The 72,089-nt window shown below is 41.0% G+C and overlaps 2 protein-coding genes across 3 annotated transcripts; both read left to right on the top strand.

Annotated features, from left to right (window-relative positions):
• Positions 1-46,786: 46,786 nt before the first annotated feature.
• LOC147440839 (uncharacterized) lies at positions 46,787-68,931 on the top strand. Of its 2 annotated transcripts, none has more exons than XM_086482656.1 (2): positions 46,787-47,457; positions 68,214-68,931. In XM_086482656.1, exons 1-2 carry the CDS (start codon positions 47,420-47,422, stop codon positions 68,371-68,373), a joined length of 198 nt encoding a protein of 65 aa, XP_086338782.1. In that variant the 5' UTR covers positions 46,787-47,419; the 3' UTR covers positions 68,374-68,931. The 2 variants fall into 2 exon arrangements, with proteins under 2 accessions (XP_086338782.1, XP_086338781.1); XM_086482655.1 differs by lacking the exon at positions 68,214-68,931 and adding an exon at positions 59,539-68,207.
• Positions 58,019-59,524, top strand: LOC147440840 (uncharacterized). The gene has a single exon (XM_086482657.1). The coding sequence runs from the start codon at positions 58,031-58,033 to the stop codon at positions 58,703-58,705; it is 675 nt and encodes a 224-aa protein (XP_086338783.1). The 5' UTR covers positions 58,019-58,030; the 3' UTR covers positions 58,706-59,524.
• Positions 68,932-72,089: the final 3,158 nt, after the last annotated feature.

Raw genomic sequence — 72,089 nt, 5'->3', positions numbered from 1 at the left:
TTGGAGACGAGGGTTTCACAGAGTCCTCCAAGCTATACCATGTAGCTATGCACTTCAAAAAATTTGTTCGTCAATGGTGGGCTAGCCTTCGTGGCAATGGCGAGGCCCCAAAGACATGGAAAACTCTACGAGTTTCCATCATGAAGTAATTCCTTGCAAGCGATGCAAAGGACTAATGGTGGAGCTTGAAGATTCTCTTCATCGAGGTTATCCATAATTATGTAGACAAGTTTTGGGATTTACATCTCAAAGCTATAGTCTTTCAATGGATATACTTCTCCAATTAAAAGCAACAATTTTTGTGCGGTATTACCTGAAGAAATAGCCGAGTATGTCAACTCACAATGGCCTAGCACTACCACTGAAGCCATCCACCATAGTATGGTTGCTTCAAGGATCAATTTCCAACAAGGGGTGAGAAGAAATTTTAAGCCCATGGAAAACAAGGATCAAAATGAAGCTAAAGGGAAGAGCAATGCTCAAAACTCAACACCAACACCAACAACAACAAGGCCAAGAAGAAATGAGCTTACAAAGGTAAAAATAAGCTCTCTCCCAAAGAATTTGAGGCCTTTCATAAAGACCATAAATGCTTTAAGTGTGGGGAGCAAGGACATGATTATCATTCTTGCCCCAAAAGAAATGTACGCAATGACACTCCTAGAGCTTCCATAGTTGAAGCTCCAAAAGAGGATACTCATTGGAAAGGCTCATTCCTCTCCTATGCTTGGGGAAAGGTAAGGGAACATGATGCCTTCATCTTGTTTGACCCTGGCTCTACTCACAACCTCATATCAACAGAGTTGGCCACCATGTTAGGCATTCAAGCTTGTGAGATGGGAGATACTGTAACTGCTAACACAGCTTTTAAGGGACAACAAACCTCCGTTACTCCCTTGATTGTGAAGTTGAGGCCTCATGTCCAAAGCTACGTCGATAAGAAGACTTTTTTACCTCTCCTCTCCTACATGAGGATGTTATCCTAGGGGCACCATGGTTCATCAACCGCATGGCTGCCAACATGAAGTTCCCTAAAAGGAGAATCTACTTCACCTACAGGGAAAAGAGCATGTACATAGATGCTAATGATTCTGGGAACAACATATCCTTGGTAAATACTCTTGCTTTTGATAAGTCAATGAAAATCTCTAATTTTGCGTATATGATTTTTGTTAGAGAATCTGTAAATGATTCTAATGTTTTCAAAAGGAGCAATAAAGGGAATCATGAGGAGTTAGATTTGTCTAATTTCCTAAATGGATTCCAAAATATTTCCATTGATGACATCCCTAGTGACCTACCTCCAAAACGAGGGGATGATGACCATGCAATAGAGATTCTACTAGGAAGCTCATCGCCTGATAAATCTCCTTATTGAGTTTCACAAGCTCAACAAGAGGAGATCATGAGGCAAGTGCATGAATTGGTGGAAAAAGGGATGGTGAGGCCTAGATCCTCTCCATTCTGTTCACCAGTACTTTTAGTGCAAAAGAAAGATGGCACATATCACATGTATGTCAATTATAGAGCACTAAGTAGGATACCCATGCTGCGGGTAGAAGATCTATTTGATAAGTTATAAGTTTTGGCCTGACAAATGCTCCAGCCGCATTCAAACTCACGATGGACAAAAATCTTCATGCCACTCAAATTCTCTTGAGGAGTACAAGTGACACCTTCAGGTAATCTTTCAAGTTGTGAGAGAGAATAAGCTTTTATCAAAAGAAAAGTGAACTTTTCCTAAAAGAGATTCAATATTTAGGTCACATTATCTCTCAAGATGGTATATGTATGAATCCATCAAAGTTGGAGGTAATAAAAGCATGGCCTAATCCAAGGAATCTACATGAGCTAAGAAGCTTTATTGGTATGTGTGCATACTATAGACGCTTCATAGAAAAATTCTCTCAAATAGCAAGACCATAGCATGACTTAACAAGGAAGAACTTTAAGTACTCATGGGCTATTAAAGAACAAAATGCTTTTGACAAGCTCAAATAGAAGCTTACCTCCAACCAGTCCTTATGCTTTCGGATCTCTCAAAGCCATTTGAGGTCCAATGTGATGCTTGTAGTGATTGCCTTGGAGCAGTTTTGCTTTAAGAAGGGAATGCCATAGCATATGAGATCCGAAGGCTCAATGCCGATGAACGGGTCTTGGGCATATACGAAAAAGAGCTTTTAGCTATTCTACATGCCCAGACACATGGAAGCACTATCTCTTGGGGGCTCTATTCATCCTATGAATGGATCACAAAGCCTCGAGAAATTCATGACGCAAGCGACAAAAAAATGAGGTGGATAAATTTTCTTTTGCAATTTAAATTTCACATTGCTGGCAAGCACAATCAAGTGGTTGATGCACTTTCACAACGGCCAAGGGTAAATATGGTGTCCATAGCAATTCACAATGATCTATCTTTTATGATAGATGAGTATGCTACTGACCAAGACTTTAAGTAGGTAGTTACAGCCTTTGGAAGAGAAAAATAATTATTCACCTTGAAGGATGGTTATCTTCCAAACAGCAATAGGCTATGTGTTACTCACCAATACAACAAGAAAGTCATGTATGAATCCCATGCTTCTCCTTATGCGAGGCAAAGAGGGATTCCATAATCTACTCTTCAAGGAGTAGAAATGTATTTTTGTTGGTCTACCATGATAAGTAAACATACAAGAGTATGTTTCAAAATGCGTGGTATACAAAATATCAAAATTTGATCGAAGGAAGCAACTTGGATTGTTTCAATCGACAAGCTTAGCAAGAAAACACACTCTATGCCTATCAAAAGACTATTAAGGCACATCAAACGGCAACCCTCTTTAGATCTCAAGTTTTCAAGTATCATGGCTTGCCAACATCCATAGTGTTGGACAAAGATCCTAAAATGACCAGTAATTTCTAGAAGGGTCTCTTTGCGAATCTAGGAAGTAGATTAAATTTCTCTTTCGGCCTATCATCCATAAACGGATGACCAAAGTGAAACAACTAATTTAACGATTCTTGATCTACTAAAAGCCTATGTCATAAAAGTAGATCAACATTCTTAATGAGAGAAGTACCTACCTCTTATAGAGTATGCGTACAATGACATTGTACATACTTCTATGGGGAAAGCACCTTTCAAGGTTAAAAAGAGAAGATCCAAAAGTCCCTTACTACTTAAAGTATATGGGAAGATCTTTGTTGTTGATGAATATAGCCGAGATTTACAAGAATCTTTTCCAAAGATTAAAAAAGTTATATCCATCTCACAACAAAGGCAAAAAGGGCTGCTGCTAATAAGCACAAAAGAGCCTTAGCCTTTAACAAAAATGATTGGGTCTTGCTAAAGTTTCTCAAGGCTCATCTAAGGCATACTATGGGCAAGAATCCTACGAGCCACCAAGAGTATTATTCTAAACTAACAAAAAGATACTATGGTCCTTTCTTTTAAAATTCTTAAGCCAATCAATAAGATGGCTTATTAGTTAAAGTTGCCCAACCATTGGCTCATTCACAATGCTAACCACGTGAGCCTACTTAAGCCTTACAAAGGAGAGCCACCAAAAGAACCAATAATGGAGGACCCGCCAGAGATCAAAGATCAAGAAGAGGTGTTGCAACCCAAATCGATTCTTCGACACGAAGACAAGGTACTAAGAAACGGTAAAGTTATCCAATGATATCTTGTGAAGAATTATCCTTTTAAAGATGCTAGATGGATGCAAGGAACCTAGCTTAAGGATAATATGAACTTTGTGAATGCTTACAATGCTACACTAGAGTAAGCAAATGAAAATGCATTTTAAATGAGCAATGTTTTTGTCTTATAAGACTCGTTCTCTTTCTTTTATTGTGCAGAAAATTTAAGAAGTATGTATGCTGAGGATCATGTTTGTGGTGAAGACGTCTCCCAAACACCAAGTAGAACTTGTCACTCTACTTTGGAAGTATGTTATGGACTAAAGAGCAGACATGCTTGCTGAAGCTAAGTCTCCCAAGCACCAAATGGATTAGTCATCCATTTTGGAATGATGTTGTAGGGTAAAAAGGGATCCTCTATCCACTAAGAAACATGGATTAATGACTAGGATTTATCTTCTCTACCTCATAGCCGATGATAACTGTGATTTCAAGAGAGAGGTAATGTCATAAAATATAATATCTAACTTTACCAAATGATTTTCTTATATTAAACTAATCATTTAATATAGGAAGATAAAAGTGGAACAAGAGTTAGGACATAGATAGGTGCTTCAATACCTATTTCAACAGGGGACCAAAAGGAGAAATAGATGCATCTCAACAGGGGTCCAAAAGGAGACGATCTACCAAAGAGCAATGTGCAATAAGTGCTTCTAGATTTACCTCAGCAAGGGACCAAGAGAAGAGATGGTTACATCTCAATAGGGGTCCAAAAGGAGGTAGTCTATCAAAGAGCACCGTGCATCTAATGGAGCTTAAAATACCATAGAGTTAGCTTCTTAAAAAAACTCCAAAAGTTATTGTTAAAAAGTCATTTGACCTAGGCAAGCTAGGGCTGGCCTTGAGGTGGGAATCCTACCCAAGTATGAGGTGCTTGTCGGCTTGCTAAAGTGCTTAAAGTGTTTGTGCGAACCTTGCCCAAATCTTGAGGTGATTTTTATGCTTAAATGACTAAGGTTCTTGAAGTGTTCAATTCAAAGATAAACTCTCAAGAGGTATAAACGGTTTCCATGCTTGATTGACTAAGTGCTTGAAGTGTTTAATTCAAACCAAATGACTTAAGAAGCATAAAAGACACATGTCAAAATCCTCCACATGTGGCCCTCATGATGTGCTTGAATCCTATTGGATAGGCTTTAGAGGAGTCAAAGGAGAATTTAGATGCATAAAAATAAATAATTAAGTTCTTTTTGTCAAAGAGGAAAAAGAGAACACATGTCCAAATGATATAATTAAATAATACGAGAGAGAGAGAGAGAGAGAGAGAGAGGTAGACCAAGCATGAGAGGGAGTATACTCTCCCACACACACACACACACACATTAGGTGAAGTACAAAAGTACAAGAGCTCCATCTCCTTCTCCAAGCTTGTTGAGAAGTTCAGAGCCTACACCAACAATCTTGGCTATGAAATGCAAATCCAACCAAGAGCCATGCTTCAATGGTTAAGCTTTCCATCTTCTTCATATTCATTACTATGCTATTATGTTATGCTAAGCCAAAAGAGTGATGATAAGTGAGGAACTATTTCTTTCTCCTATGAATGATTCTTCTTCTTCTTTCCTACCCTCATTCCCTGCTAGCTCTCTCCACCTTCGAAGGTGTTTGAGGCCTTGGGACTGAGGCTTGGGATAGTTAATGCTTTTTGCAAATTTTATGTTATGATCGTGATGCATGAATCTTTCCATATTCATAGCATCACCAAGGTCACAAGGAACACAAAGATTGTATTGTACAAAGGTCACATACTTGTAACATACTGGTAAGACTTAAAATAAAATGTATTAGCTAGAAGATGCCGCAAATATTCCCTTCGCCTCATTTTGTTGCCCTCAGTGCCTCACCTTATCCTTTCCTCGGGCCTCATCGCGTCAACCTTGCATCCCTGCTGCTTGCGATCCATCCCCAAAACCTTGACTTCTCCCCAAAACTCGATACATTCTGCGCCACAGAGAGAGAGAGAGAGAGAGAGAGAGAGAGAGAGAGAGAGAAGACAGATATTCCTTCCCTGATCTCTGCACCACCCTGCGTCTTGCGAAGCACATAGGCGGTTGCATTTGAGAAAGGCCTTTACTTTCCGTCGGCACATTGACTACAGCCATAGAGAGAGAGAGAGAGAGAGAGAGAGAGAGAGAGAGAGAGAGAGAGAGAGAGAGAGAATTTGCGTAGATTCCATGATTGAACGATTTTTTCAAAATCGTTGGGACATACTCTTGATGGGAGAATCTATAATACAAACGCCTTTTGGAGGGGGACCAGCTCCAAGTGAATCCGGTCCTCAACTATTGTCATGTTCTCTAATACTTTCTCTCTTGCAAAAGTATTGTTCATGCCAAGCTAATTAAGTGCTATGTTCATGTTTCTACGATCGATTAAGATCACCCTCTATGTTCTCAAAGTATCTCACAAAAATGGTCACTCTAATTCTCTTAATTTCGCTATTCTCGAAGTTCACAAGCCATTTCTCATTACAACTGTTATAAACATAACATAGATATGATATGATGGTTGCATATATAGAGTCATTACATTCTGATTTCCATCATATTGAAGGTAACGATAATCTAGCATTTGACATACTATCTAGGGCCATATGAACAAAGCATGGTGTTTGAAAGTGAAGATTTGGGCTTGAGGTTCTTTACTTCCTCATGTGACTACATGCAAGGTGTGGAAGTGTGGCTTATGTACTTCAAACCGTGTTGCTGAGGATAAATATGAAGGTGACTTGTTGTTGATTGGGAGATACTTAATTATAGTAACGTACAAAAGCTAGAACAATCAAGAGTTCAACCGCACTAGAAAGAAAGCTTATGGGTATTTATTGCAAGATGTTTTTATGTAGAAGCAACTCAAAGAGTGATTTGCGACAGGACAACGTAACTACATGTAAAAAAAATTCCCAAGTCACTATGGGTAGGACACGTGGGTGTTTGGCCCACCTTTGCCAAAATTAAAGATCGGTATTGGTGGAAAGGTATATACAAAGATGTAGTGCAATTTTTTGAAATTTGTGATGTATGCCAGATGTACTCAACTGTAAAGCATTGTGATGGATTTCATCCAATGCATCCATTATCTATGCATTCAAGTGGTTGTTGATTTGATTACCATGCCTGTAGGTTTATGGAAAATGAGATACATTGTCCGTATCCGAGAAGACTTGACAAACCACGTTGAAGATAGAGTTTTTAGAATTAAAGCCGCAAGTGTGATATGCAAGTTTTAGCTTGATGATATGATATGTAGGTATAGATATGTTAGTAAGATTATTGTAGACATGGGTGAATTGGATGCCAATGAAACAAGAGACTTTTTTTGCTTGTATGAGTATCAAATTAACCCTTAGTGCTGCATACAATCCAAAAGGGAATGGTAAGAGTAAAAGGGAGCATACTCCTATTATCAAAGCCTTGGATAAAGCATGCAAAGGTCAAATTGGTATATGGGCTTGGTTGTTACTATAAGCTTTATGGGTGAATTGCACTACACACAACACAGTAACATAATTTATGTCATCAAATCTAATATATGGACATAATGTGAGGCCTCGGCGGTTTCTTGTAAGTAAGCATACAATGGGGTGGAGAGCCAAGCCTCACTACCCTTGTACTCATATTGGTATCAGAGCTAGTGCTAATTTTAGAAAAGTAGGCATGGTCTCTCGTTAGGCTTACATGCTCATACACCAGTGTGGAGATGAGGAGGAAGGCTCTTGAGCACGCAGCATGGGCAAAGCCTCTTGGGCCATGGAGGAGGATGCAAAAGATCTACACCAAATATCATGCTTTCTCTCTCCACAGATTTGCAACGGCCTCCTGGCCACTTCTCATCATAGGAGGGAGGCCCAATTTGCCAAGGATAGTGAGATCTCTCTCTTGCTCTATTGACACTATCTGCGACTCTACACCATGGCCTAATTGGTGAGATTTTTGCACACAAGGTGCCCAAGGTCACAAAGTCTTGGACAATTTCGATCGCTTAGGGGTGCATGCACACCCCAGGAGTCCTAGAAGTTTATGATCCAAAGCTTAAGAACCTTTTTGAGCCTTCTCCATCTCTACTAACCAACAAGGCAGTATGCTTCCTTCCACATTTTAAAATTTTTGTAGATCCTCTGGCAAGGCATGCATGGTTTTGGCCTCTAAACTCAAAGGCAAGGACTCAAAGCGAGGAAAATTCATTCAAAGGCAAGGAAAATTTTCTATCTAATAGCTTAAGCAATCAAGGGTGCAAGAGGAACACTTTCAAAGCATTGCTACAAGTTGTGTGACAAGGTACTAGCCACTTTATTAAAGGTGGTAGATAGAGCTCGCGTTCAATCTTGGGCATCAAAGTTTTTGGCAAGGTGCAGAGAGTTTTTGGAATCCCAACAAAGGGTGGTCCGCACAAAGAGATGCACTATGTTCGATTCTCTGGATATGGAGCTGCCTCAAAATCACCTTCTTTATTTTGAACTTTCTCCAATGGAATCCACTCCTCCTCCCTAGAGTGTGCTTGAAATTTGAGAGGATACCAACAATTTAACCAAAGCAAAGGAGTATGTCACGCAATGAGATCTTCAAATTTTTGATGAATGATTTTGGAAATTGACAGTTCGAGTACAATTGTGCAACTTACAAAGTTGATCACCTCATTTGTCTTGCAGGACAGTAGCTACCCACGGGGGGGAAGTCTCGATCAATGTGGGAGACTTTCAACTATAGATTTTAAAAGAGAAAAATTGCAAAAGGTATGTTTTAACCAGATGGGACATCGGAAAAAACATTGTCTCCATTCACTAGATTCGTAGGACTTTAATGGATGCCATCCAGTAGGCTAATTTATTAGTTATTTGTATAGGATGCAATAGATTGATAGATATAGCATAGGTAGTCAAGAAATTGATAAAGTTTCTTTTCGTCTTTGATTCTTTGAAGGGTTTTCTACTACATCCAACTGGTGAATCTATTCATGCTATTTGGATTTTGTTGTTAAAATTTTCTCTTGTACCAATAGGACATGATATATTTGTTCTTTTGCAGGCACATGGCCCATTGAACAAAGTACAACTTCTCCTACAAATTGCATGATAGGTGCCCAATTTAATCTTCTCATTGAGGAAATCAACCGGCTTGAAAAGATGGGCTTTTGAAACTGAAATAGTTTGCAAATTCCAAGTCAAATGTGGAACTATGAATATTACTATTGGAGATACCACATTGGGATCCACACACCCAATCTCACCTGGCTAGAAACCAATAGCTTTCCCATGCTTTTGCAACATCCCTCGTAAGCATTCCATTTCTTCTTGATTTAAGAAGTTTGCATCACTTATTTTCAATTCTTGTAAAGTTTCTTTAGTAAATGAATGTGCAATTTTACGTCGATCCATAAGAGTAGGTTGTCGAGAAGCCTTCTTCAGGACTGCACCTATTTTCAATTATTGTAAATTTTGTTCAATAAATGAATCTCAATTCTACCTGGATCCTTGAGAGTACGCTGTCAAGAAGCCTTCTCTAGAACTTTATCACTTTTTTGTTGGCAATGGAAGAGCCATATGTCTGACCTTCTTTGCCATGGTTTTGTGATTAGTGTTTCCTTGTACTTCTTTTGCCGCCAACCCCTCTTCAAACCCTAATATAAAATTATACATGTCAGTTGAATTTGCCTTAACAATGTCAAATTCAACTTGATCTTTGGATCACATAATTGTATCCAATTCTCTGATTGTATCCACGAACAAAAATTCTTAAAAACTTTTTAAAATTGCTTTGCGTGGATCCAACACATCACATAGTTGTAATGCAGCTTGGACATTGCAAACATAGTGCTTCTCCCATTTGTACACGTTGTTGGATTTTTTGTATGAGACCAAATCCTTTGAATTCCCCAAGAATCTTGAATCAAAATCCTCTTTGTGTACATCAGCTAGTGAGAACTTTTCCTTCAAAGCACCATCATAGTCTCACTTTACAATAGCATTAGGAAAAAATTCTTGAATTTCCTAAACTAGATGGAGAAGGGGATGCACAACTAGCAAGCACCTTGATTGCCTTCATCAACTTTGATGATGGATAATCCCTGAGACTGACCCTACTCCTTGTATGATCAACACACATGGTAAAAAACTAAACATATTTCTTACCATCCTTGCTTTGGATCCTAGCATATGCAAATCCATCATCCAAAACCTTTTTCGCCATTCACTCAACAATAATGAAGGGTGGACCCAATATAAGCAGAGACGTAGAGTGTTCCTATATGAAGAAATTATGTTCATCACTTACATCCCCTATGGTTACATTCATACACCATAAAGATTCCCCGATTTTGCATTGGTGGCCTATATGCACCACCCATGATCTATGTTGATAGGCCACTTTCCTTTTGAGCATAAACTCTTTGAAATAAGATTTATTTTTGACCCATGATCAACCAATGCAACAACTGGCTCTTCAAAATCACTTACCCTTACCAAAGTTTTTGCAATAGCCCTTGCACAATGGTTTTGTGTAAAATTATTTCATGGTATGTCATCTGTATAATCCTCCTCCTGAAATCTAACGTGCTTTACCTATTTAGGAAGCTTGCCATTGTCCACAACACTTTTCCATTCACTTTATCCAATTCCCTCTTCACCAATACCATTCATGATAGCTTCAATCTCCTCGTAGATACTCTGAACTCCCAATGTTCTTGCCAGTTCATTCTTGGGTCCATATAGTATAGTGCTTTCTCTTCATGATTTCTATAATACTATTGTGGAGGGGGGTAAGCGGATAAAGAGGCATGGCATTGAAGAGTGAGCAGACGTGTAGCGAGAGAAGGAAAGGTTTGCATCGGCCATCTCTGGCCTCAAAAGACATTGGCCGTGAAGGCAAAGTTTCCCAAAAGCTCGTGAAGACTCTATTCGGCACCAGCAACATTGATTTTTGTGCACATCACATGCCATCCTACCACGTCATCAGGAAGCTTGTCACGCTGCCGTGACAAGAAAAATGAGAGGAGGCATAAAAAAAAGTGAGTTTTTTTGGAAAAAGGGAGGAGAATAAATGAAGCGGAACGAAGAGGAGGAGTTAGGGCTGAAGCATGAGAAAAGGAGGAAGCACAAACAAGGAGGAAGATGAAGAAGGAGAAAAGCCAGGAGAAGGCAAGGTGAGGATAAATCTTGACTGAGGCAAGGAGATCGACCTCCCTCTCTTGACAAGCTTGTCCATGAGCACATGGTCTTTTTTTTTGTGGCTCGTATAGAAGGAGCATAAGAGCAAGGCAGAATGCAATCAAAGAAAAGAGGGAGCCCAAAGATCTCCTAAGGGCAATTGAAGCAGGAAGAATAACATGGAGGAAAGCTCCATCACATCTTCAACTTAAGTTTTGTTAATCTTATTGATAAGTTCAGGTGCCGTTAACAGTCTGCTCAGTCTTCATAAGGAGCTTAAACTCCTTAGTTTTCAATTAATCCAAGTGATGGTGCCATTAATGGCCGGACTTGGCTATTGAATAAGATGTACTCAACTTATGTATGATTATGGTGATTGTTGGACCTATCAATGTCTATTGTGCTCTCTCTCACACACACCTCTCACAGCCAGAGGCCTCGCGCCTTCCAGGCTCACCTTTCGAACACATATCCCCCAACAATAATGTAACATCATAGCCAAGGTAGTTGGTAGTTTGAATGTAAGACCTTGGTGGGATTCTATTTTAATTACCACAGCCAAAAAATTATGGAAGACATCAAGGGTGGACTTTATGAAAATTGAAGATTGAAAGGTGGCAAATTCTTGAGCACATAAAGGTCTAATGCAAAGGGGACCCTTGAGGGGACCACATTAGCACAGGTATTGAAGGTACAATGAAGTGGAAAATTTTTGAGCAGATGAAGGGCTACATCCAAAAACGGGTAGTGCTAGATTTAAGAAGTAGGTTCCATAAGGAAGTACTAGGGAAATATTGAAGGTGGGGAATAGAAGCTTGTAATGAGATCTTGGAAGCTAGGTGCTAGTATTGGTAGTGAAAAGGGTGTTGCCAAAGGTAGTTCAAGAAGCATGGAGTCTATCAACAAGAATCCAAGGGGGCAAGTTTTGGAAGTGAAAAGTTGTATAGACATTGTATAGCAAGGGACACAATGAATAGCAGCTTGGATAAACATTCGGATGGAGCAATGCATTAAGCCACAAGGTATGCCATCACTATGATGTCTGTTCTTATAGCTTCAATGGGCCAAATTTGAACTTATCAACTAGACATACAAGAAACTTGATCAACTTCAATGGGCCAAACTTGAACTTATCAAGTAGACATTTGAGAAACTTGATCAACTTCAACGGGCCAAACTTAAATTTATCAGCTAGACATACAAGAAACTTGATCTTCAAAAGAGGTTAATGTTGTTGAAAAATTTTAATAAGACAAGAGAAGCAAGGGCTATAATATCTGCAAGTGAGAAACCTATGGTAACCTCACCCTTAACCCTTGTAGAGGTGGTTTTGTAGTATTTGTTCAAACCAAATGGAGAAAATAGGCTATGTTCAAAGTGTATAAGAGTATAGCTTGCAAACCAATAGTTATATAACTTGAGTAGATGGATGGAGGTAAGCATACCAAATGCCGAGGGTGATATCTTAGGAAGAGGGCAAGAGTAAGGGCGAGATGGGCTCTGCATTAAGAAATGGTTGAAATCATAGCAAAGGTTTTTGATGCACAAAAGCAATAAACTTAGTACCATTTGAGCATGATAAAAAAACTAGCAAGGCTGCCTGCATAACATGGAGGCCACCAATCGAGGTTGGTGATGCCTAGATCCTTTAAGCACTATACTATACAAAACACAAGTTGCAATGACCTACATAGAGAGGGTTTGAGGTACCTTATTAGCTGTAAGAAACGTAAGGACGTAATGAATGCCTTGCATAAAGAAGGTGAGGGTTTTTGGTACGTTGGGTATCCAGGTAGAGCATTTTTAAGGTGTGGTATGTGTTAGCATCCAAGGTGAACAAAAATATTGGTAGAGTGAAGAACCACCCTATAACTAGAGGTATCTCTCCTAGGCTAAGCGACTATCAAAGGTTAAGGTGGGGTTGCATAATAGTTACGACTACCAGGAATAATAAGGTATGGCTTCAAACTTGAATCCCTCAATAGAGTTAGCTTAGAAAACAAGAAAGGATGCAATGCAAAGGTTAATATAGCACTTGAAAAACATCCTCAAAAGGTACCACATGCACTTATATTGAAGGATCTATTGAGACTAGTCATGCAAACTAGTTGCCCCTCTAGCTTACTGCAGGTTGCCACCAACATACAAAGCAAAGGGATTTTCTTGTTAGCAAAGTTTGAGTAAAGTGAGGTGTAGTGGAACATTACTTGCAACAACAAAGAGCATATGAAACTTGAGGTGTGGCTTAACCTTTCTTGCAACAAAAATAAAGAGCATCCAAAAGTCAATGTTTCAATGGCTGTAGATTTAAGAAGGATTGAGCATAGCAGGTGCAAGACAACCAAGTTGTGGTGGGGTACTATTAAACCCATAAGTCTAGTATAAATCATCTAGGCAGGGAGGTAGGTGTGACAACACTGTTTTGGTGAAGAATTTGGTGAGCTTGCATTAGCAAAAGTGAGGATTTAAATATGTAGTGCTCAAAGTGTTGTCCAAGTGTTGATGATCGGAGTCCAAATGAGAAAGTTAGGAGCACTTTATGGTTTTTTAGGTGTCCGGTCTACGATTTTTAGATTGGATTTTCAATTCATACCAAGTGGTCGGATTTAGCTTGCCAAGGGTTTGGTTGATAGTCTCTAATGTAAGTTTTGAGAGTCGCTTGAATCGGATTCCATTTGGCTCAGTTGTGCTCAAATGATAGCAGGTTGAACGCTTTTGCAATTTCTGAGCTTCATTGGATGGGGAAAATGCAATGTGATGATGGGTTAAGCTTGAAGACTTCTGAACAAGGATGATGCTTGGATTGTTGATGATGAGTTTTGAACATGTTTCGGTTTTACAATGCCTGTTACCTGGAGTCATGTCGAGACATCAAATACAGAACTCAACAACATCACACAACGGATACGGCACAACAGACCAAAACATTACACAAACACAAAAGAAAGACAAAAGAACTACTAGCATATATCTTCATACATCAGGACAATCATACATCACGTTCAGATAGCACTTTTCTTTAATAGAATCCCAACATGCATGACGATACAAATAGTTACATCCTTTCAAATCATGACACAACCCCCCTTGGTATCCAAACTAAATTTACTCCCACCTAACATATGGCACACACAGAGGACTTGATCCCACAATAATTCAGTCCCCATTAGAGGAATCAATAAGGGGAATGAAAGGGGGAGGTGGGTTTGGTGTTTACATATGGCCTCAACTGAGCAAAGGGTTGATAGCTAGGATAATGTCATCGGAGAAGAGCAAAAGCCTTTCTCCACCAAGGAGGAGCCGAAGGATTAAACAGACTAAGAAATTTTGCACATTGATTCAGAAAAATTGTCGTATGTTGGAAGAGGCTCTTGTACGTTGTAGCATTGTGATTTTGGTTGCCACTTCCTCCCACAACTACTCCTCCTCATTGTTGGTCAGCAGTAGTCATGTTTTGAGGTTGTCTAGCTTCATCTCTGCCACTCGGAGGGCCAACTCCGCATTCTACAACCAGTTATAAGGGTCCACAAGTCCATCAGTTAGAGGGCTTGACAAATATTTGGCTAGGGGGACGGGATATATTCATCGGCTTTCCTATTACCCCCATCAACCATGCTGGATGTCCCACCCAGATGGCCCTCTAGTGTAGGCAGTGCTAGAACCATCGAGACGGGCTTGAGCACTCCTTGCCACTCCTGGATTTTCCCTTCCCATTGAACTTGTATATACTCCTTTAGAACTGAAACTATCGCATCCAGGTCGTCCTCCATCATTGGCAACAAGTCGAAGCTGGCTTTCTCATGTGCCATTTTCAAGGAATAGTCCACCCTATGATGAGCTAGCTCCTTGGAGACACTTTGTGTGCAATAAAGTCAAAACGATGTTGAAGATAAAAGGCTCACAACAAAATGGATAATAAGCACAAACTCCACCTATCTCTCCTTAGCCAGAGTGTCTGTCTCTATTGCTTAGCAGACCTGACATCGAGCTTGCTCTACCCTCTGCTCTACGGACAGTGCTCGCATTTCAGTTGAGTGCAACCGCCCTTCCAATTCAACAATCATGTCTATTAAAGACTGATTTTGAGCTGTCAACTCAAAAATGTGCTAGGCCGGAATACCTTGCAGTTGCCACCCTTGCTCATGCCAGTGCAAACTTACTTGCTACATAAATTGAAGGCAATCTGTAACATGCTACTCATGTAGCTCATATCCTGTCTGCAACCAAGGATAATCCACACTGCTACGTGAAATAGAGAGCAATTGTCGCAACACAGGAAAAAAAGTAGCCCCTCCATTATTTGGTGCACCTCCTTGACATTTTTCCCTTCCTCGGATGCTAACTGGGTAGACACCACAATAGTAGAGGTTTGCATAGGTCTTATTGTAATTGGCACTGTCACCAGGAAAAGTTCATACTGACATAGAGACAGGTACCGGCACTATCCTACCCACATCTGTAGTCTGACCAGTACATGCTACAGTAGACTGACTTGCCAATGATGCCTGCAACATCCTTTCCAACATCTCTTGTTTCCATTTTTTTGCCGGAGACTACCCCACCTCATCCTCTGCATTGGAAGATACCATCATCTTTGAGATCGGTGGCACAACAACTAAAGTACTCAAGGTAGCAGTAGACCCTGAAGCTACGCCAGCTTCTTTGAGCCAATTGGACTCTCCTTGTTTTGAATAAATCAACGCCAATTTCACAGGCACATCCACAGGGGGTAAAGGCATATACAAAGTAGGGGTAAAATTCCAAAAAGTAGGCCCATCAAAACCTGGCTCCAAAAGAAGAAGACACAAATTTTCCCCACTTTGCTATTAACTACATGCCCTTTGTCCATGGTGCTGACTACCCTTTTGACTTCCGTGAACAATTTTCAGATCAGTACTTCTGTCTAGTTGACCTTGCTTGGAAACTTAGCAGCAGCAAAGACATTTCAGCACTTTTGCATCCACACAACCATGCCATCAAAACTTATTACTGGCTAGATTCCCATAAGCTACCACCATATCTTGCATGGTTGTTTTTTATGTTGAAACTATCACACCTATGCAGGGAAGGGAATAACTTTCTAACACCAAATTACAGTCAGTTGCCTAGGTTTACATAGAGGTGAACAATTTGTTGGCTATCTTTTGTAACTAACTCCTGCAAAATTAAGAGGGTGTGAGGATGAGGTTGTACCTATGCCCAATCCATGAGAGTGTACTTGAGTAATCCTCTACGCTCTAGCCACACCTTCATCAAGTAATCCTCTGTGCCCAATCAGCGAGTGTATACTCGAGTAATCCTCTACACTTCAACCACACCTTCATCACCTCAATCATCTGATGATTAAGCGGGGTAAGAGATTTCATGATCATAGATCCCAAATCTCATGCCATCCCTCTATTGTATGCAAAGAGCTTGAGAGCACTTGTAGAGAAAATAGCAAATTGCACAGAGCTCGATGATGAATAGAGGTGAGAAAAAATAAGTGAAGCATGAGAGCAGAAAACAAATGAATAAATGGGAATCAAAGTAGGATGGTGATAATTGCCACACTTATATAGCAACCCTTTTGCATATCCAAATACGAACTCCATGCATAGGATCTTGAGTTCACACATGACAGTTAATGGAACGTTATCTCTTGTTGTCGCAATTAACCCATTCATGGTAAGATTCTACTCATCATGCCTTATTCACTCCACATGAGACTTAATGCCATGTCTATAATCGTACATCATAGTTATTAACATTATTACCAAGATTTGACATGTCATCTCAATCTCCTCATCATGATAAATAGGCATTGTCCCAAGGTAATGCCACAATTTGAACCTGTTGACCGTTTAAATATATTAAAATGCATATCTCTATGTGTTTCTTCTTCCTCACGTGTAACTCTCTCATTATCATAAAACTAGTGTATCTATCCTCTTCCAGTTGCAGCAATTGATCCATCTGATAGACCACCGAATCCTTGGGTAGGAATATTTCAGACATCTCAATCTGCATGCTGGGCATCACAAATTCCGAAAAGAAAATGGCTTCTTTTCCAAATGCATACGTGACCAAGTGTTGATTAAGTCATGTACTACTAGATCCATAAGTGACTCAGTCCACAAACAACTTTGATGTAAATATTGCTCGCTAGATCGTGAAAGAGACCTCACACACCTTTCATTGCAAACAATCAAGTGCCTTTTTCTTTGTTTTCACATCTGCTTGACCAAGCAAAATCTCCTATCTTTCGCTTTGTGTCGTCTTCTAAGCCAACAAATCTCCTTTTAAATGATGTCAAACTTTTTGACCTCACACGATTAAAAACACAAGTTAAGAGTATGCACTCTAGATAGACAAAGTTTTGCGTACTTCCAAGAAGACAACACACTTAAGATGCAATATGTGCATACATGTTGATGCCCCAAAGAAAAAAAGAAGACCATACGACACACTTCCTTCACCATATAATTTAGAGGGAATGCGCTCTTCTCCCATGAGTAGGTCACCTTCAAAGTTGAAGGGAAGTACAGGCTAAGTAATGGTCGGTAAGGATATTGTTACCTTAGAGCTCGTCTTGAAAGCGACAAGCTTTGTGTAATTTGTTATTCAACTATACAAAGGTTCAAAACAACATCATTTCATTAAGAATACTAAGAATAGGCAGACATCTTTTGAAGCTCCACATGATCACAATTGAGAAGATTCCACATTGAAGAGTTTATAGCATGATGTCATCCATGTGCTCCCATAGGTGATTGCATCACGAGGAAGGTATGTACTTAGCATTTGCTGAAAATAACCCAGAGCTTCCTTACCACAACCATGCTAGGCATATCTTGCAATGAACACATTGAAAAGGATGACACTGGTGACAAGAAGCTCATAGATAATTTATGTGCTTTTGTGAGAACATGTTGTAGTAGCCCTAACTAGAAATTTCATCATGGATTGTCGTACCCATGTCAAATGTTTGTACAATGCCACATGTTACTCTCGCCCGCAATCAAAACCTATCAAGATATCAAGCTGTGAGTACAAAAGCCACCTCTCAAGGCTACAAAAACACTAGTGGAAAAGCCCCAAGGGCTAATGCCAAAATAGGCCCTAGATGTATCCCGGAGGAAAGGCAACTATAGTTCACATGCAAGCCCTCCACATATACATAAGACGTCTCCCATGGCAAGCATATAGTGTCTTCAATTTCCCACAAGTTGCAACAACTTATGAAGCCATGTAACTTCCATGGACCTAGCACTAGTCATACAATAGCAATACGGATGTAAAACACATTGAAGACATATCAATAATTCTATACTCAGACAAAACCCCGGACACTAGCTCAACACAAAGCTTCCTTGCTATAGATATGTTTAGCAATACTTCCACTTTGAAGCACAAGAAGAAATCCATTACCTTTATGTCTATGCAGATGAAAACTTGTAGCCATGACTAGCAACCTAGTCATGAATCCTCTCGTCCATGAGAGCATCTTGCGTAAGGCCAAAGGCCTTCAAGGTGCAAGCATAGGTGATTGCATCTGGAGAAAGTGCTTCACTTTGCATCTGTTACTTTGCATCTGATGAAAACAACATGCAGCTTCCTTGCTAAGCATAGGCTGCAAACAATGCATTTAACTCCATGTGCATTTCATGCAGTTCCATGGCTTGTGGCCACATTTGAGCATCGTAATAGAAATTATACATCATGACAAAGGCTCCTGCATTCTTTTCCTTTGCCTTCAATGCACAATTGAAGAATTGTCTTCCAAGGTCTACCCCCCCCCCCCCCCCCCCCCCCCCCCCCCCCCCCCCCCCACCCAACTTTTAACAAGCAGTTAACATTGAGCTCCAAATCTTGAAATCGGGCTTAAGTGGGATGCCTCTCGTGCATGCGCATGCATATTGCCTTGAGGTAATCATCTCTCTGGCTATATCTATGTCTACCAAGAAAAGGCTCGTCGAGAGAACATCCACGCATAGATTGAAATGCGAGAACACAAATCATAATTCTAGGGGCTAGTTAGCTTGTAAATCGGCAACCAATGTAAAATTTAAAGCACGAGCTCGCTCTTACCAACGGTTTAGGATGGTCAATCCTACACAGTTTCTCAAGCTTACTCTTGAGCACACATAAAAACACTTGGGGTGTTTACACACAACCTAATCACAAAGAAGGCATGCCCAAGCCTTGGCGGGCATGCATTCAGCATGCACACTTACAAATTATTGAGAGGGTGCTTTGCATAGGTGGAAATTAAAGCACGTATGCGAGAGGAGCTCGCTATTGCTACAATAGCTAATTGGTTGTTGTAGCTTCCAGCATATTTGGGTAGCCTAGAGATGCCTTCCAAAACCCTTGCAATTTGGCATCGACCTCTATATGGCAGTGTGTAAGGTGAGGCAACACCCAAATCAACGTGCATACTTGCGATTGGCTTGGCATTTCACTTATAGTGGGCAATGGGGATTGTGTGTAATGAGCCTCACATTATATCACTCTCATTTCTCTATTCTCGCTTTCTAATGTCTCTATGTAGGCATGTAAGTATGTTTATATGTATGTATGTAACTAAGTGTGTACATATGTCTAAACCATTTTAGAGCCTATAATCTCTTTTTTTTATTCTCACTTTCTAATGGAGATGTTTATATGTGTGTATGTATCTAAGTGTGTACATATGTCTAAACCATTTTAGAGCCTATAATTTCATTTTTCTATTCTCTCTGTCTAATATCTCTATGTATTCATCTAAGTATGTCTATATGTGTGTATGTATGTCTAAACTAATTTAGAGCCTATAGGCAAAATAGGATCTCATTTTTCTATTCTCGCTTACTAATGTCTCTATGTATGCATGTAAGTATGTTTATATGTGTGTATGTGCCTAGGTGTGTACATATGTCTGAACCATTTTAGAGCCTATATGTAAAATAGGATCTTATGGCCAAGATCGACATATTAGTTTATTTGTCCTACTCCTTTACCTTTGACAATGGTTTGAATGTAGAGAGAGGTAGTGTTTGTGCTATGGGAGGCCATAGCTAGTAAGAAGTAAAGTGTAGTGGCTTGCCTCACTATTTGTCCATAGAGCACCATTTAAGTATATTATCAAGCGAGCACTCGACTCGATCTTGCCAAGGCGTGATTGCTATGACAATTCTAGCTAGATTCATAAGGTGAGTGAAGATGGTGCCACATATTGTAACTCCAAAAAGGGTCAATTAGCTTGAGCAAAGAAAAATGTACCGATAGCCCTCACAACGAGCTCTACCTTTTAAACAATGAGCTAATCTTGAGACACATTAGATTAGGTAACATATGAGAACAAAATTGTGCAAAGTTCAAAAAAGAAAAAAACATCCAAATAGAAAGAAAAAGAAATAAGAGATGTGGCATGAATGGAGCAAGAGAAGATTAACACAAGAAGATTTAGAATTTTTTTCATGTAGGAAAAGGGAGCCTTCTTCAGTGTTTTTCATACAATACATAACATCATGAGCTTCTACTTGGAAGGCATGGCATACCTAGCTAGGTACAATTGGGGGCAAGGGACCACCAGCTCATGATGTTGAGGTAAGTCATAATGTAGGAATTATTGTGAGAATATGTCCAAAACTTCTTGTGTACGCCATTATGTCACATCTACCTTAGACCATATCAGCACTTGGAAGCAACACATATGTGGCACTATTGAGGAGGGTAGGGAGGAATGCACTTATGTTAAAGGATTCCCCTAGCAAAAGTAGCTTTAGAAGATGCTCGTAAATGGAGCTTTACCCTCGAATTGGAGAATTGGATTTTGTCTTGCAAGGTTCCTGCCCCTAGAGCGCTACTGATTTCGCTCAGGCTTAGGCTTCGGTTGTCATTCTAGCTCTACTATTTGGAGTTGCTTTACACAACTAAGAGTCAAGATCAATAATATTGGGTTTTTTTTCCATGGTTCTCTACTAATTTTGATTGCGGACGGTAATCACTACCTTGTTGGCAGTAATCTTCTACATGTATCTCGACATTCCCTTGTGTATAATTGATCTTGAGATTAACACTCATCGATAGTTCTATGAGCTCTCTCAACATGGATTATATACAATATTAAAAATTTCACTTCTTCTCCCAAGTGTGGTAGATTGTTTATCCCAATTCCCTCCTAAAAAATAGGTTTTGAGTTTAGGACTTTTGCCTAGACCTTGGAGGACTTTTGGAATTCTTCCTGCGACATAAAAATTTCACTTCTTCTTCTTCTTCTTGCCTAATGATCCAGGGATAAATCCATAGCAACATATCTAATATATATATATATATAATATAAATGTTTTACTTCCACTCATTTGATATATCTCTATGTTTTCATGACTATCCGTATATAAGAGATTCAAGATTTATTGCAAGCATCTTGCCATGCTTACTTCTCCATCTTAATACTTAGAACTACGCTATTAAATAACACAGATGTCATGTTTAAGCATGAGCAATTGCATTCCTTGGCGACAAGCATAGGATGGAAAAGGAAATGAAATGGAAATAGGACTTACCTGTATAGGTTTTTTTTTTAATGTAAAAATATTTGTAGCCATGCATTGTGCACTACCAAGAGCATGACCAATACTCTAATACCACTGCTACACGCAGAAGCATCGCAAGCCCTACAAAATACCGAGAACAACATGCTACAAGCGATAAAACCATGAATTTGCATACCTGACAAATCGCATAGCACAAAATCTAGACTGCATGCAAACAAAGAGAGCCAGAGAACGGGAGAGAGCATGTGCAGGCACACCTCCTAGAGCGGAGTGCTACACCGACATGACAAGAGAGAAGAGAGGAGAGGAGATAAGAAAGACACAAGCACTGGGTGCAATCTCCCCTCTTGCACGTATTTACTTTATGGATTTCTTGAATGCTCAAAGTGAGTACAAACTGGCCGGCCGGTCATAAATGGCCAAAGCTCATAAGGAGCACTTGAATTATCAAATATACATAAATTGTAATATCCTTTTGTATCATCCATTAGCTGCGAACTCTTTTTCCACCTGTCAGCTGCAACAAATAGATGATTATCAATTACCATTACACTATACACTGCCCCAATGGTTCATTTTGGATTCCTCATACATGCCCTTGATGTACACATAGCACTCACTTTGTACTCCTTGTCTTGTACATCCCCTAGGTGAGAGGCCTTTGAGCATCCCCATTGGTCTCTTTGTACACAATATACAACTTCTTTTTATGCTAGAGAGAGAGAGAGAGAGGTTTTGAAATTTAGCTATGTTTCTTCAACAAAAGCTACAATTTTGAGAAATATTGTAGATGTGGTGATTTATTACTTAGAACGTTAATCGCTTTTTAGTCTAGAGATTATACAACTTGTGTCAACAACGATAGGCAAGGAGTAGCAATTGTCTTGTATATGATAGGAGAGTGGGAGAGGCACGGCCCATTAATCCATGAAGAAGCTGACGTCCACCTAATTGGTTAAGGAGGCTAAGCAAAATTGGAGCAAGCTAGTCCCTCGAGTAGCACAGCCACAAGGAGCAAGTGACAAATAGAGTCGTCGCAGAGGATAGAGCAGTAAGCAATACATAAGAACAGAGCCATTGGTTGCATGCGAAGTGGCCCGAGCTTGGCATTGCTAACAAATGAGAAAGAGAGTCGATGGTGGCCGTGGTGCAAGGCTAGAGCACCTACTCCCACAAGTATGGGGTAGAACAGATGTCTAGAAATGATAAATAAGTATGGGACATGGTAGTTCAAGGGGTTGAACTTATTGTTCAAGATCATACGATGACCCTTGACTTTCAAGTTATGAACATGGACCGTGCTGATGTAGTTTTAGGATGGGAGTGGCTGCATGGTTTAGGAAACACGTTGCACATTAGTTATGAACACAACTCCTTATCCTTTATGGCCGATGGTAAACATGTGCTCTTGCTTAGTGAGAAAAATATACCATATGCACCTCTTAACAGTACAGTCAAGCTTTCTATTTTACAGAAAGAAGATTTAATAAATGAGGTCTTTTTGTGTTACTGCTTGTCTCCAAGACTTGTGAATTCTCAAGAGCAAAGTGTTGTGGATTCTAGTTATGGTATGCAAAGTGCAAACAATTCTAAAGAGCAAAGTGATCTCAATTCTAATTATGTTGAGCAACGTGCAACTGTTGTAAAACAAACATTAAAGGAATTACAAGATTCTCCATCCCAGCAAAACTCTAGTTTACTTTCTCCTTTTGCACAGCAAAAGCAGACTCACTTACTCACGAAGTATAGTGATGTATTTTCAAGTGATTTACCGTCACGTTTTCCCCCTACACGTGATGTGCAACATGGCATAGATGTCCTGCTGGGCACTAAATCGATGAGTAAACCACCTTATTGTATGAGTGCTAGTGAGGCCAAGGAGGTTGAGCGTCAGTTGGCTGGCTACCTCGCCCATGGTTTCATTAGACCTAGCACTTCACCTTGGGCATCGCCAATTCTATTGGTAAAAAAGAAAGATGATATTATGCGCATGTGCATAGATTATCGCGGATTAAATGCCATAACCATCAAGAACAAGTATCCTCTACCTCGAGTGGATGAGTTGTTTGATCAACTCCATGGGGCAAGATATTGTACAAAGATAAATCTTCATTCAGGATATCACCAGGTGCCTATCCTTTTGAAAGATACCTCTAAGACTGTCTTTAGAACACAGTTCAAGCATTATGAGTTTTTGGTTGTGCCTTTTGGTTTAACCAATGCTTCAGCTACATTTATGACCCTCATGGATAGTGTCTTATGTCCCTATCTTGGAAAATTTATTGTGGTTTTCCTTGATGACATTCTCATTTACAGTAAGACTAAAGATGAACACATAGAACACTTACAATTAGTGTTCTAACAGCTACGAACTCGCTCCATCTATGCTAAGCCAAGCAAGTTCAATTTATTTAAAATATAGATACATTAACTCGGTCATGTGATCTCTTATTTTGGCATCAAGATGGACACCGGCAAGGTCGCTGCCATTCTTCGATGGCCACATCCCAACACGGTTGAGGAGCTTCAAATCTTCTTAGGCATCGCTGGATTTTATCGACAATATATCAGTGATTATGCCAAAATCGTTGTTTTCCTATGATAGATCAACTTAAAGCAAAAGGTAAGACCATTCCTTGGGCAGAAGCACAACAATATAGTTTTGAGCAGTTCAAGGTAGATGTAGCCACTACTCCCATCCTAGCAATCCTTGACCCACTTAAGCCGTTTGTGGTAGAGATTGATGCTAGTGATAAAGCAATTGGTGCGATACTTCTCCAAGAGGAAAGACCTATAGCCTTTGAAAGTAAAAAGTTGGATAGAGCTCAACATTATTATTTTGTCTATGAGAGGAAGCTCTATGCCATAGTTCACACTTTATGAAAGTGGAGACACTATTTATATGGTGTCGAGTTTGAAGCGGTTTTTGACCATGAGAGTATAAAATGGTTTATTACTCAAACAAATTTGAAGGTTCATAAAGCTAGATGGGTGGAGATCCTTCAATATTATGATTGTAAGCTATGATATCGCAAGGGGCGATATAATGTAGTAGCAAATGCACTAAGCCGGATATGTCAGATTAATTCACTTGCTTTCACAAAAATAAAGAGTGAATCTTTGGAGTGATTACGTGGCAAGTGTGCACAAGATCAATCATATGCTAAAGTGTGGAGTGTAGTTTTAAGAAGGGATTCCTTAGACTCACATGTCTCTGCATGGCCAGATCGACAATTTTTCTACACGTGCATATAAAAACTCCAACACACAGAGCTCCACCCCTACTCCGGACAAGCTTAAGAGATGGAAGAATTTTTCCATTGACGATGCCTACTTACTCCACAAGGGTAGAGTATGTGTGCCAAAGGACTCACGCACTAAGCGCCAAATCTTATTTGAGTGTCACAATAGTTCACGAGTTGGTCATCCACGTATTTGTAAGACGTATGCCTTAGTTTGACGGTAATTTTATTGGCCAGGCTTACATCATGATGTTCAAGAGTACGTACTAAACTGCCAATAGTGCCAAGTTAATAAGGCAAAGCGCCTCAAGGTAGGTGGCCTTTTACATCCTTTAGAGATTCCACAAGGTAAGTGGGAGAGTATCTCTATGGATTTTGTAGTAGGACTACCTAATACAAATCATGGCCATGATTCCATATGGGTAATTGTAGACCGTCTAACAAAGATGTGTCAATTCATTCCCACTAAGACTACGGTTAAGACACCGGAATTAGCACGGCTATTTATAGAGCATATATATAGACTCTATGGTTTCCAGCTAGTATCATTAGTGACAGAGATCGAAAATTTGATAATCACTTCTAGAGAGCTGTGTTTCAAAAGTGGGAAACTACACTTAATCTTATTACGGCTAATCATCCACAAACAGATGGTCAAACCGAAAGGGTTAATCAAGTGCTAGAGGATATGCTACGAGGGTACATTATCAAGAAGCAAACCAATTGGGAAGACTACTTGCCTATATTGGAATTTTCTTATAATACTTCAAAGCATGTAGCTACAGGGTTTAGTCCATTTAACTCTTTTATACGGTTTTCAACCTAGATCACCCGTTACGGTGGGGTTGGCTACAGAGAAGATACAAAAAGTGAAGGACTTTCTCCAAGATCATTTTGATATGCTTCGAGTTGCTCGACAAAATGTGAAGCAAGCTCAAGATTGATATAAGAAGTACATAGATGAGCTTCATCATCTTGCTACTTTCCAAGAAGGAGACAAGGTTTTCATCAAGGTTCCGGAGCATTCAGAAAGTATGAAGATAGGAAAACTTACTAAATATTCACCACAATATTGTGGACTATTTACCATTATTTAACGTATAGGTCAAGTGACATATAAGTTAGCTCTTCCCAAGCACTCACGAGTTCATCCTGTTTTTCATGTTAGCCGTTTACAAAAACAGCTAGGACAGAATGATAATGTCATTGACACAGGTGGGTTAGTTGACCGAACCGCCAAGCATCCCTCATGAACCCGAAAAGATTTTGGATTCTCATGAGCTTCGCACCAGACATCATTGTCATACGACAAGTGCTGGTAAAATGGCTAGATAGACTTGAAGAAGGTTCTACATGGGAGAATGTTTTCGCGCTTAAGAAATGTTTTCCTATGTTTGTTTTCAAGGACAAAAACAATTCTCCAAGGGGGGGTAATGTAAGGACACATGTCCTATGAGCAAGGCCACCGGCACGGTCGGACAGTGTGTACGCTAGGGAGAGGCTATAAGATAGCATGATTGGGTGGAGACTAGCACATGGCATTACTCACCACCTTTCAGTTGATATGAAAGAGCAATGGAAAAGTGGACTCATTTTACATTCCTTTGACCATGTATATGGTTATTCATAGACATGGAAAAGTTTTCGGTGGAAAGTGCTTTTAATGATAAGAAGTAATTTTAGGTAATATCCAACAACAAGCATGTGATTTAAAGGAGTGATGTCTCTCACTACATCCAATATCTTGTTACCAAAATATTTATTTTGGAAAATCTTAGACATTTAAACTATGTCATTTCACACATGTAAGTATTCATATGATTCTCACATACAATTGAAATAGTGTAATTATATGATGGATAGTATTCATGCAAGTAGAAGTCTACTTCAACCACTACGTTTGGAGTTCAAGTAGAGAGAAATCAAAAATCCAAAAGTGTGCCTTTTGAATCAATCTTTTAAGCTCTTCATTTGCTTTGAAAAGGGGGTTGCAATTGCAGGTCTCTTGTTGGATCATGCATCTTCTTGTGGAGTCTTCGGAGAGTGAATATTATCAAAAAAGCCAAGTACGCAAAGTGGAATTTTAATGTGTCTACTCCCACAAAACCAACAAAACACTTAGATCCATAGAAGAAACAATTTAAAGTTACATTTTTGGCTCTTTGATTCCTCTCTTCTCGAACTCCAAATAGGAATTGAAGTGGACTTCTATTTGGATAAATAGTGTCCATCACATAATCACACTATTTCAATTGTTTGTAAGAATCAAATAAATATTTACATCTGTGAAATAATAATTCATAGTGTAAATGCCTAAGATTGTTCAAAATAAGTAGATTGGTAACCTATCTTGTGGAGCACTACAAAGAGAACTTGTTCTACTCTATATGGACTACAATTTGACAAGAGAAAATATGGTAATTCCTCTCCTACTAAATGCGATGGTGCCAAGTTGGCTACTTGCAATGCTGTACATTTTGGATTGCAATAAGCTACCTATGGATAGATTGGTTGTCTCTTGGTAAAGTGTGAAGAATCTTCCCACCTCATTGAGATTCTACCTACCAAAGAAATCTACGAGTTTGTCTTATCCTAAGGAACAACAGTGTTGGGGTCCCCCAAAAGGCGGTGTGCCTTATCCTGGGCCAGACACTACGTCTAGTCATCCACTTATTTTCCCTTATGCATTGTATATATACAAAGAATAAAGAGAGCTCTCTCTTTCCCCTTCTAATAAGAGGCAGCTCCACCCCCACTTTTGTGTTGTTTCTCCTCTTCTCCTTCCCGCTCTGCACATGCACGCATTGTGCACTTCAACTAGTATCATAGTCAAGGATACAACTTGGTGGTAGGAGCTTTGCGGTGATTTCAACTTCATGGTGATGCTCTTCATAGCAGCACAACGACAAAGCACAAAGCTCATGAAAAGTGGCTGCATTTTTCTTGACTAAGGTGCATTGAGCTCAAGGGGGAGCTTGGAGAGCTCATGAGGAGCGGCAAGGAAGGAAGCATGAAGGCGGCATCAAAGGAACTCGTGGGCATCTCTCAAATCAATCCACACAGCATCGTTTTTATCCCTCTAAAGTGGCGGTCTTTGCCTAGCCAAACCAGCCTACATAGCAGTTGTTCAGCCCTCCACATAGCAGTGGTTCTCAAGCCTTCATTTCAGCCAAAATAGAAGCATTTTTAGTCACAAAATAGCATTGATTTCAATCTCAAAACAACAACAATTTCAGAGGCAAAACAACAATGATTTTAGCCCCAAAACAATGGCATTTTCAGCCTCAAAACAACAACGTCTTTAGTCCCTACCCAATTTGAGGGGCACCTTCGTCTGGCGATAGAGCCACGATATCGAGTTAGGCATCGACATCCTTCGACATGCCTAGATTACACCTCTCGACAACAAAGAGTGCATTATACTCAATCTGATGTTTTGAGCCCCGTCACCCGCTTGGATATTTAGCACTGACATAGCAAGTTGAGTTTTATAGGATCACATGTGATATTGCACAACTAGCCTCTACTTAAGCAATGCATATACATGCAGCCTGTAGTTTTCACACAAGAATATGTTTCTCTTTATGTTTTTCAGAGAGGGTTGGTAGCCATATGCATTTTGGATTGATGTATGCCATCGGAGTTTGATTTTGTGCACAGCCAAAGTTTTGTCTTGGTAGATTACATGTGGAGTGAGTTTTGGGATGATGGATAGCTTTTCCAACCAAGGTATAGTAGTCGACATCGACACTACATGTGGTGACTTTCGACGGATTTCAAGGCATACAGTTGGCATCGGCTTTACAGGTGGAGCTTTGACATCTATAAACTCATAGACTCGGCATTGCACTTGCGGCTTCCCCCAAGGCATACTTGCATACTCTTTGGGCTTTCAGAGAGATTTTTGGTAGCTACATGTATTTTGGCTTGATGTATGCCTCTTGTGGATGAGAGACTTAAGTCTCTAACTTTGTACATAGCCTCATTGGCTTTGGACAATGTTTCTACACAAGGTTTTTTGGAAACTTTGGAAATGGTTTTCTTGCACCAATTTACTACTTTTTTTGCGAGGAGATTTGCGTATGGTTATAGCATATGCTTATGCGTTCACTATGCATTTTTTAATGATACTTTTGAGTGTTCATGAGTTCTTGATTTAGAGCGTGTATTCGCACATAGATTGGCTTCATTGCTTGCATTCTTTTAGCCCATATTTGTGCACGGTTACTCCATCTACGTACGCTGTTACATATTGTTATTGTATGTCATTTTGTGGAGCCATATCTTGGTATTTGAGTCATCACAGTATATTGGATATTGTAATGGTCTAGTTTTTTTTCCACTTTGACTTTTTCATTCATTTTGGACGCGTACATGTGTTCAAGTAGCTACTCTCACAGGAGTGAGCTTGTTTGTATGCTCGTGTGGCTACATGTTACATGTAGTTGGTTGATTGGTTCTACAAGTTACAAGTACATGTTACTTGTAGTTGTCAGATTGTGCATGTAGTTTTGTGAGGTGCATAGTGAACATCTCATTTTCCCTCTACTTATGCAAATGGTTTGTGCATTCTATGATCTTTTGAGAGTTTTTTTATCCCCGAATTGTATCTGCACAGATTCTGCTTAGTAGTATAGCAGAGGTTACTTTGTCATAGTACGTCAACTTTTGGACACTACTCTTGTACATCGCTTTGGTAGAGCTACATTGTGCATGTGTGAGCATCAGATTCATATAGTAGTCGAGTGATTCATATATTTTGATTGAGATTTTGCTTAATTTACAGGGGAGACTCTGTTGGATTCCTCCCAAGATTTTTTTGTCATAGTTTTTCTTTTATCACTATACACTTTTGATGCATATGCAAACTATGTTTTCTTGACATCCATATAGCAAATATGTGTGACATTTCAAAGTTTGCAAAGATGACTTGTGAGACACAAAGTTGATACTTGCATTGTTGGGATTGTGGTCACACATGGCACATTAGACTATGTTGCTTCGAGCATATGAGGCAACAAGGAGATGCATGCGAGATGTAGATGCGGCTTTGACAGAGGTTACAAAGGTTCTTGAAATGGTTGCATCTGCCAGTGATGTTGGTGTCATGTTTGCCACATTTTCATCATGTTGGTTACTGGACGAGGATGCAATTTTCCACATCACACCATGTTGTGAGTGTTTCAGTGCCTTTATTAGTGGGAGACATGGTTCAACGTCTAACATAGAGTGTGCAGGAAATGTTTGCTTGTAATTTCCTAGTGGTGCATTTTACACACTTCATCATGTGTGTTCCTCATCTGAGATAGAGTTTGATCTCAATGAGATAGTTAGCAGACAGTGGATGTTATATAATACTTAAAGAGAAATCTTTTCAACTGCATTGCGGATCGCTAGTGATTGAAAGGGGAGTTCATAGTGGCTTGGTCTACCCTATGCATGTATATGAGGTACGAGATGGTTTGGCCTTAATTTGGTTGTAGACATGTCGTCAAGAGATAAGACAAGACTTTTTTGTGTATCTTCGTATTGTTATGCACAATATGCCTATAGATTAAGAGTTGGAGTAGCCATGCTCTGGCAATGTACCCTCTTAGGACAGAGATGCCTCCTACTACGGAGATGAATGGTATGGAGTTTTTTGATATGTTCATGCTTGAGATTTATATGGTGATGTCTGGACATGTGGATCCAATACATATGGATGAGGGTGAGGTGGTCCTCCAAGAGTGGGAGTTGACATATCCATACATGATGAGTCCTAATGGTGATGATGCAGATATGGTTGAGGTGGCTAGGATACCTAGCTTCCGTCACCCTTTGAGAGTCTCATGTATGAGCTTCTAGTGTCGAGACTCAAGATAGCAGCTGCAGTGGGAGAGTTTGCAGTTGGGGTTGTCAGTCGAGCAATGACTGACACTGGCATGATGCATCATGAAGCTGTGCATGTCATTATAGGATAGTTACATGACATGCATGTGCATTCTAGCAAAGATGCATGCTTTTGCGCATCGCTAGAGCCTATACGGTGGCATGCATGTACTTTAAGAGAACCAATGTATGTAGGATGAAAGATTCTTTTTACGTATAATTGTATATCATAATAGGTCCCATAGTAGATCCACTTGTCAGCACACTCACCTTCAAATGGGAGGTTGTAGGGGTAAAGGTAGTGTGCCTTACCCCGAGCTGAACAATAGGCCCAGCCCACTCTTTTCCCCTTATTCATTATACATATACAAATAATAAGAAGCACTCTCTCTCTCCCCTTCTGAGAGGTAGCTCCACTCTCACTCCCATGTCGTGTCTCCTCTTTCCTTTCCCACTCCGCACATGGACGCATCGTGAATTTCAAGGAGCTATATTAAAGCAAGGTGTAGGCAGACTCATAGAGAGAGACTGGAAGAAGAGGGAGTAGAGTGTATTTGAGTGGTCTTGGCTAGGGAACACATCCGCACATTTGTGTATTTCTATATTGGAGCTAGATAAGCTACTATATGTTATCTTGGGTTTTGGGGATCAATCCAACCGTCACTACAAGTAGCTATATTAAAGCAAGGTGTAGGTTATTACAAGAATAGAGAGAAGACTGTATTTGAGTGATCTTGGCTAGGCAGCACACTCACACATTTGTGTATTGTTATATCAGAGCTATTGTATGTTATCTTGGGTTTTGGGGATCAACCCAACAATACTCAAAAGTGCTCATAAGCACTTTCAAGTAGTTTTTTAAAACTGCTTTAAACCTCTTTTCAAAGTGCTTTTTTAGTGTTTCTTCATTATACACCTTGTTCAAGTTTTGTATTACCTAGGGTGCCTCAAAGTAGTTTTAAGCACTTTTTGGAATTACTTTCAAGTACTTCAAAACCACTTTCCCAGCAAACCACAAAACCACTTTTAAGCAGTCTCTAGTTACTTTTCAATGAATAACAAGGTGAAGGATTTGGGTGGGTTGCTAGGGAAGTGCAATGCAAAAGTAGACAAGGGTTGTGTTTGTAGAAGTTATTAAGTTTTTTATTTAAAACAAGTATTCTGAAAGGTTGTAAAGAGGGTGTATGATATAAGGAGTATAGATATATGCCAAAAGGTGACTAATAGTTCAAGTTTGTTTCATGGGTAATCATGGAGAAGTTACTCATTGACCAAATTTGGCACAACTCAACGTTGTAGTTTGTAGTAAACTATGTAAAGAAATCAATGTCACTATTTTAATATAACTTGAGGTTTTAGAGTTAATATCGATAGTGAAACACCCTTGAAGTGTGATCGAATGGCATTGATCACAAGATTTTAGAAGAAATTATGAGGAATGATGGGCCTAAGTAATTTTGTGCAAAAATCTAGAATTACAATAAAAAATTTCATAAAGATGGCACTAATTAATGGTGTTTTCCTTCTTGCAACATTCTCCTGAGCAAGTTACTTGTAATATGTATACATGAGTTTCCCCTTTAAGATCATACGTCACAATTTATCAATAGTGGGATGGTGAGACATATTGCACTAAAGTAAGAAGGTGAATGTTGAAAAAAGTAAGAAGGTGAATGTTGACAAAAGCTGAAAAGAAATTCTTGAGCTCTTTAAGTGAAAAGACAATACAATGAAAAAACTGGATTTTAACTCTAGTTTGGTAACCTACCAAGAGATAAAAGTGTCCTTTTAGGGTTTTGGAAAAAAATTCAATACTCATAGTATATGTGTGAATTTTCAAAAATCCTTACATGAGCTTCAAGCTAAGAATCCATTCCAATTTTGAAAAATAACTAACATGCCTATCTCTTGATTTCTTGGTCATGACAAGCTTCCAAAGCCAATGTAGTGCTGCATTTTACCAAAAACAGCATACTTTCACGATTACCCCCATGCTACACCCTATATAAAAATTTTCATGCTACAAACCTATTTTTCCCATGAACTTCAATTGGTTCCTAGTCTTAGTATATGGCTGCTATAGCCACAAAAATTCTTAAACTATGTGTGGAATTAGATACAATAAAGTGACATTTTTTGCATTCTGCTGACCTATCCTCAGTGTTTGCTTGCCCATGCCCATATTCTATTCTATATAACCTGTCTATTGATATAGCTTGGTACTTCACCCTCATATTGACATCCAAAGTCTATCAAAGACATGCAAACGTATCTTATTATGATCATTCTAGACACAACCATAAGACACAAAAATTGCGAGAATGAAAAAATTGGGTTCCACATTGTGGTCATTCTAGCCTCCTTGAAAAATAGCTACTAATACCCAAATTGGGTTTGTATCCTTAAAATTGGACCTAAGTTAGAATTTGACAATGTTCCTTGAAAGTAATAACAAATTTTGAACATAATACATATATAATTCAAAATGAGTGCGATTTTGGTAAAGTGAAATTTTATTTCCGACTTTGTATTTTTAGCTCTTTGGAGTATTAGGTTTCCCAAAACTCATGAAAGAAGCCTTACATAGTTATGAGACTATATCCACAATCAAAACTACCTCTGTATAGCATAAACATATCCAAAAACTTCATGAAAGTGTACATTTTTTCTCTAAATTTGCATGGAATTTTTTTTGTAACTAGGCAATAACTTTGAATATATACGCTTGTCATGCCTTAGAAGCATTAACAAGGCTTTAGAATGGCAAAGACTAATTGTGAAGCACCCTAAAATCCACTTAGAGGCATTCTAGAGTGGTCTATGGCCAATTTTATGGGAAATGGTAAAAAACAACACACGTTTTTGGGGATAGTTTAGGTTGAAGAATCCTTGTCAAACACAACGCTAGAGCCAAAATCAATAGCCCAAAAAAATTCCAAGTTTTTTTCAGCTCGTAAGCTATCTTTGTGAATATCAAACATGCAAAAACCAAATTAGCATCTCCTACAATAATTCTAAGAAATTGCTTGGTTAACAAGACATAAAAGTGCCCAAGGACATAAACGGGTCATTTACCAATCTATTGTTAAACCAAAAAGTTGAAAAGGACTTCATTAAGTCCTTGAATGAAGTTAAACGAAGGAAGACATTTATAAACCAAACAAAGTCCAAACAAGGTGAAGAGGCACGAAGGCCTTCTAAGTCAAGGGGGGACAAAGGATAAGTTCAAATAAGTGCCTACAAGCATTTGAAATTTTTGTTGTGTTTTAATATAAAATTGTATTATATATTTTAAAAAAGTGGCTCTTATTGGTTTGCTTAAAATAAAATACATCAATTGAAAGATGCTTTCAAGATTTCCTCTACCCTCATTGCCTAGCCCTCATTTCCTACTCATGTCGCCAAAACCTTCTCCCGTCTGTGTGTTGCCCTTCCCTACCTCTTGACCCTATGAGCGTGCAAATTTTTCTTTCATGTGAGCTTGCACCTAAGCTTCTCCTACCATTCTGTGCGCGTCTGTCGCACCTGTCAATGCAAGGAACTTGCCGATACACTGTGTGCTAGCCACAAATGGCTCCAAGCACGCAACTAGCCTAAATCAGTAAGCTCAAAGATGACGATGGTGTGTCACTCACCACTCTACGCATGCTGTCGTGGAGGATTCCTCGTCGCGAAGAAGAGGAGACGCCGCTATGCTGCGCTCAATCGTTTCGCCGCCGCCATGTCGTCATCTCAATGCTCAATCACTCTCTCTCTCTCTCTCTCTCTCTCTCTCTCTCTCTCTCTCTCTCTCTCTCTCTCTCTCTCTCTCTCTCTCTCTCTCTCTCTCTCTCTCTCTCTCACGCATACACACACACAAGGAGATGAAGAAGAAGAAGAAGATGGAGATGGAGCAAGAGCACTCTTCAATTGCACAAATGAGAGAGAATGAGTGAATTTTAGGTTTAGTTGAATTTTATATAAGCTCGCCCCATTCACACTTGGGCGCCCATGCTTAGCCAACTAATCCCTTGAATGTTCCAGTTAGAGTGCGCCTCTCATCGGCGATCACTCTTACCCTTTTCCTATTGGACCAACAAGCCCGGTACCTGACTCTACCAAATAAATAATACAACACCCGTTGTAGGTGATAGGAATGTGCGTGAGGGTTAACATGCCCCCATTTCTGATGTAGATTCCATCCTCGGAAGCTATTGAGTTGAAGCTCGTTCGTTGAGGTCGAAGAGCATTTGAGATGAATGTCCTTAGCCTTCTTCACTCATTGCAAAATCAAACAACATTGACACAATAATTGCATTCTCATATACAACTAAAAAGCATATGCAGTTTTAGGCAGACAAACTGATTGGTAGCAGAATTTTAAACCATTTGTCAGCAATAAACATTAAATTGCACTATAACCAAACGCATAAACAGTTGTAAAGGTAAAAAATTAAACAAGTATGGGGTCACTAATTTAACGATCAAAAGGCACTAAAGATCGACTATTAATACCATGGGCAAGCTTCTCAATTTTCTCTGGTCAATTAAGTTGTTTAATCGCGAGAGCCAAGTATTTCATGTCCGAGGACTGACTAGAGGCTATACCTAGAAGACCTTGTAGTTAAGCTAAGATAAAAGTAATTTGTCATGAAATCATCGCCTGACTGATTACCTTTTCTTTCCAAATCGTGTGGGCTATAGTCTTGTGAGGCGCTACTGGTTCCAATGCTAGTCAAACCTTCATCTTGTAGGTCATCAAAAGCTATACGCATTGCTTCTAGCATATTTAAGGATACGAGTGGTGGCATTTCATCCGCCTCAGGTGTTACCCAGGTTGTCCCCCTATTTCCCCAAGTGCCTATGGTTGCTGCTAGTTGGACCCAATCCACATTGTCTGACTCAGTCATCCTAGGTAGTACATCCATATAAGGAGAATCTTCCCCAACATCAGTGTCCGCTTTACATGTGTAACAATATTGCAATGGGGCCGAGTGAGCTATGGTGTCAAATCTATGATCAATTATAAACCCGTTTCCTAGAGGATGTGCTCGACTAGTCACAAGATCCACTCGAATGACAGAATCTTGGAACTGCAAGTAGACATGGTTTTTAGACCAGTCATGCACCATTTTTGCTTCCCTCATGAAAGGACGTCTTAAGATCATCTCCGATGCCATAATGTGTTTGGAGAAATTCATAACAATGAAGGTAATCCTTATTTTATGTCCAAAGACTTTGATCTTGAGATCTTCTAGCATCCCATTAGGTTTAACAATAGACCCCTTGGCCATCTTCACTACTATGGTTGTGGTCGCAAGGTGAGGTCTTCCCATAGTTTCCCATCAATTTCTAGTCACAATGCTAACCCCAGCGCCACCATCAAGGATTCCCTTCACAGTTAATCCCTTAGTAGTGATTGGTATGGTCGCATTGGATTCATCACCCTCAAAGTATTGTCCCAACTTGTTAACAAGTATTTCTATAACAAGGTTCTCATCTAGGTTGGGTTGTGGATCTAAGTGTTCCTCCTCTATTGGCATCTCCCCGACTCCATCCATCTGTGCAAATTGTGGTAGACCAAACTTTAGTTCTCCATTGAGGAAGGCTCGAAGAGCTGAGACTAGCTCAGGGTCTTTATATAGTTTGGACATGATGGTGGTTCTAACTTCTGAAGACATGAAATCCATTAGTTTGGCAATGTTTAACGGAACCTTTTGGACTCCAGTCCCTTGACGTGGGGAAGATGGGATCTCCATTTCTTCGATAGGATTAGGTAGTCTCTCTGTAAACATTCTTTCCATCAAGAAGTGAGTACGCCCACTTTCCCATGACTTCAAGTCACTTTCTTCTTGGATGACACTAGGTATGGCTAAGGGTCTATGGACTTGGTGAGGTTGTTGTTGTGTAGGGAACACGGTGTCTGTAATCTGGATCTGCCTAGGTGCTGGTTCTAGATCCCTTTGGGTATCTTCTACCAAACTCCTTAATTGCTTGACTCGCTCGATATCCTCTTTAGGGTTTGGATAAGTTCCTATCTTCTTCTTGGATCCTGGCCATTGTGGCTCATGAAGATCTTCCTTGTTGGTTTCTATCTTAGTGGTCGTTTTGGTCTCCATGGTTTCACCTAAATCAGAATCCTCTTTAGCGTCGTTCATATATACGGGGTCGTCACCAGTCCCTATGTTGGTCTTTGAACTGGGGTCTGACTTCGCTGCTTTTTGCGATCTCTTCCTTCGTGTTTTCTTCTTTTTTTGAGATTGGGCAATTGATGCCGTGTCTCTTTCCTCAAGAATATAATTTTTTTTTTAGAGCATCGATCATGTGAGTACGTTTATTGGTATCACATGTGTACTTTGTGATGGCTCCTCGGTAGCCTCAATCAAGTTTAATGGCGTGATCTTTGGTGCATTTGGATTATTTGGACATTGGGCAATCAAATGATCTATGCCACATGGATTACACATGAGTATCGGCATTGTAGACGTGCTCGCTTGATTGGTTTACATTAGTGTGGCGTTCTTTTGTAGCCTAATAGGACACTCGGCTACACGATGTGGACCTCCACACTCATAGCATTGAAGAGGTGGTCTCTTAGCATTGTAATTGATATTTTGGCCTCTTGCAACAAGAGCAGCTACTTGATACACAGGTTTGACTTGTCCTCAATAGTCCTCCATGTAGTATTGTGGAATTTCTTCAAGCATATCCATCCCATAGGCGATATTAGGATCTATATCTTCCTCACAGCCTTCCAAACAAGTAATAGATTACTCACAACCCACTTGATTCACTGAAGTGATTCTCGGATGTGGTGGTTGCAGTCCTAGCACTGGAGGTGGTAAGGGTGTTGTTTGAACAAAATTTTGGGCCCTTGGGACCATGTGTTGTGTTGTTTGTTCAAGAGGTAGGGCCGGCATCAATGCAAGCACTCGAGGTGTGTCTGTCCATGCTAAGGTTGGTCTATTGGCCATCGCGCACTTAATACTATGCAATCCTTAGCTTGATGACCATACCTTCCACCATAGGCATTGCAATTCCCATTGAATTTTACCTCAAAAGTGCCCATTCACTGGTACTATGTGGTCCATAGCATATTGAGCACCATTGTTGCTCCCTTCTTGGATACATATGATTGTTTTGCGGAGCACGATTGTCTCTAAGACTCTCTTGAATAGCGTTGGTGAAATCTGCTAAAGTCATCTAAGATATTTTTGGCTCCTTAGCAATAGGCTTTAGGGACATTGGTTGATGCCCTGATGTTTGCGAGCTAATAGATTTAGGCTCAACAGACACTCTTTCTTCTTGAATCATTAACTTATCCTCCAATTGGATAAGCGGTCACCACCAATTGGATCGCATTGGTGGTGACCACTTCCCAAGTGGTGATACCTCTAATGATTAGGCCATTGTAGATATCCTCATGTCGTAATCTCCTAATGAATCTATCGAGCAATTGATTATAATTGAAGCGCTCATTTGGATTACAACGAGAATTCAAATGCTTTAAGCAACTAATAAAGTCTCTGACCGAATCTCCTTCCTCTCGTTGGGCTTTCTGGAGCTGAGAGGCTACACCCCAAAGCACTCCTTCTCGTATGTATTCTTTTAAGAACAGTCTCCTAAGAGTAGGATAAATCCTTTTTTCTTCCACCCTTAGGGTTCTATACCAATCCCCTGCCTTCCCACTTAAGGTTAGGCTTAAAGATTACTCTTATGCAGGCCATTGTGTTCTCCTAGAGAATTGCATATTTGTTCAAACACTTTGATATGCTTTCTCACATCTGTCTCCACTAAATTTTTGTGTGAGCTTGGCTATTTGTACTGCCTTACTTCTAGGCTCTCTATCAGGCGTGTTATGCATATTCTCAGCAATAGATCGACCGATAGCTTGAGCAAATGTTGCCAAGTCACCTAAGTGAGCAAGCACCATGGGTGAAGGCGCTCCAGAGACTACATGTGGAGTAGGTATATGGCATTGGCTTGGTGCGTAGAAAGCCCTTGGGTTCCACGTTTGGTACGGTGTTGTACCATGTGGCAGCCCAAAGTTCATATGTGTGGCCCTAGGCATAATAGACGTCAGATATGACAAGCTAATGCTAGCCGGTATAGTCCCATGGAAATAAGAGCTTGGGTGTTTTGGTTGTGGAGAATACGTAGTTGAAACAATGGGAGGGGTGGGGACTACATGAGTGCGATGACCCACAGGTGCATACGATTGGTACACACTTGTAGGTACTGTTGCAGGCATTGAGCTACCATGTAGTGGTGCTTTACTAACAAATGAGGTCCGTGGCGTGTTTTTCGGCATGCCCATCATTGGGGTAGGCATGGTAGCCGTGGTGTCATCAAGGGAAAGATGAGCTAGACTTGGAAAGGTAAAGCTATCACTTGTGGGCTCAGATTGCACCCAGAACCCTGGTGAAACAACATATGGGGGATCCATCGGACTTACCGAGGGAGTCTCCATTTGCAATAAGGTCGGTTGTTTAGCCTTTCCTGTATCCAAGAATCTCATGACCCGTGTTGAAGGCATGTCGATCCCCTTGTTCTGTCTCTCTAATTCAATGACCCTATGGATGACCTCACAAACTCTTTGTTGTTGATCCTCCACACTAGTAGCACCCATTGTGGATTGTAGGACATTTAACCAACCCACGTGATAGGTGTGACCTGTGTATAGGTCAGTTAGAGTTTCCGCTTGTAGTTCGTACTCCCAGTTCTCATTTAGGAACGCTCCATCTAAGCTTGAGGTGGTAGGAGTGTCCTTTGAACTAGATGCAATGTTGCTTTCTAGGGGTTGGCCCTTAGCGGTTGCTAAGTCAGGAGCACTCGATTGCTCTCCTAGCAAGGATATTGACATAGGGGCTTTTGCTTTTAACTCTCTTCGTTGCTCCGCCTTGCGTAAGCTCTCGATTTTCTTTTCCCTTGTTGCAAGGATATACCGCTCAACCCCTTGCACTTCGGCAAGGCTTCTACCATCAGGTAATATAACCTCAGAGGGGAATAGTTTTGAAGAGTCAGGGGGTGCAGTAAATGGAGTATTCACGTGCACATTCTCTAAGGACATAGGGTCTACGTTGGTCATGAATGGAGAATCTACTTTCCCACCCCCCTTCATTTACATCATTAGCTCCATGTTCGGAGCGTGTGGCTCTACTAAAGGTTTCCTTCAAGCGGCTAAGCACGCTTAAACCGGCCCACGGGCCCATGGCATGCATGTCTTGGCTTGAGCTATCGGAATTAGGCACTGGGAGACCCTCCATGACGTCGTAGTCAGAGGAAGAGTCACTAGCCGCTATGTTTGGGTCTTGGTTTGTACTACCTTGGGTCCCCACTGAGGCCCGAAACCTAAGGTAGGTGGATATTGAGAACTCGTGTAAGTCGAAATTCTCTCTAGTTGCTCTGTCTCTAGCACATGACCAGAGCGCAGATGCATGTGCCTTTGGCACCCTTCAAGCGTTGGCAAATAACCTTGAAGGTTAACCGCTTACTTTTTTAGGCGTTCGTTTTCACTCGTTTTTTTATGTTTTTTAATGATTTTTAATGATCGGTTTTTTTATTAAAGTGTGTGATAGCTCAAAACAAGCGTATCACTGAGAGGGTCGCAGTGTGCTTTACAGCACAACGTTCGGTCACTTGAAGCTCCGTTGGTCCTCAAAAAGTCGATTTTTAGCTATGTGTGAAGCTAAAATACGTAATTTTAAAGGGCAGCTGAGGCCTGAGCCTGAGCATGAGCTTAGGCTTGGGTCTGAGCTTGGGTCTGGGAGATATTCTGGATCCCGGTCCTACCTTTATTTTATTTTTTTTAATTATTATTTTTTTGGGATAAGGGTGCCGCGGCCGCGCTATGCACGCGAGCACATGCACACTCTACCTACCTACTTATAACTAATACACCTACTGTTACACACTAACACACTTCATTAGCTCTAACAGATCTACTTCCTACTTACTGTACTTTACACAGAACTAACATTATGGATCTACAACCTTAATACTAACACCTTATCACAGAGAAAACAAAACCACGGTACCTTTCAAAACCTCATTAACAAAGAAATACACAGCAGAAAAACAAACTCCTTTTCTCAACACACACACCTTCCTTCTCTACCTTTTCTACAATTCAAAATGCACCACAAAGAAGCACAGAGTGCCATTCAAGCTTAGTGTATGGCATTTCCCCGGCAGCAGTGCCAAAAATATGCGCGTCTATCGTACGTGTCAATGCAAGGAACTTGCCGATACACTGTGTGCAAGCCACAAATGGCTCCAAGCACGCAACTAGCCTAAACTAGTAAGCTCAAAGATGATGATGGTGTGTCACTCACCGCTCTACGCTTGCTATCGTGGAGGATTCCTTGCCACGAAGAAGAGGGAGACGCTGCGCTCAACCGCTTCACCACCGCCGTGCCGTCGTCGCAATGCTCGCTCTCTCGCTCTCTCTCTCTCTCTCTCTCTCTCTCTCTCTCTCTCTCTCTCGCATACACACACACACACACAAGGAGGAGAAGAAGAAGAAGATGGAGATGGAGCAAGAGCACTCTTCAATTTAACAAATGAGAGATAATGAGTGAATTTTAGGTTTAGTTGACTTTTATATGAGCTCATCCCATTCACACTTGGGCGCCCATGCTTAGCCAACTAATCGCTTGAATGTTCCAGTTAAAGTGCACCTCTCATTGGCGATCACTCTTACCCTTTTCCTATTGGACCGACAAGCTCGGTGCCTGAGTCTACCAAATAAATAATACAGCGCCCGTTGTAGGTGATAGGAATGTGCGTGAGGGTTAACACATTCATGGACTTGCACCCACAGAGCCATCTCCCCACGTCATCTACACTATGCCTATGTCGAGGAAGGACACGAGAGAGAGAGAGAGAGAGAGAGAGAGAGAGAGAGAGAGAGAGAGAGAGAGACGTCCCTTATTAAGAGGCATGGCCTCCACGTGTCCTACCTCCCCCTTCTCAATCCTCTATCTCTAAATCTCCTCAGGCATCTTCTCGTGATCTCCACTAATGGGCCATTTTTTTAATTTTATTCAGTCGGTACCCCTACTCGCAAATGGATTATACATTACGGAGGGCCCCACTTAAATAATGAGATAAATGGTGCACATTGTACCTCCATTTTGAAACAAATTAAAATAAAAAGAAAGTAAAATAAAAAGATACATTAAAAATTAAAACAAAAGAATATTTTAATGCTTTTGTATTATAATAAAAGATAGATTTAATAAACATAGAAAAGTATTAACAATTTCGTGAAGTGATTTTTTTGAAAAATACTTAAATGAGAGGACCGTCTATCAAAACCTCACACAGTGTTTGGGAAAGTCTTTTTGCATAAGCGACAAGTTTCTTGCTTATACAAATGCAAACTCAAAATACTAGAAGAAATTTCCAAATTTGCTGATGTTTGAACTATTTTTTAGTATATTTTATTGGGGTTTTTTCTCCTTTACCACTCTTTGCAACAACTGGCTAATTTTGATTTTCAACTGATTCAGGGCTAAGCTTATGCATACCTTTTTCAAACACTAGTCTTCACATCACAAGATCAAACTCCTATGAATATATTGTTTAATCTTTTGATCTTTCAAGTCTTTTTCAAGCATCCAAGAAAAAGTAAATGCAGTTTTGGACAATAGTTTTCTATTCAAAAGTTTTAGTTTTATATTCACAAGGCCCACACTTACACTTGTCTTCCAAAGAAATTTGAACCTTTGGGTACTAAGACCTTTTAGCGGGCCAAAAAGAAAAGGAAGTCACATAGCTTTAAATTAAGCGATCAAGTTACAATGATGGAAAGATCCATTTATAAAATAGAAAGAAGATATAATCTTTACAAAACCTTCTTTTCAACCAAAGAGAAAGCCTATCCACCATAAGATAGCACTCCATCAACATTTGAAAATTTCCAACATCAGCTCCACTATACCCTTATGGCCTCCTGGAGGCCCAAAAGTGTTTTTCCGCCTATATTGTTAGTCCTTGTTATATTTTGTGTTGGTATCACATCACTTCATTATCCTCACTCTCTTGTCATGGTTATTTATGTCAATCTTCACACACACACACACACACACACACACACACACACACAAGGGGGGGAGGGGCGGGGGGCTTAGCTATATCTAACACGCGCATGAGAGATGGGATCAAAGGCTCCCATCACTTTGGGCCCCAACATTAGGCACGCACCATAGTTCTTGTCGCAAAAGTAAACGGGTATTTTTGAAAACTCGGGTACTCGAGTTTGCAAAAATACCCGAGTTTATTTTTTTTCGCCCCGATACTTTTGCACATCAAAACTTCATGGAAACGTGTACATTCCACATGTGACGTGCGCGGACGAGGTGGAATACGCCACATGGGTCTCACACCCCAAGTTGTGGGTTCAATCTCGGGGGGCGGGAGGGAAGGGGCGAAGTAAACTCGGGTACCTAATTTTTATTTTTTTTTGGAGTTTACATTGTCCACCAAAGCCCGAGATCTACGGTCCTCAATCATCCCACCATAGATCCCATCTCCTCCCATGTCCGTGTGAGATATAGGCGAGGGGGGGGGGAAGGGTTGACACCTTGAGCAGCTAGCAATCTCAATGATGCAAGCATTGGCAAGTTAAAAAGAAACGTAAATAAATGGATACCCACATTTAGGAGTCCAAGAAGTCCACACATCCTCTTATCCTCAAGAGATCTGTCACACATGTCATTGCATGTAGAATCTATTAGTAAGGTTTGTATGCCCTTTGCTCTTTTCCTCTATGGCATGTTTTAGAAGGCCTATACAAGAAAATATCTCATAAATGTTACAAAATTTGCAAATTTCTATTTATTAATTCTAGTTTGGCCTCTTTATGGCGAGTAAATTTGGACATTTAAGGGGAGACAAAGTGTGATGGTTGTTGAAGGACCGATGCATGTGGCAGATGGTTAAGATTGAGGGTGTGAGTCAGGGGCGGTTCAAAAATGTGTGAAAATCACACAAGTGTGCATCCTTCGTGGCATCGATTATTTTGTTAGAATGATTGGGCTCTCTTCCAGACCCATTGTACAATGAGCGGCTTCAACACCCCGGAACAAAGAGGTTCTAGCAGCTTTCGCAATACGAGATGCAGGCAAGCATTTGATGTCTAACTCACACAGTCCATAGCCGTTTGATCTTGCACAAGTGATTTGCTTCTAGCTTTTCCTCATTTTATGTGTTAACCTTTTTTGCGCAGTGTGAACTGCTTTGCTCTTGAAAGTGCTTGAGCATTGTGCTGCCTTCGTGCAATCTGAACGGAGCCTATGAGTAGCGTATGAGTGTCTAGAAGGAATTGTTGTCATAGTCTGTGTGAGGTTGTCCTTCCACCTAGTAGAATCACTAGAATGGTGTTGCCCATCATTCAGAACTTGTAGGCAAGCGTCCTTATACTGAATCAAGGTCCGAGCCTCCGAGCCACCGCACTAAAGAGCACGGGGTCTTAAATGAATTCCCGGTGTTGGGATCCACGGAGGAGAAGTCCGAGCACAAAAGCAGAGATGCGCATGGTCGTCCTATTTGGAAAAAGTAAACTCGGACAAATTTCATACACTAGGACGATGAGAAAGTAAACTCAGACAAGCATAAGTGAAAGTAAACACACATGCATTGCAATGAACTATGCGCACTTGCGTGGATAGCACACACGCCTTGGACTGTAGGGACCCAACTTTGAAACTTGAAAGCTGCATGTTCTTGAAGATCTGTGTGTGGCTCCACCACGCAGATCCCACCATGGGATTTAGTGTTGTTTGCATCCGAGGGGGAAGAGAGAGAGAGAGAGAGAGAGAGAGAGAGAGAGAGAGAGAGAGAGAGAGAGAGAGAGAGAGAGAGAGAGAGAGAGAGAGATGGTGCGCACAAGGAGCTTTGTCAATTAGATCGTTCATGTGGAGTGAACGTCTACGAGCGAACGGGACTATGCACACATGATGTCCGTTCAGGCTTGTGAAGGCGTTGACCTTGTCAACTTGCAACAATATCTCTTGCATAGGTCATTGCAGGCTGCTTAGAGAGGCTCTGCAACCTATGAGGTCCTCTCTTGCCAATTTGATTGGAGGCGTTTTGATTGAACGAATGTTGGGAGGGTCGATCGTTGGAGAACGAACTAGTCTTGCTTGGTGGGCCTTGCTATATAATATCTATAGAATATAATATGACATTTGCAAATTGAGATTTAGCATCTAGCACTAAAGGAGAACAAGACCATGACTAATTTGGCAACGACGGCACCTTGATCGACATCGAATGTATATTTTTGAAAACAACGTCCAAGTAAACCAAATCGAATGAAGTAATGTGCAAAATTCTAGAACAAGAAAATGGATAAAGCGTTAATCAACTGCAATCAGAAATGAAGTTCTTTACTGACCTGCAATGTTGTACTGGTGCTTTTCAATTGTCCAATATACAAACCGATATTTGAGTCAAGGTACAAAAAATCAATGTGAATAGTTAAACATTACATCTTGCAATGAAATGTCACAGACTGAAATTGCAAATTATACAGTGCGCATCATGCAAAAGTGCCATACAAGAGAGTTGGCACAGTGGTCTCTCCAAAAATGATAAGAAACGAAAGTCATGCCCTGCCCCGTAGCGTTTATGTGTTGCGCCAAGCAAACGCATAGATATGACAAATTGGATGCAAATAACGGACCTTGTAGTGTTGTTGACTTGGAGTTGCGCTCGTGCAATTGAAACATCAAGTGTTACGAATATATGTATTCCGTGCCATACACAAAACACACATTAAGACAAATACAAAAGATGTAGGATATTGATTAAGCTTAAAGAGAAGTAGATATAAATATATGTTTTATGTCAAAGATCCATTACTTAAAGAGTTATGGATTCTTTTCTACAAGTATCTTGCAAACTATACTTGTACTTAATTAAAATTTGATTAGAGGAAATTGGCTTGTCTGTTAACTAGCGCTCATAGTGGGCTTGTTCTGGTCTATTTTTTTACTGAGTACAGTCCAAAAGCCATGGTAATTTACTGCTGTTTTTTATGGTCAGGTTTGAGTGGGTGGAGTCATACTCTATCCTGAACAATAGAAGGCACTTTAAGGTGGATTGAGCCAATTGTTGTAAAAAACAAAAGGTGCAAAGGTAAGAGAACCACCAACCAATTCAGAGCAAAGAACAAGGTCTTAAAGGTCCTCGCAATCCTCCTCCTGGAAAGTCCCCAAATCCTCGCTCGTCGTCCTCCTTGCAGCTCTCGTTTGCATGGTTGCCCTCCTCCTTGCAGTCCGCCCCAATCCCCCTCCTTGCAGGCCCCGATTCTCCTTTTTCAGCACAAGGCAAACCTACATGTTGGGAGAGGCCCTACAAGCGTTGCAAGGATTGCTTTTTTGCGCGCGCACGACGGTCCTGCTAGCTCTGTTTTTTACTTTTTACTTGGTTACTTGTTCTTTTCGTTTCGCCTACACAGCTAATTCTTTAACGCTCACAATAACTTTGCATCAGTCACTCCTGGTCGTGCGATTGAGGCCAGACAATGGTCAAGATCATGCCAAGTGGCCACTCTTAGAATCAAGAAGCTCATTAGGCCCGTGTCACATTAGGGCAGGCAAAGGTTGGCCAATCCGAGGTGGCGAAAAACCATTCGTAGATGAAAAAGGAAAAGTTGGCTTGCAGAGCTTGTCAGAGGGACGGCCTTGCACCCTCGACGAAGTTCACTTAGCAGCGGCCATTCGCGAAAAGTGCACGCGGGAAGCAATATCACAAGCTTTGAACACTGTCTGCCAGCGTGAAAGGCGGGCGTCGAACCACTTGTGCTGCTCTAATTCGTTATCAACTCGGCGCAGCATTTTTTCAAAGGCTCAGTGTGACAGCAACGTCAAGGACCAACTTCAAAAAAAGGGTGGGGCGGGCGTCATAGTGTGACACGGGCCTTAGGCTGACCAAGTAAAAATGTTCTGCTGGAACATTGACCTTTTTGATCGAAACTGTGGACGAGAGAAGAAGAAGAGAGTTTTAACGTCGTAGGAAACTATCCCGAGAGAGAGAGAGAGAGAGAGAGAGAGAGAGAGTCTCTGTCCAGAGAGAATATGCTGCTACGGGCTGAAGACTCTGTCGAGTGCCCATCAAACTGCTCTGTGCGCGCGTGTGTGTCGTGTAGCGTCTTGCGAGCCCAACATCAGTATTTTCTGTATTCGCGGTCACTGATATCTAGTTCTGAAGCAGGAAAATATGCACTTTTCATCCCTGGCTTTGCTATGCACAAACTTGCTCGGCTCCATGGCGCCTGTGCAATCAGCCCTCATATGGCAGCCAAAGATAATCATGGAATATAGTGGCAACTGGTCTGTTTGGCATGCGAATTTCCTTCTCGCCGCCCTATTATGTCTGATATTCATGGTGGTTTTCATATGCATGGTCTTTCCCATCCTCATCACCACATGGACCACTGCAATTATCTTCCAGATTCTGTTTGGTGAAGCTCTTGGGAGGCAGCGTGGCTTTGTTGCAGACAGTCATCGAATGGCTGTGGATATGTGTTGTGGGGTCGCAATGAGAGTCATTCAGGAGTGCAAGTTAGTAGCTGTTGTCACTTGTTTGTTTTGCTTTCTTTCCTTGAAGAAGCTGTGATGACATGTGAACCACATTGATTATATGTCTAAAGATGATGAGAGCAGCATATAATTATATGCTCAACCTCTTCATGGGTTTGGCCCCGGTCCTTATGTGCGAAATTTCTTAGAAATGCAAGTCAGGTACTGGTTGCTCAATAGGGCAGCTGTTGCAGCATGAAAGCATGAATGAAGATTTATCAAAGCTGAATAGGCCTTTTCCCCAATTTGACCTCAAGGCTCAAGATTTGAGGTCAGAAGCGCGACTGTAAGGCGAGACACTGTATATTGAGGTTCCGTCCATAATTATGCGACTACTCGGGATGGCCACAAGCAAGATGAGCTTATTGGGAATGACATAGTTAGAGGATGGGCAAGAAGGGAAGTCTCAGATGGAGGACTGTGTGGTACGCCTTCGAACTTAACCCCCCCCCCCCCCCCCCCCCCCCCCCCCCCCCCCATTAAAACAATATATAAACCCAAGAACTTGATTAAGTATGAGACATGGGAAAAATTGGGGAAAATCGCTTTGCATAAATTTTATGTGTTGCCTTTTGATTTGATATCCTCTGATGATAAGTCTAATGATTTCATGCGTTTTATTTATGGCTGTAAGAAAATGGTTTATGTTCCACCATTTGCAAAACAAGAAAGGCAAGTTTTTTGTCATGTGTCCGACAAAGTATTCTGCTGTTATCTTGGAGCTCTTTGTAGTGTGTCATTTTCAGCTTTTTGAGGAGTTATTGTGCTCAATCATGAGCACTATTTTTGTACAATTCATTTAACTTATGTTGCATTGAATGTAAATCTATATGGCATTCCTTGAGTTGACCCAAGAACTTGTCCAGTAATCTGCGGTGTCATTTTTGTACTAATAGCTGATGTCATAATCAAGGTGTAGTGAGGAGTGTTTTAAATTATTTGAGAAGTTCCACATACATATTTTTGATACCTGCCTACATCACAAGAGAAACATAGTTCTTAGAGGCTTGCTCTAGTTCGGCGTATGTTCCTTATAATTATGGGCTCAAAGGGCATTGATTGAAGCTTAAGTAATTTCTTCCATGCATAGTAACATGGGATGCCCATTCTTGGCCTTCCCACCCCACTGCCCTCTTGTTCCCCTCTTATTAGCACCGTTCCCTTGTTTTGAACCCCTCGTGTGGAAACAAGATTCCCCTCTAGCCCCCGTCTCCTGGTCCCTGTCATAGTTGTTTGGGACGTGTCCCATGTTACTATGAGAGTCCCACGCCTTGCCTAAAGTTTTTCACTTTCTGAATTGGCTGCTTGTGAGTCTTGAGATAGTAAGAAAACTTGGTGGTAAGAGTTGTTTTGCCTGTTGTTGAGCCCATTAGGATGGTAGATATGTGCAAGCTCACTCCTTGATTGCAACACATACATACACAAGCGCACACAGTGTGATTTCATACATCTTTATATGTGCTTGTGTGTGTGTGTCTCTATATATATTACTGTTGTTGGTACTGCCGAAAACTCATTGGTGAGGTCATTCTTGACAATACTCTTGTGTAGACAGTTCTTGATGCTTTGTCAGATTCTTATCAGACTTTTACCTCCACCTTTAGGCTTGTGACAGAGAAAAAACTTGATGATGTAAAGTTCAAAGGTCTTGTTGTCAAAGTCGACGATGCGGAAGCGTAGAGACGAAGGGGAGAAAGAGAGAGAGAGAGAGAGAGAGAATCTCCTGAACCAAGCAATCTTGGCAATGAATTGATGTAAATACAATAGGTTGCTTTTATAGCAACCTCAATAAATTGACCTACCTAGACTTTGATAAAAAAATACCTAAAAGCCAAACTAAATAATGGGATCACATTGGGCAATTCACTTGAGATGTCACCCTCTCTGCAGCTCATAGTGGACATAAATAGTGAGACCAATTCGATGAAGAATCTACCATGGACACCCCAGCAGAGGATCCTTTCCACTAGATACACCTCGGATTTGCTACTCTCAATGTCACGTGCACATCCAGCCCTATGTGTACGTGGACAAGCTACTTCATGACATGGGTTGGGTTCAGTTCAGTCAGCCTAGATTAGGAAGTGTTCTAGCACCTTTGTGAGTCTGTTCGCTGACCGTGCATGTCCAGACACTTAGAGTAGATGCATATCCTCTGGTTGCACAAAGCATGATCATCAGATTTCCATCAGAACCCATCAGGAGCATTTTTACAGTGCATAGACCTATTTTCCCTAGTTTAGCCAATTTTTCACTTATTATTTTTAAGTGACTTTTGTTGGGAAACTGGGTAGGGCAAATGACCAAGCAAGTATATAAGAAACCCTAGCGCTAGCACTTTCTGGCAGAAGAGGTAGCAAGGACCAGACATCCGGCAAAGCACCTTCTCTGCAAGACCCCCCTCGACGGATGACCTAGCGTTTTTAGCCAAGAATAGCCAACGTTTTCTTCCATTGCAGATCAGCCCTAGCGTTTTGCATTTGCAGCGGCCTTGCGACAGTAGACAGATCAAGATCATTAGCATTTTTGCAGTAGTACCTCCAACCAGCCCTAGCGTTTTTGGATCAACACAGTCTCCTAGCGTTTTGCAGATTCTACGCGACAAGACCACCAGAAGCATCAACGTTTTCAATTTTCAGCTTTCAGCATCAAGACTCCGCAGTAGAATCCCGAAACCTCTCACATTCACCTTCCCGCAGAGCAGATCCTCGCCGCACGGTTAGATCAGCCAGCGTTTGCAGATTCAGCTCGGAAAACGCAAATCTCCGCATCTGTGTTTTCAGCGCGTCATCGTTGCATCGTCGTCATCGACATAGAGTCAGAAATTCAATAGATAAAGATTTGCAGATTTCAGCCATTAGCGTTTTCAGATTTCAGTCCGTCTTGTCGTCCTCCTCATCGTCGGCAAGTCCATAGCATTGTAGAGATTTGTGCAATCAATAGTAGACCGCTCTCACCATAGAGAGTGGGGCCTTCAGAGGAGGGGTTGACAACATTCTGGTGTCGTATTCTTCTCTCTCTATCTCTCAGTCTTAGTACCTTCATTCACAGTGTTTACCACTTTGTTTATAATTATTTACACTCTCTCACTAAAGGAACGCAAGGCTCTCCCTTCCGTAAGTAAAAGGATTCCTTGAGCACAGTTCGGAGCACTCCTCTTGAGCAAAGTTCAACATTCACTTCCGATGCACCTTACATTGGTAACAGAGCTTTGACAGTGTTCTGTATCACTCAAGGAAAGAACCACAATAATTTATTTATTTTTGCTTGTTGCGATCGCACGTAACCCAAGTCCTCTTGGGCGTGTCGATTCCTAATCGTGTTTTTGAAGAGTGACAGGAAACCCAAGAAAGAAGGGCTTGTCCAGCCTCCCCTTGTTCTCTTTTCACTCATTGAGAGCAGACCCATGCACTTAGCGGCCGGCCAATCGACGTAAGGTGGGAAAAAGCAACCTTGGTGTGAGCGCAAGGCCGCCAAGGGGTGCGCCCGCGGAAAGAGTAGAGCTCGGGTAAGAGAAGATCCTTCTCTAACACAGATTGCAAGCTAAAGAAGAACCTCAAGACCCTCAAGAACCTCAAGACTCCAGAACCTCAAGACTCAAGAACCCAAGAACCCAAGACCCACACGAACCCAAGTTTCTCGTGAACTTAAGAACCCAAGACTTCAGTGTATGGTCATTACCCGAAGCGGAATGGATACTTTGCATGAAGGTGATAAGCATGAGGGTTGTGAAGAAGAATTTTGCCCACTAGGAGGTTTTTCCGACCCTCCCCCTTCCAACAAGAAGCGAATCACGTTGCCTTGGAGCGCGAGCGCGAAGCACGCGAAGAACGAATGCAGCTATTGAGCGTGAGCGTGAGCAAGTGTGCTTGGCGGCCGAAGCAAGAAAGGAGATGGCCGAAGAAAGACGAGCGGCCTTGGAGGCCGAGCGTAAGATACAGAGAGACCTACGCATGCAAGAGTTGGTCCGACAGGTTCTCACCTCGAAGTCCGAGCCGGCCAAAGATGTTGGTAGTTCATCAAGTGACGCAAGCCGAGATTTGGACTCCAACAACCCCATCACAGAGAAGATCACATTCAGTAAGTATGATGGTAAGATGGATGCTACGATTATTCATTCTTGGTTGCATCAATTTAATGCTTATTTTGCGACAACTAAGAAGACAAAAAATAGCAAAGTTTTGACAGTAGCTATGTACCTTGCCGGTGATGCCATTAATTGATACCACGCATTGCAAGAAGCACAGTTGACTGCGCCCCTAGAGGAAGTTGAAGAAGGCACTCCCCTTTCCTTCAATTGGGCCGACTTCCAAGACATGCTCAAGGTGCGGTTTATGCCACCACAGTACCTAGCACGGTTGAAAGACGATTGGCGCGGTCTCAAGCGAAATGGTATGCCAATTATGTTTTTCTCTAATCGTGTTTTGCAGCTCGGCACCCAATTACGCAAATCGGATGATGAGCGCAAGGAGGCTTTCATTTTCGGGTTGGACGACTATATCAGGTTTTGATGTCGAAGTCCTGACCCAATCGATCTCAACAAGGCGGTAGTGATTGCTCTCGCACAGAAATGAAGCACAACAAGGGAAAGCCTAAGGAAAACAAGACTTCTACAAGTACCACCCAGACTCCTCAAAAAGGAAAGAACGGTAACTCTTCTAAATAGTCTCTCAGAAAAGAACTCTCCAAATGAACCTAAGGGTAAAGCTAACACAATTGCTAAACCTAACTCACTCCAGATGCAAAGACAAAACAATAAATTTTAGGAGGATACATCACGTCGGAAGAGCAAAGCATTTATTCTAAGGAAGGTCGTTATCATTGTCACATCAAGGGTCACAATAAAAAGAACATGTCTTAAGCTTGAATCTAATGACTCTAAAGAACCCGCAAAACCCACTTTCTCTGTCAATGCAATAAATGAGAACACGAGTGTGACCCAAGTTTCTCATGATCCTCCCATTGACGAGTCTCTCATTAAGTGTTATGGTCATGTGAAGGGTCAACGTTTTGTCATATTGTTTGACCCAGACAGTGTGCATGATTTGATTAGTGACTCTCTTGTCGAAAGAGCCGGCTTGGAGGTTAGCAAGACATCTCCTTTCAAGGTGTCAGGCTTCTATCTCGGTATGGACGTTGTCATCACGCGCGAGTGCCTTGATGTTTTGTTCATTGTTCAACAAGCGTCCTTCCACAGAAAATTTGCAGTCTTTCCTCTTTTAGGATGTTATATGCTTTTGGGCATTCGATTGTTTCGTGAGCATAACCCTCTCATTGATTGGGCGGAAAATACGTTCACTTTCAATGCCAAAAGTGACTCTCCCATTGTCATTCGTGGAGAGCAAGTTGTTCATTCTTTATCTCTCATTTCTAATGTGCAGGCGAAGATTGAAAAGAATCCAGAGAAGGAGACTTTCTCAGTCTCTTTTTTTCCAGAGCATGACACACATGATTTGCATGATCAAGATGTGATTATTCACAAGCATGATGATTTGCATGATATAGATGTGATTACTCCCGAGCATGATGATTTGCAGGATAATGATGTGATTGTTCACAAGGATGATGGTTTAGTTGATACTTTTTCTAGTAAAGCTAACCTCATTGCAGATTCAATAGATCACGAAGAACCTATCTTGGCTCTCGAGTCGAGGTCCAAAGAACCCCCATAGGAAGTATTATGTGTATGAATGATTAGTCAACATGCATTGTTCAAGTGTTTCATTCGTGATGCTTTCCTGTATTTTAATCACCGTCCTTATGTGATCCCTTTTCACAGGCATGACATATTGTACGATGAACACGATTCACTCATGAATGAGCACGGATGTATGCGGATTACTCATGAAATGATAAAATGTTTGCATTTAAGGAATTCACATTCCATGTTTCTTCCTTGGCATAGGATTAAGCATCAAGCATCCGCATTTCCATTGTGATTTGCCACAGTTGATTGATGTAGATCAGAAAGACAAGTTTCGATTCCATTGTTTGCGTGTGTTTGACGAACGATTTGGCACTCCGTCTATATGTTCATCTACATTGCATGCACAATTTTTAAAGAAGACTAGAATTTTTTCAGTCACTTTACATGGAATGGGTATGTTCATGTTTTTGTGTTGGAAGTGGTTTTAGGAATTTTCATCTTTGGAGATTCTTGAAGAAGGTAGACGCATGACTATAGACTAAGTTGAAGCATTGAAGGAGCCACAGATGACTGTGTCGCTTTCGACGCGGCCCAAAGAAGCAAGCGTTGCAGACCTTTATGAAGTTCAAGTATCTCACGATCCACACATCAGAGTTGGCCGATGAAGAGTCCTTTCCATGATTCTAGACGTTGTTGGCAACCTCTCTCGACGCCATACAGTTCGGTACCAGTATCTCACCTTGAAAAGGAGGGGATGTCACGTGCACATCTAACCCTATGTGTACGTGGACAAGCTACTTCATGACATGGGTTGGGTTCAGTTCAATTCATTCAGCTTAGATTAGGAAGTGTTCTGGAACCTTTGTGAGTCTATTCGCAGACCGTGCATGTCAAGACACTTAGAGTAGATGCATATCCCACAGCATGATCATCAGATTTCCATGAGAATCCATCAAGAGCATTTTTACAGTGCATACATCTATTTTCCCTATTTTAGCTAATTTTTCACTTATTATTTTTAAGTGACTTTTGTTGGGAAACTGGGCAGGGCAAATTGACCAAGCAAGTATATAAGGAACTCTAGCGCTAGCACTTTCTGGCAGAAGAGACAACAAGGACCAGACATCCGGCAAAGCACCTTCTCAGCAAGACCCCCCCTCGGCAGATGACCTAGCGTTTTCAGCCGAGAACAGCCAGCGTTTTCTTCCATTGCAGATCAGCCCTAGCGTTTTGCATTTGCAGCGGCTTGGCAACAACAGACAGATCAAGATCACTAGCGTTTTTGTAGCAATACCCCGAACCAACCCTAGCGTTTTTGAATCAACACAGTCCCCTAGCGTTTTGCACATTCTACGTTACAAGACCTCCAGAAGCATTAGCGTTTTTCAGTTTCAGCATCAAGACTCCGCAGTAGAACCCCCAAACCTTGCAGATCTCACCTTCCCGCAGCAGATCCTCGTCGCACAGTCAGATCAGCCAGCGTTTGCAGATTCAGCCCGGAAAACACAGATCTCAGCATTTGCATTTTCAGCGCGTCGTTGTTGCATCGTTGTTATCGCCATCGTCATCGACATAGAGTTTGAAATTCAGCAGATAAAGATTTGTAGATTTTAGCCATTGGCGTTTTCAGATTTCAACCTGTCTCGTCGTCGTTCTCATCGTTGTCGACATCGTCGGCAAGTCCATAGCATTGTAAAGATTGTGCAATCAATAGTAGACGGCTCTCGCCATAGAGAGTGGGGCCTTCGAAGGAGGGTTTGACAACATTCTGGTGTCATATGCTTCTCTCTCTATCTCTCCGTCTCAGTACCTTCATTCACAGTGTTTACCACTTTGTTTGTGATCATTTACACTCTCTCACTAAACGAACGGAAGGCTCTCCCTTCCGTAAGTAAAAGGAATCCTTGAGCACAGTTCGGAGCACTCATCTTGAGCAAAGTTCAACATTCACTTCCGCTGCACCTTACACTCAACTTTGTACCTTAGAAAAATTCCATCTTGAGCATCGGTTGCCTTGTAGAAAATTGTACTGTAGACCACACTACAGCCAAAAATCCCCATTCGTGAATTGTGAACACATCACGTCCGAAAATACTTTCGGGATAATAAACTTTAAAACACATCGTGTCCATAATCCGACCAACAACAATGGATTGGTGCACCAATCCATAGTGTTTTAGGTACGTCTGATTGGTTCCCTGCTAGATACACATACCTTGAACTCTGATCTATGGGTTCACCAATAACTTGAACTCCAACACAAGGGTCCAAATTAATTATACGGAGCATTGTTTGTCCCTCTCTGCCACTCACAAGCCTCTCTCTGGCTGAAGCTAGTGGTGGCAATTGCCTTATGACTAGAAATCTAGTGCCGTGGCCACTGTGGTCACCACCATGTGTGCCATGCCGATCTTGCCTTTGTCTTTGTCTATCTGTGAGTTCCTGCTTTTGCCTTTGGCTTCAAACTCCCAAGCCTAACAAAGTGTCATGTCACATGTATAACAATGGTTGTCGAACCTCATGGATACCGAGGCAGCTGAGTATAGGTATTGTCATCTTGTCAAGCTTGCCTTTGCCTCTGTCCCTCTATCCTCTAGCGAACCTGTCCATTTGTCACGTGCACATTTGACCCTATGTGTACGTGGACAAGCTACTTCATGACATGGGTTCAATTCAGTTAGATTAGGAAGTGTTCGGGCACTTTTGTGAGTCTGTTCGTAGACCGTGCATGTCGAGGCACTTAGAGTAGATGCATATCCTTTGGTTGCACATAGCATGTTCATCAGATTACCATCAGAACCCATCAGGAGCATTTTTACAGTGCATAGACCTATTTCCCTATTTTTGCCAATTTTCACTTATTAATTTTAAGTGACTTTTGTTGGGAACTGGGTAGGGCAATTTAGCCAAGCAAGTATATAACAAACCCTAGCGCTAGCATTTTCTGGCAGAAGAGGCAAAGGGAACCAAGTGTTCAGCAGGCACCTTCTTAGCAAGACCCCCCCCCCCCCCGGCAATCAACCTTGCATTTTTAGCCACATATCCTAGATCCAGCCTAGCATTTTTGCACGAAGACAATGTCATCAGGAGGTGTATTTTTCCTGTTGCCTTCTTTAAATATGTACTACATATTTTTATTTATTTTATTTTTACTTGTTTTCCCCGAGACCTTTGAAAAGGTGCACTGTGAAACGGCTGCGACCGAACGGGTTTCTCACATCGGGAGTCTAGGTTAGTCAGTCTGGGACTGGTGGGGCCAATTAGCACTGAATTCTGATGAGTATGGAAGTTTGTGCGCGCTAGATGGAATTAGGGCCACTCAGCAAGTCACTTATTACTTTATAAGTCAATGGGAACTAGAAAATTAACTCAAAAGTCCCACTAGAAAATTAACTCAAAAGGGGCAAACTGGACACATGGCGGCTTTTGGGGAATTTGCCAGATCCAGCATGAAGAGGGGGGCCCAATTTGAGAGAGGACGCTGATTTTTGCACAAAAAAAACTTACAATGTGTGTGAGAGTAGTGGGTGCAGGTTTACAGCTTTAATGGAAAGCTTGCCTTCTCCTTTGCTCTATGTAGCACGATGATTTACTCTCGCGCATCTCTCTCTCCCCTTTGCACATATCATAATGCCTCACTACAGTGTGACATAAAAACGCGTTTCGGCCTTTGAAATGGCTGAAACGTTTCTGTGAAACGGGCGAAACAAGTCGATTTTTTCTTTTTGCCCCCCTTTTGACCAGTTGACCTTAAACCGCCCATTTGAGGATTTTTAAAGCTAGGCCGCTTCACAAAATCGATATCTTGTTTACTCGTGACTCAAGTCTCACATCCAAATTTTGGTATTTCACATGTTTTGACAGGTAAATTTATATGTATATTCAATGTATAATTATAGGTACATACATGTAAAACGAAACATGTGTTTCACTTTCTTTGAGCCTCGAAACGAAACGTTTCAGAAACCTCGAAACCCCAAAACGCACGAAACCCCGAAACGTCTCATGTCACACTACCCCACTAGTTGGGCTATTCAAATGATCGCGTACAGTCATGTGGGTTTTATGCGCGTTTGCTAAGGCAAGAGCCTTCTGAACAGGAATCGGATTAGCTAATTGTTAATCCCCCACAGATACGCACAGCCCCATCGTGAAGGAGCGCAGATTTGGAGAGTTTTCTCGTGTGAAAACTCCTCCAAATCACAGGGCAACAGTCCCATTGCGTGCGGAAGGTCTTGGGGAGTGTGTTGATGCGTTAGCTCCATCCGAAACGACCTAAAACAGAGAAATACAACCTGCTGTGTAAAATTGCAGGTTTAGGGTTTTGCTCTGAAAGTGCACCAGAACTCCGCAAAAGCTTCGAGGAAGCTAGAGTGTGGTTGTACAGGTTTTTGGAAACTTTTTAGAGGCTGTAACAGTGAAAAACAGTGCTCTCCGTTTTCTCGCCAGCCCACAGAAAAGCTCCAGAATCTCATGGGAAGTCACCCTGGACTTGTGTTTTTGGTCTATACATGTTATACTGCTCTTATGCTGTCAAAATTGGGCCAAATTCTGAAATTACAGCCCTAGACAGGTTTGGGCAGCTAGTAAAGTTGCTTGGGGATTTCCCATCTCAATCGAATAAAGAAATATTGCAAGGGGTGCCAATTTTTGGGGCCAGCAGGGTGTCGGTCATCGTTGCGCACGGCATTCTAGCCGCTGGATGCAAGTGTTGAGTCTCTCTCTTTTCCTTCAGTACTCTGTGTGTAATTAATAGGTTGGAGATTTGGTACCGCCCTTTACTGTGTACAGGCCGGTTATATGGTTCCATCGACAGGATAAGACACTTTTTCCTCAAAGAGTGCGTCGTGGATTGTTGTGGGTGAAAGGATACAGAGTTAAGCACTATGGTAGAAAGGAAAGACGAAGGTTCTGAAAAGGAAGCATCCTCTTACAGTGGGCAGGAGGAGCAAAGGGTTGTTGACAAAGGGAAGCGACCCATGGAGCCGGAGGATGAGGATCTTTTCTTCAAAGCTCGGTTCTTGAAGATCATGGATATCTTTGAGCAAATGGCTCAGAATCCGAAGTTACAAAAGTACTTACAGGCTCCTAAACAGGATGTCTCTCCCCTACCACCTGAAAAAGAGGGTTCACATGCAGAGGGGTCTCATGACACTCATGGAAAGGCTCCTGTGGAAGAGTAGCAGCAGGTGGTGAAGACACCCAATGTGTCTACAGGTCCAAAGGAACGTGTGGTATGTGGACATGAGGGTGTGAATGGTCAAGGCAGTATTGAACAAGCCGTTTGACAGACCATTCCACCGTTTATTTCATATCCTGGTTACTTTGGTGGTGGTTGAGTGTTTTAGGCTATGACTGGACCATCCACATGTTTACAAGGATACATATCAGGAAATGTGTTTGGGGCAATGAAACCAGGTGCGGTTAACCCTATGTATGAGAACATAGGTGTTCAACCAGGTTTCCAGGGTGCCTATGGCAATTTTGGGATGCGTGGAACTCATTTTGGCATGGCTAATTTTTCACAGCAAAATGCTCAGAATGCGAATAACCTTGGTAAAACAGGTGATATGAGTGTTGGAATGCTTAACCGAGAAGTACCACTTCTTCAAGCACCTGTTGATGATAATGTGGTTAGTACGAGCCAGCCAAAGGAATACAAAGAAGGCGGGGCAGCCGTGAAGTTTGATACTTTTAATGGCACACAGGACAAAGTGAAGGCCTTGACCTTCATACAGCAATTTGATGCAGCATATGCAGGTGGAAACTTCACAGAGTCTTCCAAGATACATAAGGCTGCCACCTTTTTGAAGGGTAATGCGTTAAGATGGTGGACCACATTGTTAAATCAGGGCCAAGCACCTACAACATGGGTCCAATTTAAACAGATATTTGCTCCTGCGTGGCTCACAAACACTTTCGAGGTGGATGTCATCACGGCATGGTATGATTTGAATGCGTCAAATTGTGCAAATCTGGAAGAGTACAATCAGAAATTTTGGGATGCCTTGTTACCTTATGCATAAGCTCTTACAGGTTTGTACCATTGACAGAACATATTGAAAGGTACTGTTGTGGATTGCCAAAAGAAATCAGGGAATACTGTACGAAGACCAATGTCATCAACATTATGCAGTTGATTGAGAGTGCGACAGTGGCCAATAACTTGTTGCAGGGTAAATTCAGTGGATTTAAAGGTAGCAACAAGGAGTCCCATGGCAAGCAATTCTCAGCCAAAGGCAATGTCACAACAACTCTCATTGTACCACCTTTCAAGAAAAAGCCTTTTGGAGGACAGAGGCAAATTAAACCTTCTTTTGTGCAAAGCCACGGGAAGAAAATGCATTTTTCTGGCAAGACATTTGAGGAGAGGAAAGCTCTAAGAGAGGTCAAGAAATGCTACATTTGTGAAGAGAAGGACATTTTGCTAATGAATGCCTGCAGAGTATGTCACAAACTGGTGACGTGGCGTGCCACAACACACATATACATTTTGTTGGTTGTGGGGACAGCATGATGATGTGGTTGGCTGCAATACGGACGCCCGCGATTTGCGGAGGCGTTGACAGGTGGCAGGCTGTACGGATTCCGCGATTTTCGACGTGATTTACGATTGTTTTTGGCGTTGCTTTTAGGCCTTGCTTTTATCTACGCAGGAGAGCTTGAGAGAGAGAGAGAGAGAGAGAGAGAGAGAGAGAGAGAGAGAGAGAGAGAGAGAGAGAAACATTCTTCTGTTTTATTTTTACAAGCAAGAGAGAGAAAGAGCCTTTGCTTTATTTTTCCAAATCTTTTGAGGTTTTTGAGTTTAACAGCTTTTGGGCTCTGCTTTTGGCATCCCTTGTAATTTTTAAATATGCAGGCAGGGCCTCATAACTCTGAGCATCTGGATGCAGAGTCTTGAGTGTGAGCGCTTGCCCGCACTCTTGTACTTTGAACACAGATTAATGCATAAAGAAATAGCGAAAGGGGCGCCAGTCTTTGGGGCCAATATCTGTAGGCATGAAACTCTGCCGGGCCAGTGTCGAATCAATTGTGAACTCTGAACTGTTTTGAAGTGTTTATTTGTGTTGTCGCGGTAGATCTTGACTTGGGGTGTCCAAGTCTGTTACAGAGTAAGTCACAAGATAAGGATGACAAGTCAGACCATAAAGGGAAGAAGCCAAAGCCAAGTGCAGGACTTGTCCCAGATTTGGTTGGTGATCAACCAAACATAGATGCCACGCAATTGTGCAGAGCATGGGGCAAAGTTAGAGACCAGACACAGTGCTGGTTTTCTTTGATCTAGGAGCCCGTGCAAATTTTATAACACCAGAATTGGCATTGAAGTTGGGCATTCGTGCAGAGGAGATTGGTATGACAGGTGAGGCAGGTTTGGCATGCGGAGGTCATTCAGAGCCTGTTACTCCCATTTTCGGGAAGCTTCGTCTGCACATTCAGAGTTATGTGGATGCGGAAGAATTTCATATTATGCCACTTGAGGATTGTGACGTGTTATTGGGTATCCCATGTTGTTACAGGTTGCATGCTATGGTGGATACTTACAACAAAAAAAATACCCTTGTACATAGAGGAAAGACTCATGTCCTTGATGTAAAGCTTAAAGATGAGTCTGTTCTAGTTGTTTTTGCTTCTGCTATTTCATCTGTAATAAAGAATCATGTTTCTGCGTACTTGATCTTTGCAAAAGAAGTACCTGAAGTTGTATCTAATTTGTTTGCTTTAAATAAAGACAGGTCAACTTTTTTGAGTGGTTTTGGTGATTGTTTTTTGGACTCTTTGCTTGGGGAGTTACCTGCAAAGAGACCTGAGGATCATACCATAGATCTTGTGCCAGGTTCGAGTCCACCGAATAGACCACCATACAGGGTTAGTGCAGCCCAACAGGAAGAGATTATGAGTCAGGTCAACGAGCTTTTAGAGAAGGGGCTGATTCAGCCCAGTTCATCCCCTTTTTGTTCACTTGTACTCCTAGTGCAGAAGAAAGATGGTTCATGGCGCATGTGCATTGACTATCGCGCCTTGAATAAAAATACCATCAAGAACAGGTTCCCCATACCGAGGATAGATGACATTCTCGATCGGCTTGAGGGAGCGTCATTGTTTACAAGGATAGACCTAAAGAGTGGTTACCATCAGATACACATTAGGCCAGAAGATGTCCATAAGATTGCATTTAGGGCAACATTTGATCTCTATGAGTTTCTTGTCATGCCATTTGGTCTCACAAATGCTCTGCCACATCTAATAGAATGATGGACATAATTTTTAGACCATATAGAAACTTTGTCGGTACCTTCTTCGATGACATGATTGTCTACTGAAAGTCTGAAGAGGAGCATACAGACCACTTGACCGTAGTTTTCAATGAGCTACGCAAGAACATGCTACTCATTAATGCGAAAAAGAGTGAATTCTTTCTGGAAGAGATTCACTTCCTTGGGCACATTGTTTCAAAGGATGGGGTACGCATGGATCCCGCTAAAGTGGAAGCAATTAGGTCATGGCCAGACTTGAATTCCGTACATGACATTCGAAGCTTTCTAGGCTTATGTTCCTACTACAGGAGGTTCATTCGAAATTTTGTTGAGATTGCTTCTCCACTCCATGCACTGCAAGGAAAAGGAGTTACTTTCAAGTGGACAGCTAAGGAAATTTTAGCCTTCAAGCACTTGAAAGAGAAGCTGAATTTAGATCCGGTAATCATTTTGCCAGATCTTTCGAAACCTTTCGTGGTTCAGTGAGATGCATGTGGCCATAGTCTTGGTGCAGTTCTAATGCAGAATGGCCGAGCAGTCGCATATGAGAGCAGAATTCTTTTGAAGACCGAAGGAACTTGCAAGTTTATGAGAAAGAATTGCTGGCAGTAGTTCATGCTCTCACTAGTTGGAAACACTATCTGCTAGGGACTGATTTTGTTGTCCAAATAGATCATCAAACCTTGTGATTTTTGCTCACACAAACGAAGTTGTCTGAGAAACACATGCGATGGGCGAACATCTTGTCAATGTTGCATTTTTAGATTGTGCATGTGCAAGGAAAAAAGAACGTGGTGGTTGACGCGTTGTCACAAAAGCCCCAAATTTCAGCGGTGTCAATTCCGTACCATTGTGAATTAGACGAAATGAAGAAACAATATGCTGAAGATTCAGATTTTGCAAGGATCTATGATCAGCTTGTTGATGGGCAACATCATGAGCATTATATGCTTAAGAATGACTTTCTCATGATGCATGGAAAGTTATGTGTTACTAAACATTTACGGCCAAAAGTTTTGATGGAAAGTCATGCTCCACCTTATGTTGGGCATCGTGGAATTGATGTGACAGTGAAAGGGGTTGAGGCATTCTTCTATTGGCCAGCTTTGGGTCGAGATGTTGACACATTTGTAAGAACGTGCTTAGTATGCCAAAAAGTTAAATTTGACAAGCAAAAGCAACCGGGATTGTTGTAGCCATTGCCGATCCCAGATAGGCCATGGGAAAGCATAGCAATGGACTTTATCTTTGATCTTCCAAGGATGCAAACAGACAATGATGGGATTTGGACAATCATTTGTAGGTTCAGTAAGCAGGCCCATTTCATTCCTGTTAGGAAGAAGATAAAGCCAGAACACATGATCAAGATATTCATGAGTAATATCTTTTAGTATCACGGGATGCCTCAATCAATTGTCAGTGACAGGGATCCACGTATGACGAGTCTTTTCTGGAAGGCATTGTTTGAGAACATGGGCACTACGCTAAAGTTCTCTTATTTGTTTCATTCACAAACTGATGGGGACAGTCAGAAGAGGCAAATTCTACTGTCGTGGATCTGCTCAAATGTTATGTGTCAGAGCACAAGGCAACTTGGGAACACCATCTCCCATTGGTTGACCATGCTTATAATAACACGATGCATATGTCAATAGGTAAGGCACCATTTGAGATAGTGGAAGGAGGGAAGAAAGTCTCGCCCATTTTGCAGACTAAGGACAAGATATTTGAGGCAGACAAGTATGTGCAAGATATGGATGAAACATACAAGAAGGTAAGGATTGCTCTTGAGAAGACTCAAGCTAAGCAAAAGAAAGTTGTTGATCGTCACCGACATGAACTTGTATTTTCACTTGGTGATTGGGTGCTTTTGCGCTTTGAAAAGGGCCAGGTTACGGAAAAGGAAAGGCAAGGAACATTTGTTTCCTAAGCTCAGTATGCGATATTATGGTCCTTTTCATATTTTAGAAAAGATCAGTGATGTAGCTTACAGGTTGAAGCTACCAGAAGGCTGTAAAATACATAATGCTTTTCATGTCAGCCTTCTAAGGCCCTTTGTTGGTGATGTGCCGAAGAATATACCTGACGAGGAACAACCCGAAGTGGAAGAATTGGATGAGATTCTTGTTCCTGAATAGATATTGGCACATAAGGAAAGCAAGGTTAGAGGAAAGGTTGCAAGACGCTATTTGGTGAAGTTCAAGAACTATCCATCATTGGATGCTAAATGGATGGAAGAGTTTGAATTGGTTGATTCACCACAACTATTGCAACTAATTCTTGAAGCCTTCCAAGTGGAACCCACAGTGACTTGATGTAGCTCTATGGCGCAATGTGAGAGCATGGTTCATGATGCTCCAAAGACTAGTTAAGCAATTGTATCTACTCTTTCCATACAGAATTTGGCTAGAGAAGTTTGTGCTTGAGAGTACACCATAAGACTTCTATGCTTGATATATGTGTGGTAGCCAGGTTGGTGGGATTGTTTAATTGTCCAACGCTACATTTTCGGAAGCATGTATATCTTGGATTCCCATCATAAAATAGATGTGATATCAGGAGATATCAGTATGTATTATTGGCATGCAAGCGAGGTCGCTTGCAGTATTTCAAGGGTGGGTGTGTCACCGGGAGGTGTATTTTTCATGTTGCCTTCTTTAAATATGTACTACATATTTTTATTTATTTTATTTTTACTTGTTTCCTTGGGACCTTTGAAAAGGCGCAAGTGGACATTGCATGGCCAGTGTGAAACGGCTACAGCTGAACGGGTTTCTCACATCGGGAGTCTAGGTCGGTCAGCTTGGGATTGATGGGGCCAATTAGCATTGAATGTGAAAGTATGTAGGAAGGAAGATAACTGTATATAGAGAGGCTACTTCTATGTGTGCTTGAGACACTAGAATGGAGGCCTTCCATGGGCATAGTCTGCCAAGTGCTTGGAAGGGTTTTAAGGATTTTAGCTTGGATCTAGTACTTAACACAAACACAAGGTTACTTCACTTCAGAGAATTGAATGCAATATGAGAGAGAGAGAGAGAGAGAGAGAGAGAGAGAGAGAGAGAGAGAGATGACACGGCATGTTGGGTCCCAACCTCCCTCAAGGACCCCCTTGCTCTGTTGTCAAAGCAAGTACCTTTTTAAATCACTTGCACGATGTTGATACAATGACTAAATGTTGAATACTTAATGTTGATGCTTCATGCAAAAATACTAGGGTAAATTTGATACTGTAGAATTGCAAATGCTCAGCTGAATCTGGTGCAAAATTGTTGGGTTGATCTTAGACAAAAATATTGGACCGATCTTATGCAAACGTAAGGTTGAACTCATGCAATGACGTTGGGATAAAGTGATGCAAAATGCTTATGATGTTTGGGTACTTGCGATGGAAACACTAGGTGTTGAGGTGTTGTGGACGTTGGATGCCCTGCAGGCACTTGGTTTTGATTTCCTAAAAATTGAAGGCCAAGTGACTCTTGTATAGGTTTTTTAGCCATTTTCTCTACCTACTTAATAAATGACTTAATTGACTCTTTTATAGGTTTTTAGCCATTTGCTCTACCTACTTAATGAATAACTTAATTGAGTGTCCATATGTCTATATGCTTAAGTGATTGTATTGTGCAACTGAGGATATGCAACTTTGACCTGCCTAATCATGCATGTCCTTCTAGAGGCTCACAAAATACGAGGCTAGATGCCAAGCTAGCTAAGACTGATGTTGACCTGTAGAGCAGTAGCTTGTCCACATGGCTGAAGTGCAATGCACTCGTGACGTAGTGTTTCAAATGTTCGATGGTTATATGAGAACCAAAGACATCGACTTCTACGTTGAAATATCTATTTGCCCATAAAAATATTGATGCAAAGGAAGAACCAACAACAAGAGAAAGTTTCACTCGGGTTAGTACAAAGGATTGTGATTGTGTGTTTGCTCGTTGATTTTTGTCTACTATACACATTCCTCTCTTAGCCATGATGTGGACTCTCAATTGTGATGCTCATTTCCACTATTCTTGAGCATCAAGCGTCACTTATCAGGTTTGTACGCTTAACATGATATGTTTATGTTGGTCCCATACATCATATGTGGTTGCCGAGAACAATAGTGAGGTCTCTCTCTCTCTCTCTCTCTCTCTCTCTCTCTCTCTCTCAGCTCCAAGTTTACACTGAATGTCCACAAACTCCTAGCCTTATTTGTGATTTTGCACAAATTCTCGAAGCACGTGTTACACTATTTTTGAGTTGTGTGGTTTGCAATTGCTACTAAGCGATTTTTGGGTCTTGTCGATTGAACTCCTAGACAGTTTGGAGGATATAAAAATCTTTTTAAAATATAAATTTATACTTTTTTGTAGAAGCAATATGCTTTTTCTACTTTTGGGTCCTAGAGTTTATTTTTGAGGTTTTTTCCTATCAAAAACATCAATGTATGGACAATTTCTAGAGACCACTAATCTCGCCAAAAGAACAAAAGGATGAAAAGAAAGTCTAAGAGGCAAAAGCTATACTAGCTTCTTTTGGTCTAAAAGTTACTTTTGAACATTTATTTATGTATTTTCAACCATGAGAACCCGGGATCTTACAAATTGGTTGATTAGTTCATCACAACATCCTAAGCATCTTAGATAATGCCTAATTGGAATTCTAACACACTTTTGGATGTCACAAAGTTATATGACTGAAGATATGATGCGTATGCCCTTAAAAAAGCCTTCATCAATCCCTTAGTTTGTCCCTTATCTTGTGGCAAAGATCTTAATGTTTAATTATGTTTTTTTAACTTTGGAGATAAGGTTATGATGGTTTGAAGTGGTGTTTCTTTAAATCATTGTTGGTTTGTTTAATGCTAAATCTTCAACTTGAGAAAACCAATACTAATCATTAACATGTGCTCTCTCTCTCTCTCTCTCTCTCTCTCTCTCTCTCTCTCTCTCTCTTTGTGGCTCGATTAAGCAAGGATGTCCATTGTGATCAATTCTCTTTATGCATTGATCAATTGGAACAAACAGTACTTAACTTTATGCAACAAGAAGGCATTGAAGAGGTTACTGATTGCAATGTGGTAATGATACTATTGTTGTATATGGATGATGTAGTGCTTCTATCACATACTTTAGAGGACGTACAAAAGCTTTTAGTAGAACTTTTTCTTGTGTAGTGGGTGGATTGTGAATGAACCCATAACAAAAGTTATGCTTTTGAAAACCCATCATCATGAGAAACCATGCATTGCGTACAACAATGGGACACTTGAGGTGGTTGAGAGTTTAAGTACATTAGCTTTGAGATTATGGCCAATTAGCCTTGAGATTATGGCCAATCACAAGTGACATGAATGTGCTATGCATTGTTTGGAAGTTGGAAAGAGAACATACTATGCATTTAAGAATATGTGTGATGCTGAGGATGTCAAATGTTAGGTTCTCAAGAAGTACCGTTTAGACACATTAGTGATTCTGATTCATCTTCTTTGAGTTGATGTGGGGTGGGAGTATCTCAAACTCTACTTGGAAAGAGTGTGAATGTCCAAATGGGCTTTCTTACAAGCTTTTTTCAAGACACAAACTCCATATATGCTCCTACCACTTGAGTCGATCTCTTCCAATTGAGGATATAGGCATGAAAAGGGTTGTGGAGTAGATAAAGAGGCGTCAAAACCTCACATTGACTTCTTACAATTGCATGGAAAAACAAGCAAAAATATTCAAAAAATCCATAAGAGCAAGATCTTGAGCACGGGATATATGCAAGACATAAAGAAGTGGTTTGTGAGATGGGATGCATTATGCATACTATATGGCACCTCAATAGACTCCCAAATGAATAAAGCTTTTCTATGATGCCAACATATTATGGCTTGGGAGGAATCCGGTGGGTCATGCTTCATACATTATACCATCCATTAGGACCACTAATAACTATCATTTTGAGCCTAAAAACAAGGGAGGGGGTAGGGTATGAAGTTCTAAATGAGGAGAGGAAGGAGGGGATATAGATGTGCAATAGAGCTGTTAATTTGTCTAAATAAGCAAGTAAATTCTTTAATGGTAACATTTATAAGGATATCATGGATTCTGATGGTAAAGAATGATACATTTGAAAGTTATAAATGGGTGATGAAATAAGACTAGATCGATTTATGTCTTCTCAATGTTACCAATGAGGGCAAAGTAGTGAATGAGACCAATTTTATGTACAATACATGAGGCACGTGGATTGCTTTGCTTCATGTCATCGCACGGCATGCAAAGGAAGAAATTCAAAGAAAATGCTTATTTCTTGAAAGCATGTACCCTCTAAGGAAACTCATAAATGCTCTTTATGGATGATACTAACTCTTCTTGCAGCCATCACAAAAATCTACATGTAAGATAGGGGTTAAATAATTTTTTGAGCCACCAATCGGATAAGTGTAAAAAGAGAGGTCATAAATACCTTGTACATGTCATGTTTCCCAAAACTCTCTGTTTCTAGGTGTCATGTCCTCTTGGAAAAACACACTAGAACGAAGAGCTTTTGTCAAGCACTACAAGGACGTTTTGTCAAATCCATTGTATGTCATTGCACTTTTGGTTTTATAATGGTAATCTCCTACTCTTGCACTTCAGATTAAGTACTTCTATTGTAAGATTTATGTTGTGTTGGGTTGGCGTCTTTTGTGCTAAATTTTTATTAAAAAGTGGTTAGGGAGTTATTCTTATGCTAAAGCATGCCTGCTCTGTCAATTTTAAGAACATGATAACCTTGTGAGCCTAGGACAATTGCCCTTGTGAACCTTGGAGATGCATCTGCTATGAAAACCACCATGATGTATCAAGCACTATGCCTAGATGTATCAGTAGTTCCTAGGATTACACTTGTATGCCAAGTTTGGCTGAAGGGGGCGAGTGTTGGGGTCAACTTGGACGTCCAACTTTGTTTGAACATGGATATGAAGCCTATATAAGGCTAGGAAAGCTTGATGATAAACCTTTTCCATTTTGGCTAAATTGTGTGTTCTTCTTCTCTCTCTCTCTCTCTCTCTCTCTCTCTCTCTCTCTCTCTCTCTCTCCTTTTGCACTTCATCTCCTCTCTTCCAGAGAGTGTACGCTTCCGCATACACGAACCTTAGATTGTGGCATAAGGTACTTGTCTCATGGTCTGTATAAGCTCGATTCTTAAGTCTGTGGAAAGCTTTGCAAATATAGTTACAAATTCTAAAGTTGTTTTAGATGCTAAATTCTAGCATGCATGTTTTGCACATCTGAATTTGGACAATTTGATGCATTTTCAGGCTTGATATGGTTGCCTCATTGCCCCCTTTGGAGGCACAATCTAAGCATGTTTGTGAAGGCTATATTTTGGGGAAAATGCAGCGCTCTAAGTTTTTGAAAGATGGTTTAGTGCGAGCTACTCACAATTGTAGCTTGCTCACAGTGATGTTTGTGGCATGATACACACTCCTTCTTTTAGTAACAAATTGTACTTTATGACTTTCATTGATGATTGATTACTCACGACATACATGGGTATATCCGCTTCAGGCTAAGTTCGAAGTATTTATGTGCTTGAAATCATTTTTACTGTTGATTGAAAAGTGGAAACCCTCCATTCTGATTGAGGGGAGGAGTATATGTCAAAAGAATTTGATGCGTTTCTGGTTGTCAGGGGATAAAACACCAATGTATAGTGCCTTACACACCTCAACAAAATGGTGTTGTTGAGAGGAAAAAAATGTCACTGATGAGTCACTTATAGAGATGGCACTATGTACGGTCAAGATTTGTCACATGATTTTTGGCTAAAGGATGTCATGTGTGTTGCCTACGTACCTAATAGCAGTCCCACCAATGCTTCGTAGTCAATGACTCCATATGAGCCCTGGCATGATAAGAAGTCATCCATTGGTCACTTGCGTGTTTTTGGTTGCTTGGCTTATGCTCTAATGCAATAACAACAATGCACAAAATTGAATGATACATCTATCAAATGTATCTTTGTTGATTACTATACTGAAAGCAAGGGTTATAGGTTATATCATCCACAATCAAACTGCATCTTGACTTCTTGAGATGTTGTTTTTGTGGAAGATGCAATTTAGCCCTTGTTCATAGAAATTTTTTAATACCTTGTTGCCTCTTTTCAATGGCAAAAATACAAATGTAAGTCCAAATGGCGGAAATATTCAGCCTATATAGGTTTGAAGTGATGTCACAAATCAACCTATTTTTAATGCAGATGTAAATTATGTATTTGATGAGGACACGACTGAAAATGAGGAAGCTAAGGTATGCCAAAATGGTTGTTGCATACTATGTGACAGTAAATTGGATACATCTTTTCCTAGTCGTACATGTTCACGTTCTCATCATGATTCTTGTGCATCGGATTGTTATGCTTTGGTTGTGTCAAGTATGTGTGACGAGGTTGAACCTCTTACATTTCATGAAGCACAAAATTTAGAAAGTTGGGTGGCTATTATACAAGATGAATATGATGCACTTGTGAAGAATAATAAATGGTCTTTATGTGACTTGCCTCCTGGCAAGAAGGCCATTGGTATAAAGTGGGTTTATGAGCTAAAACACAAGCTAGATGGTAGTATTGATTGTTAAAAAGCAAGACTTGTTGCAAAAGGTTATGCTCAACAAAAAGGCATTTATTATGAAGAAACTTTTTCTCCTACTTGTCGTATGACTACTGTTTGTTTCATTTGTGCATTTGCAGCTTATTTTGGATCGGATGTACATCAACCAGCCATTAAAATCGCTTTTTTGAATGGTGACTTGTATGAGGAAGTGTACATAATACAACTCGTGGTTTTGTCAAGAAAGGATTGTAAAAAAAGTGTGTCGACGTAATAAAGCATTGTGTGGTTTAAAGCAATCTTCTCATGCTTGGTATGAGAAAATTGACAACCATTTGACAGCATGTGGCTTTCAAAACAGTCTAGCTAAGAGCACTTTGTGATTCAAGGTGATTTAAATGCCACATTTGAGACATCAAATTTGGGGCTTTTACATCATTATGTGGGCATTTAGCTTAAGCAATGTGATGAGGGCATTGCATTATATTAGGCAAAGTATGTGTAAACTTTGTTAAGCTGGTTTGGACTTGATGATTGCAAATGAATTGCCACTCCAATGGAGACATGTTTGAAGTTTAGTCTACATGATGTTGGAGATCCTACAGGTGTTACCCATTACTAGACAGTCGTCAGTTGTTTCATTTACGTGTGCATTACAAATACAGTTTGTTGTCTTGCAAGTTAGCAGATTTATGCATAGCCCTGAGTATATGCATTTCTTCCAAACAAAGATCTTTATTGCCCTTGGCGGCACTTCCTTCGCTTCTCTTCAAATCAATTCACCCTCCACATTTTGATGAGCAAAGTGAACCAGTCCATTTTATAAATCAACTTGTTATAAATTCTTAAAGTTTTAGAGAGAGAAAATACCCTATTTTGGGCCATTGCTAGGCTTTCCAATCAAGGTATGTCCCCACGATAGGCATTGGGCTACTGGATAACACTTCTGAGACTCTATTGATAAGTAGTCTTTCATTTAGATTCAAATTATGCAGTAGCAGTAATTGGTCCACGTCCTTCCATCAGAAGTTGACCTAGTCCCACAAGTTTCAAGTGGGCGAGGCAAAGGAAATGTAAGGAATCATGAAAAAGTTGATCACATTCACCTTGTTGTGGAAGTGAAGGAGAGAGAGTATTCCCACCTTGTAATCTTATTGTTGATTTTTCTTAGGGCCCAATCTTGCTAGTCCGAGATGTCCACCCTAGAGGTGCCTCAAGGTGTCTGAACACTTCCCTTTGGAAATAATTTTGCCTCACCACTCGACGGGGTCAAACGAGTCGTTTTCAATGAGTGATATCAATCAATGTTGCATGAAGAGCCTAGCACACTGGAAAACAATTGGAGGATCTCGAGGGTTCTATTGAGTATTTGGGAGTTGGCTTTGAGACAAATGTTCTTCACAATAATGCAAGGCATCCATACAATTTAATCATTTGCTCCAGTGGGAGTCTACTTGCTCTTCTTGTGCTCTCTCTCTCTCTCTCTCTCTCTCTCTCTCTCACACACACACACACAATGTTGTTGCCAAACTTTTGATCAATGTACAAGAGGGACGTTAAGCATTATATGTTGGAGTTAAGGTTCCAGGAATGCACACACAACTTGGAGATGGAGAAGAAGCTTAAGGCACGCAATTGGGAGTCAATTATTAATTGCGCAAATACAAGATAAGATAGCCCTAGAGTGATAGTTATATATACAAATCATGGGGGGGGGGGGGGGGGGAAATTCCTTGGTGGCCCTAGGTGTGTTCACACATATCACTACCATATACATGGCAAAAAATCCCCCATGCGAATGATGCAATGAACAAGAGTTGGCACACAAAGTATAGGGAGGTGCCATGCCCTATAGATATGATCAGTCCACAAAGGAAAGCAATCCCAAAGCTTTGCAAAGAGCTTCAAACTTCTCACAAGGCAATGCCTCTATGAATAGACATGATCAGTCCACAAAGGAAAGCAATCCCAAAGCTTTGCAAAGAGCTTCAAACTTCTCACAAGGCAATGCCTCTATTAATAGATCCGCAAGGTTGTTCTCTGTCAGCACATATGCCAAGCTAACCTCTCTAGCCAAGAGTCTCTAAAGATTGGGTTCCTTGCGACTGCTAATGTGCTTTGACTGTCGGTGTAGATGAGAGTGCCAACCCCCAAATCAGTCATAAGGCGTCTGAGTCACACACATTCAATTGTACCTGTGAAAGATGCCCTATACTCAGCCTCACAACTAGAGGTGGCAACAATAGGTTACTTCTTGCTCAAGCAAGATATGCAGGCACTGTGGAGCATGAAACAAAAACCACTTGTAGACACTCGTATGTCATAGCAACCAACCCAATCCGAGTCAAAAAAATATGTAAATCTAGTAGCAATGATCCCCCCCTCCTTGGGATAAAACAACCCAAGATGTATAGTGCCACTCAAGTAGCAAAATATCTCAACTTCTTGTCACCCTAATTGGAAACAAGATTCTTGCACGAGAGCTTGGCAGTGATACTTGCTCTAGCTGCAAAGCTACTTTGCATGATCCCTTGCATCCCTTTAAAGACTGCCCCTCCTCATGGGGTCTTACCGCTAAGATAT

This window comes from Adiantum capillus-veneris, chromosome 15 (assembly GCF_014529385.1).
Source record: "Adiantum capillus-veneris isolate H3 chromosome 15, ASM1452938v2, whole genome shotgun sequence".
Taxonomy (NCBI): Eukaryota; Viridiplantae; Streptophyta; class Polypodiopsida; order Polypodiales; family Pteridaceae; genus Adiantum; species Adiantum capillus-veneris.
This window is presented reverse-complemented; position numbering and strand designations above follow the sequence as displayed.

Excerpts from the sequence above, each read along its gene's own strand:
- LOC147440840 (XM_086482657.1), top strand. The coding sequence starts at position 58,031 with ATGACTGGACCATCCACATGTTTACAAGGATACATATCAGGAAATGTG.
- LOC147440839 (XM_086482655.1), top strand. The coding sequence starts at position 60,033 with ATGACAGGTGAGGCAGGTTTGGCATGCGGAGGTCATTCAGAGCCTGTT.